This window comes from Pogona vitticeps, chromosome 1, assembly GCF_051106095.1.
Source record: "Pogona vitticeps strain Pit_001003342236 chromosome 1, PviZW2.1, whole genome shotgun sequence".
NCBI classification, from domain to species: domain Eukaryota; kingdom Metazoa; phylum Chordata; class Lepidosauria; order Squamata; family Agamidae; genus Pogona; species Pogona vitticeps.
Genome location: NC_135783.1, coordinates 209,925,043 through 209,997,131, shown reverse-complemented (window position 1 = coordinate 209,997,131; position 72,089 = coordinate 209,925,043). Strand labels below are relative to the sequence as shown.

Sequence of the window (72,089 nt, the reverse complement as noted above, 5' to 3'; positions counted from 1 at the left end):
CTACGTGCCTCCTCAGAGAGAGAGAGACAGAGGCAGACGAGGGCTGGGAGGAACGAAAGTCATGGTTAGTTTAGTTAAGGAAGAGACAGAAGAGATTCAGTTAAAAGAAAGAGGAGGTACATCACGTAACCCTAGCCAGGTAGGAGATCATTACTGCCCTCCTGTGAGCCCATCTCCTTCCAAAAGCACGTGTTGGTTTCCCAACACTCTCTAGCCCACAAAGCTTGGCAGGTGATCAGACACCAACCATCTCTGGCTTTTCTGAAGATGAAAAGGGAAGGAGTATAGGACAAATCATCATAATAAAGCTGCAAGGATACGAGGTGTAAGCAAAGTATCCATGGTCTCATTTTTCAATTCCAATTACAAACACGGCTTCTAAAGCGAACTACAGCCTCAGCAGCTTGTCAGTGCAAAAGTGTGTCTCTTCCTGCCTCCACCTCTGCTGCGTTATGGCTGCATTATTGCTGTCCTGGGCTTCAGTGCTCCAGCAAGCAGGTTTATTGGATGGGTAAAAAGCCTTCATTTGTTTGACTGTCAGCTCCGGCCGTGGAGATTTGAGCTGAAAATAAACCTGCAAGCTTGACAGAGGGAGCCGATCTTGCAGGTTGCTTCTCAGGAGGTGTAACCCATCTCATTACCACATTTTGGGAAGAAATCTGCTGTTAGCAAAGGATTTTCTTGTTTCAAGGGCACGAATATAATTATCACTTCATAATTTATGGAGTGCCAACTGCTCCACCACAATATCTCGGAAGGAATAATGTGCTGTAGGGAATGCAAAAGTTTGCAGCACCTGCAAGTCATTAGGCCAGGAGACTGAAGGCAGAATGTATGAACGGCTTGGGCAACCTGGAGTGTTTGCGTTGTGCAGCACAGGATTTGCATTTGAGAAGAACCTGCAGACACGCCATAGACAGCAGCCATTAAAGGGGTGGGGCAAGGGGAGCAGGCTGCTTGCTCTCTAGTCCTGAGGTACTGTAATAATGCCTCATTTGGCTTCTATGGACTGTTCACATGACATCCTGCTTGAAATGATCCTCCAATTTGGCTAATATAAAGACTAATGTACTTATTTTCGTTTCTCTATTCTGATTCACAGTGGACTGCATTTTGTGATTTGGGATAACAGAATTTCATAGTAATTTTCTCTCTCTCTCTCTCTCTCTCTCTCTCACACACACACACACACACACACACACACAATAAATATATGTCCTCTGCCAAAAGACACACACACACACACACACACACACACAATAAATATATGTCCTCTGCCAAAAGATAAATCCATGCCCTTGACACCTTCAATATCAGGGCTCTGATGACAGACAGGAAGGGTGAAGGGTTAGGATGGAGTAAACAGTGGAAGGGTGGAGCAGGTAAAGCAAGAGGAATGCCAGGTTTTCAGAATCCAGAACAATCCCAGGCCTGAACCACAACTCTAGGAGAGAGATCCATTTGGCTCAGCTTTAGAACGAATCTAAAGGACATCCCTTCCCTTTGTGAAACTTGGAAGGAAAATATTTTCAATAAGGCAGGAGGTACAGGAAGCACAGTGAAGGCTCTTCCTCCTTCCTGAACACCTTGCACTGAAAAACTGGCACAGATTGCCCAGGGTGAACCACTGGGCTCCATTCAAAACGTTCTTTTTAACCTTAAAAGCTCTAATTGATTCAGGGCTTGGCTATTTAAGGGACCCACTTGTCTCATCATGAGCCTGCTCAGAGTTTGGGATCTTCGGGAAAGGCCCTCTTAAAATACAAACAGTTTCAGAAGCCTGACTAAGAAGGAGGCAGGAGAAGGGCCTTCTCCCGGGTGGCTCCCAGGTTGTGGAATGCACTCCCTCCCTGCTGAGTTGCAATCTGCTTCCACTTTGTCTCATTATAAGGAGTAGAAACACAGGTTTTTAAACTAGCCTGTGATGCTTAGCCTGCCTTGCTGTGTTGTTTTAACGGTATCCTTTGCGGGCATTTAATGACTTCTCGTGTATTTACTTGCTTTTAACAGTTTTTATGGCGGAGTCGATTTCCTTGATTTTATGGTTTCTTTTTTAATTAAATGTAGTTTTACCTTTTTTCTTTTAAGAAGTTTGTAAGCAGTGGTAAGCACTGGTTTTAAAGGGACAGGCAAGGTATAAACAAATAAAAATGATGCATAAATAAAAATAGCTTGCTTTGTCTTGTACTGGTTATAAGGAGATAAACAGAGGTTTCATTTACATGTCTGATTATTCAGGCCTATAGTTTTCAGGAATTTGTACATGTTGTAAAAATAAGAATTGTGTATTTTCTTTCATGTGTAATGTGATCTTGAACACGGACTTTGTGGCATCAACACTTCCAACTTCTTCCAGTGGTCTTTCAGACATTTCCCTTGTTTTGCTTGATATCCAGAATCATGTTGGCAATAACCAACATGAGGAAGAGTTCTAGAGAACTTGAAAATTGGCTCATCACTTTTCCGGGACAACCTGTAGACCAAGATGTGAGAAGAGACACACTCCTTCCACTTGAACTACAACCCACCATTGCCAGGCATTTTAGCTGGACCTCCTAGGTCCGGTAGGACAATATCTCTTTCTTTAGAGAAACTTTGATCATCAGTAGTCAAAGACACTCATAGCTTAGAACGATTAAGTATTATATTCAGGACCATGAAGCAAAGTATATCATGCAAACTATATTCATCTGCCCTGCTCATACTGGCAACCTTTCTTGAACCAACATCTTTTCTTGCTTTGGCTCCCTTGATATCTTCTTGTTGCCTCCCTTGATGTCATTGGAAAGGTGCCTTTGTGATGCTTACTTGAGCTAATGTCACATAAGACTACAAACAAGCCCAGGGCCAAGCTTCTAAATATTAATTGGGAGGCCAATGAAACTTAAGGAGGACAGTTTAAGTCCTGTTAAACAGCAACGTAAACATTGCCAATAAGTGGTAGACTTCTGAACGACACCTTGCGGATACAAATCAGCAATGTTGTTCTGGAGCCATTTGGAGCCCAATCACTGAACATTGTCTACTTTAGCTACCAATGAGGTATTTTGCTTCAGTGCCCAAAATCCTCTTGTTTAATGTTGTAAATTGAACTAGAATAGCCCCTACTGAATCAATGGGAATTTAATGAGCCACCTCCTCTTTGAGTTCAACTGATTCAAATAGGCCCACTCTAACTGCAACTTATTTTAGTATAGTAAGTTGCAGTTAGAGTAAGCCTATATGAACCAAGAGATTCAAATGTGATTTACTATGCTAAGCAATAGGATTTTGGCCATTGTGAGGAAAATCTCAGGATAATATTTGTACATTTCTACTCAGTGCCTATAATAATCATGTGCTGTCACGACAATTTTGACTTACGGTGATCCTTTATCAAGGTTTTCCAGGTAGAGAATGCTCAGAAGTAGTTTACCATCCCCTTCTCCTTGGAGCACCCTGGGGCTGTGCAGCTTGCCCAAGGCCACCTAGGCTGACTCTACACCCAGGGAGACATAGTGGGAACTGAACTCCCAACCGCTGGCTCCTCAATCAGATATTTAAACCACTATCTATCCAGCCAGCCTAGTAAAAGCAAAACTGGGGAAGACAGCCTGCTTTGATAGTCATCTTCCCTCTCCCACTACTCTTTCATGTGATATCTGGTTCCTGTGATTAATGTCCCTTTGAGCATAACTAGAAGGCATTCATATGCAGCAGACTCCTATTGCAAATTCCCTGTGAAAATTCTTGCATCACTTCCCGCAGAAGATAATGAAGCCCAAGATGTACTAGATCAGAGCAATCTTCCTCCTTTAGATTTACTGAGGCTGTGTCACATGTATCATCTGCCCAGTAACATGAAAGATGGAAGCCAGGATGATAAATATGCAAGAAAAGGAGGAAGAAAAAGATCTGAGTCACTCCATGAAATAGATGCAGTTGTCCCCAAATGTTTTGCAGCCTCCGTTTTCAGGCAACAAATAAATCACACACATCCCCCTAATTTGCAGGCTGCTGAATACTTCACTGCACTCCTCAGGCATTTTGAGATCCAGACCACAGAATGTCCACAGAGCATGTTTCACGTTTTGAACAAAATGCTGCCATACAGAATGATGTAGATCGTCCTCAAATATAAATATTGAAGACAATGTCTTGGGACAATGAAATTCCATCCCACATCTTAGTAGACGTGGAAAATGGTTGACTCTCCCCAGATGTTCTCAATGTCACCTCCTAAAGTACTCCCCAGCATGGTTTCCAACTACATCTGGAGATCCACTGGTTTTCTGCTCCCACACTGGTGGTAACTTTTTCCTCCTCATCCCTGTGTATTTGTATGTGCATACCCGCACATGTGTGTATGTAAGTTTACAAAACATAAAAGCATTCTTATTTTTTATATATGACATCTATCCAACATGGTAGATAAAATGTCTTAGCTTGTACATTGACTTTTTAGAAGTGTGCCTTTCTTTAAATATACAATAAACATCTGTAGGAAAATAAAAACTTACATCCTGCTGAATAACTGTAACACACTCTACATGGAGCTGCCTCTGGAAGGTACAGTAATTGGAAATTTCAGTGGGTCCAAAATATGTCCACCAGATTCCTAACTGGGGCTGGTCACAGAGATCACAGTAACAGCCCTCCCCCCCCCCGCTGCCGGTTACCAAAGTTAAACAGCTGCCGATTTGTTTCCGAGTTCAATTTAAAGTGTTGGTTCTAACCTATAATGCCCTAATAGCTTGGGTCCAAGCAATCTTAAAAACCATATCTCCCTTTATGAGCCTGCCCAGGTGATAAGATCATCAGGAGAGGCCAATCTCTCAGTTCCACCACCTTCACAGGCCCATTTGGTGGGGACATGGCAGAGGGCCTTCTCTGTGGCTGCTCCCAGACTTTGGAACTCCCTCCCACTGGAGACCAAGTAGGGCACATCTTTTCTGTCCTCCTGCAAGCAGACAAAGACCTTTTGAAGGAGAATGGCAGGGTAAAATTTTTAACAAACAAATAAGAGTCATTCAAATGTGCCAGACACTCATTTAGGTCTTAGGAACTAAAAATATCAAGTCTATGCAATTTGTGAACTAATTATTTCACACCAATTATTTCACACTAGTCCTTCATTTTTCAACATCTTTGCTGCTTTCCTATTGCTATGCCTATTTTGGATTGCATTGTTATTATGAACACCATTTGGCAGTGTGACAAACACATAAATAACAAACGCTTGGCAGTTCCCTTAAATGGCAGAGATGTGTGACCAGGAACTCTGGTGAGGAAACCCTCTAAGGTCTTCTGATGGATACGGAAAAGTTAGATGGCGGAGAATTAAGAAAGAAACCCAACAGCAAGTGTAGGAAAAGGCTGCTAATTCCAGTGAAGGTCAGGGAGCAAGAGTCTGAGACAGCTGCAAGCTTCTGCCCCGAACATCTACAACAAGAATGAACATTTCGAATGATCCTGCCCTCACCAAACCAGGGTCCCAAGGATCAGTGCTACCTGAAGAACTTTTCCCTATCTGCAGTGACCTCCAAGATGAGTTCAGAGTCCCTTTATTGCATTCTTTTGTGAATGCTGTGGAGCTGTTATGGAGACATTATGTTCTCAAATTAAAGAACTGTATTCAAATAGTTTGCTGCTTCCTTCAACACAAAGAACAAATTGTTATTCCAGCTGCGACAGCAAACTGTGATGCAAAAATATTTCCTATCTGATACCAAAAATGAGGTCTTTTGATAAAAGAGTGTGGAGAGAGATGGAGATTATACAAGATCTCCAATTTTGCACCAAGTCTCAGAAGCATTTGCTAGTAATCGTAGTGTAGTAATAGCAGAAGTGGCTGCTGTTGTTTAAAAGGCAGGGCCTTGCCAACTTTTTCCTGTCATAGGTTCTGCAAACTAGAGAATAATAATTTAAACACGGCGTGATGTAGAACACAGTCATCCAATATGATGCCATAAAATTGTCACCTTGCTTTTTGCTATTAAAAGAGAGTTGCAATGATAAACAGTTCTATGCCAGTGTAGGATGCTTTAAGGGATTGCACCTAAGCCTATGATTTACAAATGACAGGACAAGAATCTTGTGGGTCTCGCTGATTATACAAAAGTGTCTGCAATGGATGCTTTTTCAAAGCAAAAGTGACTCTCCCTGCCCCATCTAGGGGGTATGCAGAGCAATTTTGTTATATGTCCCACAGGCTATTTTAGGCTTATGTGGGGGAGGCAGAGGTGACTGGATCTCACTGTTGTGGTCATGAGCCACCTATATGTATAGCATACAACTGTTGTGTGTGATGAGAAGGCTCCACATAGTGATTGACTCTCACACCTACATGTTGTTATGAGGTCTCTCAGAGGCTCAGAGAAACTGGGACCATCTTGGGTGGTCCAGCAGCTACAACTATTCTTGGGCAGAGACCAGCTGGCCTCAGGCATTCACACACTGGTTACTTCTGTTCAGACTACTGCAATGCACTCTTCATGGGGCTGCCAAAGGGAGTATAGTACAGATATTGTGGGAAGTATAATATGCAGCAGTTAGACAACTGGAAGAAAGAACTTTTGGATCCCGTTATGACACCAGTTCTGAAAGAATTGCACTGGCCGCCAGTCACTTCCATTCTGTTGATGACTTTGTAGAGCCCTAAATTCCAAATCTCTCCAACATGGTAGAGGCACAAGAAGGGCAGATGTCCAGGACAGTTTTGGCATTTGGCAGGCTGTGCAACAGCAAAAGGCCAAGTACAGGGAAAGGAGAAAAGGGACCAACGGAAAACCAAGCTCAGTTGAAATCAAGGAAATCTGTTTCTAAGAAAAGCTACTTTCATTGCCAAAGGAGATTCCCATACCCAACTGTCAACCAGGCTCTCCCAGTGTACTTTAATTTTATTACAGCTTATCAGTGAATTTCTGCATAGAAAACACACTGCCCTGTAGGACAGATTTGTCAGCTCTGATTTTTTTTTCTGTATGAACTGATTGGTAAACAATTGTGCACTGAATAGGTTACAAGAATGTATAGATTAAAGGAAGATGCAGGTAGAAATCCACACGTTAAGGGAAGTATTAACAAAAATGCATTATATTTGGGAAAACATTGTTGGGTAAAAACTACACAGAGCTGCAGAGTTATGTTCAGAAAAGTGTATATTAGGAAAATGTGCACAGAAATCCATCCCACCCTCAGACATCTTTGGGTGAAGGATAAATTTTGCAGTGCTGACAGGCTGATGCAAAGGTGAGCAGAAATGAATGAGTAACAGGGGCTGTTGTCATGTGGGGAGAGATAGCAATGTCATATCTTCTGTGGCTCATCACATTTTTCTGGGTAGCAAGGGAAAGAGACATGTTATCATGGCTCCCACTCTATAAGTAGTGTTAGGCATGAAGATCCAAACTGAGGAACATCAATCTGTCTATCAGGAGCACAGCATTTTCATCAGACAACATGAGGTAGGTTAGGCTAAGAAGCTGTGGTTTGTCCAGTGATGTACTTCACGGATACATCATGGTCTAGTATGTGTTTCACTGCTGTGAAGGAGATCTCTCCTGCCTCTGCCCATGTCCAGGCTCCGAAGTGCTACACAGCATGTAACATCTCACCCCCTTCTGTGATGGGAGAGTCAGTGTGGTCCTCAACCTTGGGCCTCCAGATGTTCTAGGACTACAGCTCCCAGAAGCCTTCACCACCACCTCTGCTGGCCAGGATTTCTGGGACTTGAAGTCCAAGAACATCTGGAGGCCCAAGGTTGGGGACCACTGACAATCAGATACATTAAGTGCAGATTTCCAGAGAGGCAGCCATGTTACTCTGTGGCAGCAAGCTTACCGAAGAGTCCAGTGGTACTTTAAAGCCAAACACACTTCTTGTGACATAAAAACTAAATATGGAATACAAGTCTCTCGATTCACTCCTACATTTATCCAAATTAGTCTTCAGCGTTGGCTTTCCATTTTAGGCAGGTTAATCCAGAAATTAGTCTTCATTACAAGGCAGTGAACAGTTATTTATAACCGGCATGCTCCCATCTCCAGACTGTGTTTGTGTGCTTGCAGTGGTTGTGAGGAATTATTTCAGCAAAGTGCAAAGTTAAAGTTCAGGCCTGTCCATCTACTCCTCCTCCTTTGCATATACTGTCCTGACTGCTATATTTAGGAACTTTGGTCTTGTTGTTCCATTTCTGCTTTTAAAACTGTATCTACCGTTGTGTTCTTACACAGGTCCAACAAAGTATCAAAAAGGAATAAATTGCATTCCTCACAATAGTAGCATTTGAAGAACTGGTGCTATCCAGGGAGTAATCATGGCCTGTTAGTGTAGATTTCTGGCTGAATATGTTCTTACATTTCATCCCAATTCTGGTGTTATGTTTTGGGAAGTGAATGAAGGAGCTACTTAATTCCAGCAACTTTGCATCTAACAATGGTCTAGTATTCTTTTTCATCCCTAAATTGAATTTTATGGCCATTGCTAAATTGAATTACATGCCTGATCATGCAAATCTAGGTATCAGCTCAAGGTGGGAATTACTGGATGTACATCTAGACATATGTTTACAGTTGTTGCTGCTATTACGTGCAGTAAACTTGCCTCAGACTTATGGTGACCTTGAAAATGAGTGACTTCCAAATGTCCTGTCCTTAATAGCCCTGTTCAGCTCTTGTAAACCCAAGCCTGCGGCTTCCTTCATGGATCCATCCTATCTCATATTTGGTCTTCCTCCTTTCCTGCTGCCTTCAACCTTTCCTAGCATTATTGTCTTTTCCAGAGAACCTTGCCTTCTTATGATGTGCGCAAAGTAGGGCAGCCTCAGTTTCAACATTTTTGAAGAGATAGTTCAGGTTTGATTCTCTCAAGGATCCACTTGCTCATCATTCTGGAAGTCCAGGGTATCTACAAAACTCTCCTTCAGCACCATATTTCCAATAAATCATATTTAGCCCCTGTCATTTTTTCTTTATTGTCCAGTTTTCATGTCCATATGTCGTAATTGTGAACATCGTGTTTATAGAATGGTTCTAAATTACTACCCCACCCCACCCCACCCCAAAAGAGAAGCTATGCAATCAGTGGCACAGCAGAACCAGTGCTTATAAGGTTGAAGCAGTGGGACTTTTTAAAACTAACTGACAGGATGACATCATACGCTGTACCCAGCCTCCACTTTTCCATTTGAGATTATTGCAATCCTTAGTGAAACTGGGGTGAAGAGGACCAGTTTTCACAGTCACATGTGCTGCATTTGTAAAGCAAAAAATGTGGAGTGTCTTCATCTTGAATGGGCAATTAAAAAGCTTTAACTTCACAAAAGATCTGCTCTGGATGGAGATCAAAACAGTCTGTATTTTTAGATTGTCTCTGTGAACAGGCAGAACATTTACAGTTCTGGAGGTTGGTGTTATGTTGGCTATTTTGATTTTGATCTTACTGGTGTATCTGACCAGTGACTGTCAGGTGTGCTAAAAATTGATGGTAATTGTTATTTTCTTTACTGAAGTCATTTTCTGGTTTTTGAAGGACAAAAGAGTGACTGTAAATCCCTCTTGCCTATTACCACATAAATCTGTGCAGAACTTGGAAAAGTTGGATTTCCCAGAATCCCCATCGGTACTAGCTATGCTGAGTGGGGGAATTATACAGTTAAAAAGTTGTCTTCCAAGCTGTATACCTGAGCCATAAATACTCATAAAGACTACAATATTTGTTCCTATTCCAGTCCCGAATTATACATTTAAGATAATTTGTCACTAAATGGGGAACTTAGCTGCTGATTGTGTCTGTCATAGAAGATGCTTTTGTCGCCTCCTGTAATTTCCTCATTAGCTGGCTTTGTTTTGTGATTGGTTGGCTCTGGCCACTGCGCTGCCTTTCACTCTAAGCCTGGCTTCTTAGACAATAACATGATTTCAGCTCTAATAACAGGTTATCTGCCATGGATAACCTGACCCTCATTTACTCTCAGTAGATCCACTGATTGTATATCTGACATTCCTTAAAAATGAACAGGTCCTGGGGCTACATGCAGAGAACCGTTTTTGGAGGACAATCAATGCTGGTTCCAAGTGTTGAAGGTCCCTTCTTAAATCTCTCTTAGCAGCCTCCCTCCTGCTCCTCCTCTATGCTGTTGCTGCTGCCCGTTTGCTTGCCGCTCCTTCTGGCCTTGTTTAGCATCATCTCCCTGAGAGAAAGGGTCAGGCCTAGAGAGGTTCCTTTTCCTGGTTTCTTGCTTCTCTTGCTGCTTCCTTTGAGATGGCAGGTGAACAGGAGCAAAAGAAAGGAGGGGCAACATACTACACACTTTAAGAGGCCACGGGTTGCTAGCTCAGGGTTAGGGCTGTGTGCTGGCTTCAAACCAATGTGAGCAAACAGACTAAGTCAGAGGTATTTGTGCGGTTTTGGGGCATGAGGCACAGCAAGTAGCTACTCATCACTGACAAAGCAGAGCAGCCTGACCCCTTCTTTCTTGATCCCTTGACCCCAATGAACTTAATTTTTTAAAAAGACATGTTATGATGATTCCAAGCCACAAAGGGAAAATGGGAAGTTAATGCCCAGTCTCCAAGAGGATAAAAGAACCAAAGGAGGAGGAGTGTGACAGCTGAAGCTCCAATAAAGCCTAAGATCTTTTCTGCACATGCCAACTACAGAGGCACTAAGGAGGGCTCAGCCTGAGGTCACTAGGCACTATATATTCCCTTGGAGCTGCTCAGCCACCATTTCACGAAGACTCCTGTCCCTGTTACCTTTTAGGATTCATGTCCTGCAATTTTGCTTTTTTCCAACTTACCCAACTTAGTTTACTAAACTTTAAATGATTAAAAGTGTGTGCTGGCATGCATGCATGAGTGTGTTGCTGTGGATGAGTCCCTGTGTTCTTGTATGGGCATCCAGCGGCTAGGTTAAAACTCATGCCCTGTCTTACACTGCTCCCCCCTTGTCTCCCCCCCCCTTTTTTTAACTTGTTGGTGTGATGTTGCAAAGGCCTGCTGGCCTTTATGTCATTACCACAAATGTGCTTGTGGGCAGAATTAAACTCCTCTGTAACTCTCTCTACCATGCTTCCCAAATTGATGGGACCCCTTAGCCCCTCCTATACCATATAGGGTTTTGGGTATGAAGGGCGTGCATGTACTTGTTCATAGGTACAGTTGTTTTTTTAAAATAGAGATCCAGGAATGCACAAACACCATAATGGGCTTGAGCAGAGATTAGTTCAGAATATCATAAAAAGGACACAGACTAAGTGAGGCACTCATATATGTACCCTTATTTGGGAATGGACTGGGTAAGGAAGCCAGTGTATATCCTTTGCCAGGACCATCTTGATATGGAAACCATATTTTCCCCATTCAATAGACTTTTAGTTGATCATTAGTTTCTATCATTCCCATGGTCAGCAAAGCTGATTCTATTAAGAACACACCTACACTCACATATTTATGGGGCAAGAAAACAAAATCTAAACATCAAATGCAACTAGTGCACATATGATCAGTATGTTTAATGCTGATAAAGATGCACAGTAAATCCCTAATGAAGTAGTGCTGAGGACCCGTGCTTGTGTTTCTATTTTTAGTTTTTTTTTTTCATTTATTCTACTTTTATTTCTATAGGAAAATCTCTCCTTCCTTAAGAGAAAGATACATATTTAAGAAAGTGTTATTAACTGGTGATAAATCAAATACAGTGCAGTGCAGCATGCTATCCATATATGGCAGCCTGCATTTTTTTGGCTCAGCTGTATAAAAGTGATGTGTGTGTGGCTATGTTTGATGCAGTTGGTCAGAAATGGTGGTGGTATGGCATACCCAGCTGCTCTTGGACTGCAACACCCAGAAACCCCGGCCAGTACAGCTGGTGGTGAAGGCTTCTGGGAGTCGCAGTCCAAGAACACCTGAGTTACCCAAGGTTGGGAACCACTGGCACAGAGGGAAGGAGTGGGCAGTAAGCAGCCTTCAGGCCACTTACATTCTGTTTCTTCCTTTTACTTTTTTTTTTTAATCTTTGAAAATAAAAACCACTTTTGCTCAAAAAAATCCACTTGTGGTCTGTAGGACGACTGGAGACATTTATACATCATTCTGAGGCCCCACAGCACTCCTGGGCCTCTGTAAATCCCAATTTTCTTTTTAAAAAAACAATAACTTTTTTTGGTTCCCTAGACAGCACAGGGACCCTTTCCCCATTTTTATTCTTCCCTTTTCAGTTAATCTTACTTTTCAATAAACAAAAATCTCTTGTAGCTACTAGCATCCTGTACAGTACATTAAAATGAATAAATAAATGGGGAGGGAGGAAGATTAGCTTCTTTGGCCATGACCTCCCCTTTAGCTCTCATACCCCAGGAGTGTTAGCCCTTAGGCATCCGGCAGATTTGAAAAAAATGGCCCTTGGCCCTGGTAAGATCACTCACCTTTGTCCTAGAGGATTTTTCGCAACTGCTGGGAATGTCTTCTCTGTGTAGAAAGGCGTAATTCTATGAACTGAACAAAAACTTCCCCTGTTTTAAATCTGTTTGCCTCCTTTTTGCCCTTCAATCTACTCCTGAGGATTTGTATTTCTGGAGCAGAGCTATTGCCATAGCCTGAAATGAGCTGCATACATTTTTTATGACATAATCTCTTGTATAAATGCATCTTCTGGAACACTGACAACCCAATAAAAGAGAGAGAGAGAGAGAGAGAGAGAGAGAGAGTTAGAGAGAACTGGCTGCTTATGGGGAACAAATAACTTTTGATATCCGAAGGCCCAAGAGAAATTTCATTAAATAGGACCTGAGATTTTTGCTAATTTAATTTCCCTCCCCCTCCTTCCACAAGGAGCATTCCTGAGGCTACCAGTCACACACTCTATTGCAGGGAGAGAAAGAGTAGACTGTTCTGAAAGCTAAAAGCCACTAAATAAGATGAAAATGATCAGTGGAATTGAGAAATAGGATCTGAAATAGCCTCATACAGAACACGCTCTAAGAGCCAACATTTTTTTTTTTTGCTCTTGTCCACTGATATGCATGTAGATTAAGTGGTCTGGACTCAATGGAGTGATGATGGGTGAACTCCAAATAAGAACTTGATGCTATTGCCTTTGTGGGTCTGTCCCTGTATTGCAGTGTCAACGTAAGGGGAACATTGCCTCCTGTCTCCAGAATTCTCCTTCACAGGATATATGTAGTACAATTATTTTGGCCATGGATGGGGTACGAACAAATGAGCTGGTCGGTGAACGTCCTGCCCATGCCAGTTTGTTCTACCAGGAAACCACATGAACAGAACGCCTGAGTGTAGAAAGCCGAACTCCAACACTGCATCTCCCACAAGACCCTAGCAGGATGCTCCCTTGGAGGGAATTTCCAAGTTTAGGGACTGTAGCCTAGTCATTCTTTGGGGAAGTTCAGGTTGCTCACAGCCAGACTAGATGTTTAACCTATGGTGCCTCTTAGAACTTGGGGAAATATTCCGTCACTACACCTCTTCCCATCTCAGTAGATGACTGAGAGGCCATATTGTTTGTTTACATTCTTATAGGTACACACACACATATGGAAACGTGTGTGTGTGTGTGTGTGTGTGTGTGTGTGTAATGAAAAATATACATATAATGAATACACACACACACACACATATACATATACGTATACATACACACACACACACATATGTATACATATACTGTACATATAGAGAGTGGTGCTTTGACTTACGAACTTAATCCGTATTGGAATGGTGGCTGTAAGTCAAAACGTTTGTAAGTCAAAGCAGCATTTCCCATAGGAATGCATTGAAAACTGATTAATCCATTCCGGCTGTTTTTTGTCCTTATGTCAAGGCACGGTTTGTAAGTCAAAGCATTAGTTCCCATAGGGAACTAATGCAAAACCAGTTAATTTGTACTCTACCACTAGGGGGAGAAATTTCTTCTTCTTCTTTTGACCTAAGATGAATTTAGGTCAAAAAAAGGGCAGGCGTTTTTTTTTTGTTCGTAAGTCAAAACTCCGTTTGTAACTCAAAGCGATATTTCACGTCCAAAGCTGTTCATAACTCAAAACGTTTGTAAGTCAGGGGGTTTGTAAGTCAAGGCACCACTGTATTTTATATATATACAGTGGTGCCTCGCTTAGCGATTGCACCGTATAGCGATGTTTCCGTATAGCGATCCCTTTTTCGGGATCGCTATACGGAAACATACCCGATCTTCGCAATGGGGAAAACCCGCATTGCGAAGATCGGGTATTGCGGTGGCCATTTTGGAGCCGCCGAACAGCTGTTCGGCGGCTCCAAAATGGCCGCCGGAAGCCCGGAAATGGCTGCCGGCAGCCGTTTTCACGCCCTGCCCTCGCTTAGCGAGGGCGCGAAAATGGCTGCCGGCAAGGGGAATCCTCGCTGAACGGGTAAGTAAGCAAGGTATTGGAACGCATTAAACTAAGTTTAATGCGTTTCAATACGTTTTCCCTACCCGTTTAGCGACGATTCCGCATAGCGAGGGTTAATCCGGAACGGATTAACCTCGCTATGCGGGGCACCACTGTATATAAAATTAAAAGTGTCTAATGAAATAAAATACATAAATAAATATGATTTGTCTCTTAGCCTCATCTTCTGTGCAACGGACTTACAAGAGCATGATGGCAGGCAATGAAGCACCTACAGGATGACGGCTGATCTACTGAATTCAACTACTGTAGTGCCCAAGGACTGTGCCATTTCTGATTGCCACGGTTCAATAGCCTGCCAGAGGTCTCATCCCTATTTCTTCTTCCAGGTGATGGGCTGTTTATATTTCATCTCCAATTATTTGAACCGTGTGCTTGTATCAGCTGTTTTCAGGGCCGGCGCTACCATTAGCTAGACTGAAGAAGCTGCCTCAGGCAACAGATTTTAGAAGGGCAGAGAATGGTGAGTTACTAAAGTTGTTATGCATGCTGTTTAGCTGCCAGCTTTGAAGAGAGATGCTTCTAGGCTTTCCTGCTTCATGTGCTTAAAAACAATTACATAAATCAAAGTAACTGCCTTTGGGTACTCTGCACCAAACAGGAGGAAGGGTGCCATTTGCTGCTCTGGCTCAGGAGGTACCAAATGAGCCTGGGCCATTCCTATTGCTATATGTAGGTGCAACTCTTGCTTACAGCTGGGAAAGGTGGACAGTATTTCTAAAAAAAGATGTGAGAAATGGAGAGGAAGAGGCAGCAGACCACGGCAAACAGCAGAAGGGTGTGTGCTTCGGAAAGGCAGCCGTGATGTTCTGGGACAGCAGAATGCAATACAAGGGGGGTGTATGTGTGTGCTCTCAAAGTGCAGTTCAGAGAGCCCGGCATCCACGGAGACCATGCAGTTGGGCTGAAAGTCCTATTGCTGAAGGCCAGGTTAGTGAATGAGGGAACAGGGTTAATCTGCTTGTATGCTGTAACTGGATTTATTTTGTTTGAATGTTGCTCTTATTGGTGACCTTGAATGCCATTTTTTAAAGGAAAGGCAGGAGTGGTGTGCTTATCAGAAACAAATAGATTCTTAAAATTCCAAGACTGCAAGTTTCCAGAGAAGAAAACACACTTTTGTGCCTCTCGAGGCCTTGCAGTTGTACCTTTCAAATGATGTTGCGGGCCTGAGTGAGCGTCCTGCGCTGCTCTTATGATCTGTTTTAGCTTTTGCCAAGGGGAAGAAGGGTGAGTTTGGGGCAGTCGGGGCGTCAGCAGCCAGTCAGTAAGACCTCCACAACATGGCTATTAAAAGCAAGCTCAATCTCAACAGGCAGCACCTTTAGTGAACCATTTGGTGAAGACCTTGATAGAGACATCCCCCAATTTTTCCTTTGTGTCCATTCTCTTACATTGTTTATATTCTTCCCTGCCTTCTTAAGATTTTCATTCGGGTTTTATTATTAGTTTGTCACTGGTGTTGGTGGGAACTAGCTGAACTGTGGCCACTCTGCTAATTAGACCAGGCCCCTATACATGGAGTAAATCAATTCCCCCCCCCCCAAAAATTTATATTCTAAATTGCCTGAATGAATTCTATTATGTTTTATTTTTAATTAATGTTTAATTAATTTTAATAAATAATTAATCTGAGAGTCATTTAAATTATTGATTACCCTTAATTAATTAGTGGAACAAAGAAGGCTTGAGTATTAATCATGTCGTTTGCTCCTGCTAGCTTCCACTACTTATTAACTCAAGCCCTGGTCACACGAGGTAAATGTTTTCTACTTCTTCCAGTACTTACCTCTGTCGTACTGAATTGTGGTCACATGGTTCATATCCCAGGACAAACATCCCAAGAACTTTTAGCAGTACCAATTTATTTCCTCCTGTTTGAATTGTTATTGCTGACTACAGCATGGTACCAGTTTATTTTCTCTCTTGCTTCAAGGGGCAATTTAACTCCTTGATTTTTATATATATTGATATACAGTACTGATATATCAATAAATATATATATATATATATATATATATATATATATATATATATATATATATATATATATATATATATATATATATATATATATATATATATATATATATATATATATATATATATATATATATATATATATATATATATATAACAAATCAGATTTCGATATATCAATATATCAGAAACAAGTCTCCCTCCAAAGTGCGTGACTGCATGAGCGTGCTTGACTCTGCCCCTCCAGAGAGCTTTTTTCCTTCCCCGTGCACCCACAGCTATCATTTCCAGCCCTTTTTGTTCTTGTTGCAACAGCACCTATGCGGGGTGGAGGGTGGACTCGCACCCAGGGTGGTGGAAATTAGAGGGCACATTGATAGGGAAGGGCTTTCTGTTTACAAAAGTGTCCCTCTGTTGCACTGGCTGCTTGTGCAGAAATGCATTGCACACAATGAACTTGGGATATCCACGCAGCAGTACTGGCAATCACCCACCCCACCCGAGATACTGGCATGCCAGCGTTGTATCTTCCCATAGGGGGGAAAATTACATGCTAGTAGTGTAACGGTGGCCCCCCTCCCCTGGTGACATACTTTTACCATTATATTAATGTATCGGGCATGACAAATTTAAAAAATAATACTGTGCACACTGCAGTAATGGCAGCCACTTTCCTGGGTTCAATTCTGAAAAATGCACACAGGCAGTCTTGGTAAGGAATGCACCAGTACAACAAAGGTACAAAATAACACAACCCTCCTGGTGATGGGGAAAAGTTCTGCAGCTATACCACTAGCTGGGAAAATGTCTAGATCTTGACTGTGTGTCCTGTGACCAGAAAGAAAAGCAACAATGACAAAGCTGGGGGATAACTAGAGAACAGTTCCCTCATGTGACCAGATAAGGGGTCTTGTTCTTCATGAATAAGAGCTTTCTATTGCTTGTTTATTAATTCAGGCTTTTCACCCCAGCCTGTCTGCACTGGTCTCTGCTGCTTAGACTATCTATCCCAGTTGACTCCTCTGTTAATTTCAGCTTTTTCTTCCAACTCAACACTTATATTGTATATCAAATTAGGCTTTACTTAAATATGCCCTGATAATCACAAATTCCTATAAAGTTTACGAACGCCTTGGTTAACGTAATTTTCAAGCAAAATCCATTGAAAATAATGCCTCGGTTTACGTTTTTTCCTGTTTTTTTGGGGAGTACGAAGAAAGTTTCCCAGGATGCCTTGTGCCTGGAGGTTTGTAGCACCGCCCCCGTTCCTATGGCAATAAGTGTTCCAGTTTACAAATTTTCTGCATTACGTAACATCCCGTAGAACGCATTAAATTCCAAAAACAAGGTACGTCTGTATATTAATTTAGACTATTTCTTTGTGTTGTGGTCCTAACCCTATTAAATGCTTATTCTTTTTGATACATAGAGAAAGAAGAGTTGGACTCATCCATTTGTAAAGAATCAACTTTATAGCTAAAAGACTAATATTCTCCCGTAGACAGTTTATAAAGCCTGGAGAGACTTAAGTAAAGGAGCCCATATTAAGGAAACATTGAAGTTCATATTGGCATCTTATTGAAGTATATCATCTAATTGGTAACCAAATATAATAGTGCATTTTGATTTTGCATAGTCTCTGAGACTAGAGCTAAAATGAGCAAAAAAAAGTTGTCCTTTTAAAACAACTGATTTGCTATCAAGTAAACAAAGTAAAATTGATAAATTTTGGGGAACTAAGACATCAAATAGATTCAGTGTCTTACAAGTTCTTTTTACTGAAGAATTGGAAAGCAGCTCACAGAAACAGGGATGGGATGATGGAATAAATTCAAATATAGAAGCAAAAAATGAAGTTTTCCATATTGAGAATCCATTGAAAACTAAGAAAGATGAATTAGGATGACAGACTCCTTTGAGAAGGAATCCTATGGCCAAGGAGCTGCATTAGAAAGTGAAGTGAATGCTACGCTGAAAGCACTAGGAAGAAATAAATTGCCAGGGGTAGATGGAATACTGATAGAATTATTTCAAGCAACATGGACTGAATCTGTCAAAATCCTATTCAGAGCCTGGAAAAGTTAGTTAGTTAGTTAGTTAGTTAGTTACTACTTAGTTAGTTAGTTAGTTAGTTAGTTAGTTACTTAGTTACTTAGTTAGTTAGTTAGTTAGTTAGTTAGTTAGTTAGTTAGTTAGTTAGTTTATACCCCGCCTATCTGGCCTAATAGACCACTCTAGGCGGCTTCCAGTATAGGATAAACAATAAAATAAAGCAAAAATTACATAAATCATACTATAACACACACAATACAAGGATAGAGTAGAAAATAAATAAAAGAAGATTAAACAGAAAAATCAGGTATTAGCTGGATAAGCTGGTTAACACTTATCTTTGCTGGCTGAGGGATTCAGGAAGTGTACTCCCTAAAGGTAACTTTTCCCTGAGCTCTGAAAGTAAGTTGATAAATACCTTCTGCAGAGGTATTATCCCTAGCATTACTAGCTATGGCAGTGGTCCCCAACCTTGTGCCTCCAGATGTTCTTGGACTTCAACTCCCAGAAATCCTGGCCAGCAGAGGTGGTGGTGAAGGCTTCTGGGAGTTGTAGTCCAAGAACATCTGGAAGCCCAAGGTTGGGGACCACTGGCCTATGGCACCCTAACGCTCAAGAGGGCATGACTGCTAGAAGAACAGAAAGACCATGTGAGAGGATGATGGGAAGATCTTATTTTCTGGTCCACTAGATGTAAAGGAAGAAAAACATGAACCAGCAAACCTGATTTCATGAATTAATAGAAAAATCTGGCCAAAAAAAGAAAAGAAAAGAAAAAGGATTACGTCTATGATTTATTTTAGGACAATGCAGACAAAGCTCTTGAGTTGGGGTTTTCAGTGACAACACATTGGTGTCAGGTTCTCTGGGTTAAGCCATTCCCGAGCAGCTAAAAAAAAAAAAAAGAGGGGCCAGCCTCACCCCATCCTCCTCCTTTCATGAGCCATAGGAAATTGTACCAGGTCAGTGATGCCTCGTGTATATCCAGCTAACCACTGAGAATCCTGTGGTAAGGAAAGCTAATGCAAACAATGGGGACTTTGTTTAGATGAACATGAGTTCACTCCCCTTTTATTATCAATGCATTGTTGTAACAGCATCTGGATCACATCCACGTTTCATAGGACTTGACTACTGAGATGATTCAGAGTTTGAAACACAAATTCCATTAAGAAAAATTATTCTCATTGATCCAGATATTTCTGTTATCTAACCATCACACTGAAAGTACTTACTGTGATGAAGATGTTTTTGTTTGTTTGTCATGTGCTGTCAAGTTGCATCTGACTTTCAGTGACCCTAATAGAGTTCGTAAGGCGTTATGAAATATCTGAGGAGTGGTATTACTGCTACCAACCAACAGGGAGCTTCCACAGCCAAGTAGAGATTCAAACCCATGTTTCCTGTATCCTAGCCCATCACTTTGTTCACACAACAACACACTAGCTACCAAGGCTGGCCTAAATATTTATGAACCAACAGAAGAGGCTCTGCTCCAGGTATACTCCATTGTGACAAGTCAAACTGAAAGAAATGGCATTCATACTCGTTACAATTCAGTCCATTGGTTTCAGTGGATGAGAAGCATATTTGTGGTGTTCAGTGGGAGTCTGACAAAAGTATATGCAGAGTTCCAGGATTAATTCTCACAACTCTGTATGGAATTAACATAAATCTATTTGACCCACCTACCTTCTTTGATTACTTTCTGTATTCTTGGTTTCTTGCAATCCAAGTTATCATTAAATGTCACTGAATATAATATGAATATAGAACCGCATATGAGATGATATTATTATTATTATTATTATTATTATTATTATTATTATTATTATTATTATTATTATTATTATTATTATTATTATTATTATTATTATTATTATTATTAGTAGTAGTAGTAGTAGTAGTAGTATTAGTATTAGTATTAGTATTATTATTATTAGTAGTAGTAGTAGTAGTAGTAGTAGTAGTAGTATCATCATTATTATCATTATTATCATTATTATCATTATTAACAGATATAAGTTTTAACAAAAAAACTAAGTATCTGTTAAATATCGACACAGTATGTATGCTGTTCCTAATATTGCCTTTTTCGTAGCTCTGATGGTGGTGTGATTTCTGAGATCTGCAACAGCTCATAGTACTGTGCAAAAGTATTCTTCTTCCACAAAAAGTGGAGAAAGAAACTAGAGGATTTGCTATCCTTGACTTGGTGGGGGAAGTGGCAGTGAGGGGAACTCTAGGTGAGAGTGACCATCTCCTTCTAGAATTCTTGATTTCAAAGGAAACGAAAGCAGAGTGTAGCCGCTGGATTTTAAAATTTAAAATTCTGCTGGATTTTTTTTTTAAAAAAGCCGATTTTAATAATCTCGGAACAAGGATAAGTAAGGTCCCATGGCAGGAGGTCCTAACAAGAAAAGGAGTCCAAGAAGGGTGGCAGCTTCTTCAAAAAGAAATTCTAAAGGCACAACTACAGACAATTCCAACAAGAAGAAAAAGGGGGGGGGGAGGCGGCAAAAAAAGGCGAGTGTGGCTTCACAAAAAAGCTCAGGGAGGACCTAAAAACGAACAAAAAATGTACAGAAAGTAGAAAGAAGGCCAGGCTACCAAGGATGAGTACAGACAATTAGCAAGGAAATGCAGTCCCATGGAGAAGCGTTCCATAGCCTGGGAGCTGCCACCGAGAAGGCCCTCTCCTGTATGCCCATCAGCTGTGCTTGTGCTGGCAATGGGACTGAGAGGAGGGCCTCCTCTGCTGATCTTAGTCTCCAAGAATATAGGGAATATATTTATTCATGTATGTACTTGTACAACACCAACAGCTGCTTTGCATACCTCCTCTCACCAGAAAAACTGTGTAAGGTAGATTTAGGGTGTGACTCGATGACCAAATTATCCTGGCCTGGATCATGCTTGATCATCCTAATCAGAGTTGCTTTAAGGTGCACGATGTCTTTTGGGATGATCTTTCTATCTTCATGTAAGAATCAGATGGTTTCAGGGTAGAAAACCACATCTCACTTCAAAGTGATCCTGTTTGACTCATCTCCCTTTAAAGACAAAGGGGGAAAAAAAAAGAAAGAATATAATTTATCTCCTTGTCGCATCCTGTTTCCTCCTCCATGATGGAGTGGGAAGAAGCCTTCATTTTGAGTGGTGTAGCGCAGTGGTCCCCAAATTTTTTGGAATCATGGACCGGTTGAGGGGGGTGGGGTCCATGCACAAGGGGGCGGGGGCACCCCCTGCATTTGCAGGTGAGCATGGCATGTTCACGGATGGGTGAACGGGTGCATTGGTTAATGGGCGTAGCGTGCTCATGGGTGAGGGGTGCGCACACCTGTGAGCGTGCCACACCCACCCGCAAACAGGCCGTGCCTGTCCATGAATGCACTCGCTCACTTGTGCAAGCACTCAAGCGCACCACACCCACCATGTGTGAGGGCAGAGGAGTGGGAGGTCTCTGCAGTCTGGGCCTGCGAAGCCCACAAACCGGCACTGGGCCGCGGACCAGGGGTTGGAGACCCCTGGTGTAGCACACCAGGGCTTTTGTTAATTTTTTTTTAACTTCCTCTCTCTTCCACAGGAGAGCTTTAATTTCCCAATATCTTTAAGTGGCTTAAGTAAAGCAATGGCTTCAGCTAGTGGTTCCCAACCTTCAGTAACCCAGGTGTTCTTGGACTGCAACTCCCAGAAGCCCTGGCCAGCATAGCTAGTGATAAAGGCTTCTGGGAGTTGCAGTCCAAGAACATCTGGGTTACTCAAGGCTGGGAACTACTGGCTTTAGCCATTCACTTTGGTTCAATCCCAGTGATCACCCATGTTAGAACCAAGCCAAAATCAGAGTGACTTTGGCCTTCACCAAAAAAAATACTATTCCCCAACACGGACCCAAAAAGGGTCAGGCAGGTGTGGATCAGGGATGAGCTGGTTCGTGATGGCCTGCAAGTCACGCCGGGAAAAGGAATAAACCAGCCCATCTCTAAACCTGACCAAACTGTGAGAAAAATCATCCTCTGATTGCACTCTTAATTGAGAGGCAGTGGCTAGCCTGACAGATATCCTTCCCTTCTGGCAACTGAAAACATAGTGGTTTGTTATGTTTAATAAAGTACCTGCTTCCCCAAATGGAGTGAACAGCAGCTTGTGAAGTGCACCTATAAAAGGCTCTATATACTCAGAAAATGCCAGGTATGAATGCCGAGTGTTATCTTCTCCTTTCTTTTCTCAGTTTTCCAAGATTTCTGTGTTTAAATTACTGCAGGTTTGTGCATTCTTTTCATCGATAACTCTTTCACCACGTCCTTGCCGTTGCCTGGCCACATTCTTCACCATGCCTCTTGTGCTGCTTGGCTTCGCCTGTTGAAAGGATTTGAACGTTGGTTATTTTGTTTTTGGTGCAGAGAAAAACGTGGAGATATGTGCCTAGTTTCTCACCCTATCCCTAGTAGAAGGAAAACACTAAGTCTAGATACTTCTGGGTTAAGGGAAATAAATAAAAAATATCTACAGAGAAAAGGGGGCAAAAGGAAGGAAGGGGTGGTCTCAAGGATTCTGAAACCCAGGGGTCAAAAAACCTTCTGACGTTAGTTCCAAGTAAAGGACACGCTCCCTACTGTAATCAAGAGTTAAAGCATGCAATATTTTGATTTTTTGCCCCAACAACATCCTCTTAGCTGCTCCGTTTCACTGCTTAGCCCACATGCCTTACAAATCCATCTGTATGTCTCTGTTTTCATCTGTGAAATATTGGAGAGTATGAGCTGTGAGGAGTCATTCAAAACATTGGGAGAGCCAAAGGCTGAGAACCACTGGAGTAAATGACACTGGGGGCAAAGGCAAAAAGTGAGTTTCTCCCTCTGGAACTCAATAGCCTTGATGTGTAACCATGTCTGTCTCTGTCAACTGTTCATTTCTGGTAGGTTGAGAGGAACTTGATTTTAATTGAGTGTTTTGCTTTGCTTTAATTTTAGCAGGCATGTTATAATTCATTTTTATTTTTTATTTATATCTCTCCTAAAGAAAACACATACAATCCCCATAGAGAAGTAATCTGTTCTTTTATCATGGTAACTCCTGAAGTAAAGCTCCTTTACTGTAATTTTAGATAAAATGAGAAGTCATAGTACTGCACAATATTGTTTCTGTGCAACAATATTGGCAAGAGAGGGTTTCACTTCTGTGCCTCAAATGACTACTAACTTTTGTAACAAATGGGAAAGTTTTATTTGTTTGTTTTTTGTGAACTCTGCCAATTGAATTTACTAGGGAATATACTCCTGTATTTGTGAGAAAGATCTCACAAGAAACAGACAGGGAAATGTTTGATTTAATTTAAGGAGGACTGAAATCAGAAACTGGAAGCATGGCCCGAAATTAGTGATTGTGAAATCCAGCCAATGTTTACTATTTTAACTGCTATTTATGTGAATTGAAGAATTAAATATACACACACATCTCTTTTTCCCACTCCTCCATTAAGTGTGATTTGAAAGTCCTTAACTTTGGCAGAATCATGCCTCATCTTTATAGAACTGTTTTATAATTATATGCAGTATAATTTATTAGTAAGTAACGATGAGCTGAACGGTTTCCTTTCTTTCCCTGAGACTCCGAAACGTGTTTTATTTACTCCTGCTTTTATTTGGTTTCATGTTATTACTATGCAAACCTTCTGCTGAGCATTTAATTAAACAAGTTATCTTAGTCAGGAGACTGGAAAGCTTGGTCTCTTTCAGAATATATTAGGCAGCTCAAATATGAAATGAAAAGAAAACAGAGTTTTGGCCAACAGAAACAAGTGACTCATTTCCTTGTGAAAACATACAAGGTTTCTGTTACTCTGGCAACCACGCTCACCATTCCAGAATAAAGTCTCCTTTCGCTGCCTTCAGAGCAGTTCTGTATGTCTGTTATAGTCTGTGTTTCACAGTGACCTCCCTTTGAACTATGTCCTTCAGCTATTCACAAGGGATTGTAAGCTATGCTTTAAATTCGATAACTTTTTGGTATGCGTTTTGTTCTCTTTCCTTCTGTTGTACATCAGAGGCATCAAAGATGCCCAGGATCTCCTGACTGACAGCGTCACAAGAGAAAACAACAAAAATCCACAGCAGCTAACATTGATATTAAATGCACATATCAAACACACCAGGTTTGTAAGCGGGAATTCTTGCAGATGCTTACACATGAGTCTGATGTGCTCATCCTACCAGGAGATCACAGCTCACATGTTTACTTCCCATGTGGAAGGTTGATTACTTCATGGCAGTGGATTGCTGCACGATGGAAGCGTCCATATGTTATTGTGCTATTATCTACTCAATCATCATGCAGGAACTTTGTGGAAAGAGACCAAATCAAAGGCTTAGTTCATAAACTTGGTGGCAAGAATGGAGTAATAGGATGGATGAGCCCCCAGATTCCGTGAAGGGTTGGATACAGGAGTGGTAAAAAAAACCATTGAAATCAGTAAGAATTAAGATAAGCCCCTATGCAAGGTCAGTCCCAAGGATTGTATGGGTCTTCTCTAAGCAGGACTAAAAAGAATCAGGACACAATGGTAACTGCAAGCAAGATTTTCTGTGCAATGAAGTTGCACATCAGAAGTAAAGCACTGGGTAAGGTTTTCAAGTTATTTTATAATTACATTTTAAAAATGTTATAGGCATTTTGAGCAATCCCCTCCCACATTTGTTTGTTTGTTTTTAATTTGTACCCCGTTCATGCAGCGGACAAGCCACTACTCTGGGTGGCTTCCAGGAAATAACAAAAATATACTGTACAACAATTTTTTTAAAACTGAACATACAAAAACAAAACCCCATTTGGCGAACCATGAACCGGCATAAACTCAGTACAAAACTAATATTACAAAGAGGTGAGGTTTGTAAAGGCCTGGGTAAAAAGCCAGGTTTTCACTTGCTTATGGAAGCTTGGGAGGGTCGGGACCAATTGCACCTCCACAGGGATGGAGTTCCAGAGTGGGGTGGCCACTATCGAGAAGGCCTGGCTTCTGGTTGATGACTTCTGGGCCTCTCTGAGAGTGGCCATCAAGGACTGAGAGGTGCGGGTGGAATGGAGGGACGACCTGAGGGAGAGGCGCTCTGACAGGTAACAAGGGCCTAAGTGGTAAAGGGCTTTATAAGTTAACACCAGTACCTTGAATTGGGCCCACACCCTTCTTATCAATTCTGAGAATTTTTCTTGTGTGCTTAATGTTGCCATAGGCCAGAATTCTGTTTGGCTGAGCCCATATTTCATTGCATGAGTGGATTGACATTTTCTGGCCAAGATCAAGGAAGCACCAAATACCTTTTTGTATAACTCTAGGCACAATTCTTTCTCACAGGGCAATTTCTGCTTGCAAGCTGGAGAGTGAATGGAACGACATGGGTGGAGCATAACACTCTGCCTGCGAAGCAATATGATTATGGCCATGATGAATTAAAGGGAAGATTGTGTTTATGACACTAATAATGTTAATGAATTACTTTTGGATAACTCACGACAATGAGCTATGCTAAAAACTGCTTTTCTAGAGTAACATTTTAAGTTCTTAAAAATACCAAGGAGACTTCACTTGAGGCAGCAGTTCCCCAAACTTGGGTATCTAGACGTCCTTGGACTACAACTCCCAGAAATCCTGACCAGCACAGGTGGTACTGAAGATTTTTTAGAGTTTTAGTCCAAGAACATCTGGAGACCCATGATTGAGAACCGCTGATTTAGGGTAACAGTATTTCCCAGGTGTATCTTAACAACAAGCAGCTGCCCATGATATTGAGAAGCCAGTGCTACGTGCTTCTTGTGATCCCAATGGAAAAAAATGCCTCTGAAATCCATGAAATCAGCCACTAATTTCCATTCATAATTTCTCATCATTTCTTCTGTGCCCAGAAAAATGCAATTCCAAATAGTAATGATGCACTCAACTGAAAAAAAGTATAAATTAATGACATCTGAGTGGAAAAGAAACAAGAGAGAAAAATCTAGTTGACTTTGTAAGATCAGCCAATTTTCCCTTCATTAAAATTAACATGCTGGGACACTTACATTCTGAAAATAGATAGATCAGGTTGGACCCATGTACTTTGAACAATAGATACAATCCAGTTAAAATAGAAAGCTTTCCACTGAGTATAATGCAGCCCCAGCTTCTATATCTCCTAAAAAAATTACTGGGGCAACTGTTTGATCTAGATATATCTTCATTATTTTCTCTGTTTTATGGATGTCATTATTTAAGAATACTGTAATATTTAAGAACACTATATTAGGCATGTGTCTTGCACACTGTCTTTGGGCAAATGTGCAAAACCAGACTGTAGCAGAGATATTTGTGCAACTCTGAAATGGCATAGGGCAGAGCAAGAAGCTGCTGTTTACCCTCCAGAGCAGAGCAACACCACAATAAAATGACCCCAAGGAGGAGCAAGTGAGAATGTAAAGGGTACAGGGCAGGTTGGACTTGATCTGCATGCCCTTTATTTATATACAGTGAAGGTTGGGAGGCCTCTGCCCACCTCTATCAAAAGCTTTTGGAAGTCCATATTTCTTTACACAATCATTTTTGGTATTCTCCAGCAGGTTTCATAATGCATCTTCTTGACTCTGCAGAAGAGACCCGTGGTGCAGTGATTGAACTGCAGTACTGTAGCCAGGCCTCTGCTCACAAACTGAGTTTGATCCCAATGGATTCAGGTTGTCAGCTCAAGATTGACGCAGTCTTCCGTTCTTCTTAGGCTGGCCAAATGCGTACCCAGTTCACTGGGGGGCAAATATTATTCAAATGTTGTTTGAATAACCATGTTGGAAAACCACCCAGAGAGTGCTTAAGCACTAAGTTGAAACAACACAATACAGTAATAACAACATTGTTGAAATTCTGGCTGTCAGTTATGAGAGTCAGGGTTATATCTTGTGTACAACATGGAAGCTGACTCGGAAAACCAAGTATAAGATTGTTTACTCTTGAGACTCCTGGTTGACGTTTGGTAAGCTTTTATTTTTTAACCTAATATATCTCATAGGCAGAACCTGGAAAGTTACTGAAGCTACTTATTAACTAAGCAGTGACAAGATGATGCTTTGCATTTTGAAGCATCATCCTATGGTCAAGTCAAAGTTTCTGACATTTGAACACCTCTCTAAGAGCCCTACAGAACTTTATAGACCCCTATGGAAAAATCAGAAGCCTGTGTTCTTCACTACTGGCATTTATCCCAATTAAAGGTTAATTTCAGAATGAAGACAGATAATCATTTCCAATTATATCAAAATTCATCTGAGTATCATGGTATAAGTCATCATTGTTGCAATAATTCAGCTTGTCTGATTCTGCAAACTTTATTTATGTATTCACGAAGGCTTTCACGGCCAGGATCTGATGGTTGTTGTGGGTTTTTTGGGCTCTTTGGCCGTGTTCTGAAGGTTGTTCTTCCTAACTTTTCACCAGTCTCTGTGGCCGGCATCTTCAGAGGACAGGAATCAGAACTCTGTCTGTGCTCTACATTTTTTATCTACATTGCTTCTGTATGTCATATGTATGCAAATATTTCAACAATTGAAAACATCCATAAGTCTTACAGCCATACTGATTGTGTTGCTGGCTTCTGGAAATGAAGTCTGCTACTGTACTGTTACATGACTGTTGTTGATATCTGGTGTGTGTGGCATGGTTTTGTCAAGATTTGAATTCCTGTGACTTCTCTCCCTATGTTTATAGTTCTTTCAGTTGTTTTCCCATTCCTTTCAATTTTAAACAATCTCTTTTCCAAGGACAGGGTGCACCAAGAACATTTTTTAAAACAGGAATTTCTATTGTTGTTCCACCAACTGTAACTCCAAGGGCTTGTAACTCAGAATCTGGCAAGCTGCCATTATGACGATAAAATCATTGTTTTAACGAAAATTGTCTAGCGGAATAAAGGTGCAGCAGAATAAAGCATCTGTTGCACCAGGGTCTTGGAAAACCAGAGTATTGTAATTATAAAGAGTGCAAGGTGTAGGATCTGCATCCTTTGTTTATGCTTTGTTATCATTTGCAAAACATGTTCAACTATCTGGAATGTTATGGTATAGGGACGTTTCTTGGCTGGAGAGCTGGCTAATTGTTTTGCAGTTAATTTTTTTGATTATTGCTGAAGTCTCAATTCTAAAAACACTTTAATTTTCAGGGCTACATTTTCAGTTGCTGTTGTTATGTGTCATCAACTTGTCTCAGATTCATGGTGACTCTATGAATGAGTGATCTTCAGAATGTCCTGTCCCCTGCTCGACTCTTGCAAACTCAGGTCTGCATCTCATATTTTCCTGCCTCTTTTCCTGCTGCTTTCCACCTTTCCCAGCATTATTATCTTTCCCAGGGAATACTGTCTTCTCAAGGTGTGCCCAAAGTAGGACAACCTCAGTTTCAACATTTTTTTTTGCCACCAGAGATAATTTAAACTTGATTTGATCTAGGAACCCCATTTTTTGTCATTTTGGCAATCCAGGGTATCTGCAAAGCCCTCCAGCACCACATTTCACACAAAGCAATTTTTTTTTCCTGTCAGTTTTCTTAGTTGTACAGCTTTCACATCTGTACATGGTGATCAAAAATACAAGAGTGTGGATGATCTTGGTCTTGGTCTCCAGTGACACATCTTTACACTTAATGATCTTTTCTATTAATGGTCTTTTCTTCGTTGTTGCCCTTCCTTGTCCCAGTTTTCTGATTTCTTGCTACAGTCTGCCTTTGGATTGATGATTGAACCAAGGTATACAAAATTGCTAACTATTTCAATTTCTTCATGGTCAGTGTTACAGTTGAGTAGTTCTTCTGCAGTCAAAATGTTAGTTTTCGTAACATTCAGCTGCAATTCTGCTTTGGCACTTTCTTCTTTTACTTTCCCTAACAGTTGTTTCAAGTCATTGCTTCGTTCTGCCATTAAGATGGTGTCATCTGCATATCTTACATTACTGATATTTCTTCTACCAATTTTCATTCCTCCTTCATCTGAGTCCACTGCAGCTTTCTGCATGGTATGTTCTGTGTATAGTTTGAACAGATAAGGTGATAAAATGCACCCTTGTCTGACCCGATTGCCTATAGGAAACTAGTCGAGGCTTAAATTTCCCTTTGATTTCTTGGATCTTGATTTCTTGGATAATCTTTGTTTCCCCCTTTTTGTTCTCTGTTTCTTTGTACTAGTTGTAGTAGTACTTCTCTCTCTATGTGACAATCGCTGAAAAACTGCATTTAAGGTCTGACCCTGCTTCTGTCATCTTCTGCTTCTCATCTGCAATATTGTATGTTCCATCATCCATCTAGGTTTTTCTTTTCTTTTTACTACAGGAACTGTCTTTTTGCATTATTTTCTGATAATATCTCTGGTTTCAATCCACAGTTCTTCTCGTTCATGGTCAATTGAGTTTAGTAGTGCAAATCTGTTCTTGATGTGGACTTTAAATTGTAGCAAGAATCTTCCAGGAGGTTCTGGACCTAGTATCTGCATCTCTTGCCAAGTGTATACTTAGCACCACACTTTGTGCAATGCAGAGGTATGCACAGAGGCGCTCTCTCTGGCAGGCTTATTTTATTTGAATGTACCTGTTGGTTTGAGGAGAAGCAGACAAACATACACCCAGTCATGGGCTCAGCTGTTCCTAGTTCCCGGTTCCTGTTTTTTCTACATCTCCCCTTACTTATTTTAACACTCTATACACACAAAAATTCACATCTTGGCACTACCACTCTGCAGTTAAGGATGGCTGAATCATGCCATTGTATTCGTTATTGTTAACAACAAACTTTCCAAGCTCTGCTTAGAGTTTTTGGTTTGAAATCTGGGAGAACTGGGTACAGGGAAATGTCCAAACTAACCAATAACAATTCAAGTCATGACAGAACTTTCTGACTCATGCAGCGTTACTAAGTTAGCTGCATTACTGAAAGAGTATCCTGTCTCAAAGCTCAGCAGTAAAAGGTTGTTTTTGAATCCAAAGTGGTTGTGTCTGATTCCTGCCTGGCAGAAATTTGATCCTTTGACAAGACCAGGGCTATTACAAGACTCTCAGATCTTACTCATTTGTGCTGCTGAAGTAACATAGGCAATTAGGAAGATATCATAAAATTTGTAGAACAGGTTTTATGTTTATCATGGGAAAAGCTGTAGTCCACAAGAGACTAGAAAAAATTCATACATACTCAAAGCTTATAAGCCAATGGTTACTTGATGGGAATGAAGGAAAAATTCTATGTGGATAAGGCATTTTATCATCAAAGGCTTTCTTGCACTAATTTTTGTCCAAAGCTTCTAACAGGCTACTGTATGAAGCTGGGTATTTTGTCTAGAAGATCACCAAGAGGCATGTGATTTTGGTTAGGTAACTAGTGAAAACACATATTCGTTTTTGGAGCCTGGTGATGGATTCTGATAGAGCCTCTTAGTGATGAATGGTTCATTTAAACTAATGAGGCATACACAATAATTACACTATTGTTTCCCTTCTTTTGGGACGTGGTGGCGCTGCGGGCTAAACCGCAGAAGCCTGTGCTGCAGGGTCAGAAGACCAAGCAGTCGTAAGATCATATCCACGCGACGGAGTGAGCTCCCGTCGCTTGTCCCAGTTCCCGCCAACCTAGGGGTTCGAAAGCATGCAAATGCAAGTAGATAAATAGGGACCACTTCGGTGGGAAGGTAACAGCTTTCCGTGTCTAAGTCGCACTGGCCATGTGACCACGGAAGATTGTCTTCGGACAAACGCTGGCTCTATGGCTTGGAAACGGAGATGAGCACCGCCCCCTAGAGTTGAACATGACTGGACAAAAATTGTCAAGGGGAACCTTTACCTTTACCTTTACCTTCCCTTCTTTTGTTTATCCTTCCTTTCACCCAGTGTCTGTCAAATCACCTAGGAAATGTTTAATCAAATATCATTGTGAGGGCTGCTGTCAGCAGCCTGGCAGAACACCTGGAAAGGAAAAAGCAGGAATTTTGAAGTTGGAAATAGTCATAAATTAGTTGCAAGTACCCAATAGGAGTGCTTTTTTCCTGTTTCATGGACTTCAAGCTCTACCTTTTGGGTGTGCAAGGTCCATCCTGGCACCCTCCTTCATATTGTGCTGTCTTTCTGCTTGGTGTGTAACTGTATTTTCTTGGTGTTTTCCTTTGTGACACAAGATGAAACTGCTGAGGGAGGAGAAGATGAGAAAGTGGAAATTTGAGACTGCAGCCATGAGAGGTTTGCAAGGGACAGAATTGGAAAGGTAACAATGAGGGTGGGGAAACTGAGGGCTTGGATGAACTCTTTGTTGGCTTTCCTGCTTCTTTGAAACCTGGCTACAGCCTGCTGCCTGCAATGCATTGCTCTTGTTTGGCACTGCTCAGGGGGTGGCCATGAGAATGAGGTTTCTTCCTTTCAGAACTGGGAAATAAGGAGACCAATGGAGGAAGCTATGCCTTCTCATTTTGGTTTCACTGTTGCTGATCGCTTCGCCTTGCCTACCTTGGTTACCCAATTACTCTAATTGGGGGCCAACCCTTTCTTTATTTCTTCTTTTATTCCTTCTGTCTTATCTGGAAGAGCTTGTAGTTTTATAAAGGGAATAAAATGCTATCTTCCAACTTTAAGGGAAAGATCAAACATTAAAATGATACAATTTCTTATTTCTCCCCGTCCAGGGGGAGATACCCTCCCCCCAGTTTACAAGTAGACAAATGCTGACAGTGTCAAACTTCAGGAATAGATTTATTACAAGGGGAGGGAGTCTTACTTAATATATATCCATTTTTGCAGGAGGTGGTGGTGGGAGTAATAAAAGACATAATGAGGCATGACATTCTTTTGAACCCTAAAGTAGCACTTCTTGTGTATTTTGAAGAGAATGTTTTGAAATACAACATAACATTTTAGGAGATGTTTTTGAGTTAGCTAGAATATGCATTTTGACTAGACAAGACATAGTTTGATCTTTAAAGTCTACAAGCCCTCAAGTAATTGGTGTGAGCATGTTTTGATGATGGCTTTTCTAAAGAAATGTACGTATTATAGAGGAGCTGAAGAAAAAGTTACTCAATAATTATAGTGAAAAACAGATGAATCATTGGAATGTAAAATATAAAAATATTCATTCAAGGATATTATTTTCTCTAACTTTTGCTTATATAAAATGCTGTATAAATTGTATTTTATAATTTTGCAATCCTTTTGTAACTCTGAGCAATTACTTGTGATTTTGCTTAGGAAATACTATAATGAACAAACAAACATTTCTTGTTTGTTTATAAATGAACATTTAAAAATATCTGCAATATTTAAAAGAAATCGCACAGTCATATTATGGTGCAGAGAGTCTTCCAGGATGTCTAGTATTTTTGTATCACTTCCTCCAAGGGAGCAGGAGATGATCCCACACTGGAGGGGGGAGAACTCAGCTGCTCTTCTAGCCATCATAGACAGTTCAGTGGCTCTTTCCGCTCTAATGTCAGAGGTCTGAAGAGAATAAAAAAGGGGCATTCCATGGAAATATCAGGAACTTGCCATGCCCCTTTCCCCAACCAATCCTCCTGAAATTGCTCCTAGAGCATCATTCTAGGAGCAATCCTGTGTAAGATAGAACAAAGTGAGATAGACAGTGGAACTACCAGATGGATTTGCAGCTGGTTGACCAACCACACTCAACATGTGGTCCTCTCTATGTGGAAGGAAGTGTGCAGTGGGGTCCCTCAAGGTTCTGTCTTGGGCAATGGTGAGGCTGCACTTGGAGTGCTGTATCCAGTTCTGGTCACCACAATACAAAAAAAGACTCCGAGGCCCTGGAAGGGGTGCAGAGAACAGCAACAAAGATGATAAGTAGGAGGCTAAATCCTATAAAGAACGACTAAAAGAACTACCATATTTGCCGGCGTACAAGGCGACTGGGCGTATTAGACGACCCCCCCAACATTTCCACTCAAAATATAGAGTTCATGGCTGGCGAGAGGAGGGCGAGAAGGAAAGGGAAGGGAAGGGAAGCGAGCAGGCTGGCGGGCGGCGGCGGAGGTGGAGGGAAAGGAAAAGCAGCTCTCCAGTGGTGTGCGGGTGAGTGAGCAAGCTGGCTCAGCTGCAAGGGCAAGAAGGAAAGGGAAGTGGGCGGCGGAGGAAGAGGAAGAGGGGAAGGAGAAGCAGCTCTCCGGTGGTGCGCAGGCAAGCAGGTGAGCTGGCTCAGTGGTGCGGGGCGGCGGGCTCTGGCCGCTACAGGCATGGCCGGCTCTGCTTCCCTCCATCTGGACCGACCACCTGCCTGCCCACCTGCCTTCCTCTCCGGCCGGCGCGGCCCCACGTCACTCACTCAACGGCAGTGGCAGCAGCGGCAGCTCCTTCCTGGCCCAAATGAAGTGCACCTGGCGTACAAAACGACCCCCCCATTTGGAGGCATGTTTTTTGGGCCAAAAAAGTCATCTTGTACGCCAGCAAATATGGTAGGTATGTTTAGCTTAATGAAGAGAAGACTGAGGGGAAACATGATAGCAGTCTTTCAATATCCGAAGAGTTGCCACAGGGAAGAGGGCATTGATTATTCTCCATTGTGCCTGAGGGTAGGACAAGAACTCGTCAGAGTGAGATCCAACCTGGAAATAAGGAGGAATTCCCTGACGGTAAGAACCATTAAGCAGTGGAATAGCTTGCCTCCCAATGTTGTGGGTGCCCCATCGCTGGAGGTTTTCAAGAAAAGATTGGACAGCCATCTGTCCAGGAAGGTATGAGGTCTCCTGTCTTGGGGGGGGGGGGCTAGACTAGAAGACCTCCAAGGCGCCTTCCAAGCCTACGACGATTCTATGATTCTACCACAACTCAGTTGCACATGGCTTGGCCGTGTTGTTATATTCATGAAAGAAGAAAGTGCCAGAGCAAGACTGCAGTTGACCATTAAGACAACAACAATCATAACTGGAAGAATTGCACAACTTTAGCATTGACAATAAAGAAATGAAAATAGTGAAAATTTTTGTATAATTTGGCTCAAGCATCAATCCAAATGGAGATTGCAGTCAAGAAATCAGAAGGAGACTGAGACTAGGAAGGGCAGCAATGAAGGAATTTAAAAAGATAATTAAATATAAGAATGAGCCACTGGAGAACAAGAGCAAGATCATCCATACTCTTGTATTTCCGATCACCGTGTATGGGTGTAAAAGCTAGACAGTAAAGAAAGCTGACAGGAAAAAAATGATTCATTTGGAATGTGGTGCTGGTGGAGAGCTTTGCAGATAAGTTGACCTGTTAGAAAGACAAACAAGTGGGTCCTAAATCAAATTGAGTCTGAGCTTTCTGTAGAGGCAAAAATGACAAAACTGAGGCTATCCTTTGGGCACATCGTGAGAAGGCAGGATTCTCTAGAAAGACAATAATGTTGGGAAAGATGGAAAGAAGCTGGAAAAGATCAAGATTAAATACAAGATGGGTTGACTTCCTAAATAGAAACCAGAAGCTTGAGTTTACAAGAGCCAAGCAGGACAGGACCTTTTGGAAATTGCTTATTCATAGGGTTATCTTGAGTCAGAGGTGCCTTGACAGATATAGCAACAATAGCAGTTCCAAAGCTTTAGAAGTGTATACAGATTTAGTGTTGACTCGTGTAACTTCTTGGCCAATGCAACTGAGGGGAGAGCAGAAAATAATAAAAATGGAAGTCAGGGATGAAAGAACAATTCCATTTCTTCCTACTGCTAGGCCTAGTAGAAGAAAGCTAGAACATCCTCTGCCTTGGATCTCCCCTTGGCCTATAGGATAGATCATTTCCCCTACATGAGAATCTGATGATACATTGCTGCTGTGCATATGGGCACTCTGTACATCTTTGATTTGGACTACAGGATAGTCTGCATTTCCATGACACTTAAAATTATAAAATATGCATGAGCAGAAATTTCCTGGAATACCCCGTGTTGATAGGAGAAGAACAAAATTGCCTTCTTGGACACAATCCCTAAAAAAAACAACAACACCCCAAGTATTTTCCTTCTGGTACTATACAGCAGCTCAATGAACAATGAAGAGTTTCTGCAGCATTGCACTCATATGCCAGATTAGTAGGATATACTCATTTACATATGGCAGACACAGAAATTATTGTTTACAGTAAATCTGTGTGACTGTAAGGTCAAGCTCACCTCTTAAGAGCCATGTGGTATATCTCAAACATAGTGGTCTGGAGAAGAGCCATTCGAATCAATATGACGGTTACGTTATTAAGCCCAGCTGATGGTTTATTTTGGAGAGGTTTATGTGAGGCTAATTATCTATTATTACCTACTGAGGGCTAACAGCTAAATCTTTCCTTTTTCTGAAATCAAGAGTGAGTGAAATGGCACACACCCACACCCAATTACATTCCAACCAAGCAGAAGACTGTAACATCCAAATATACGGATAATCTAGTTAAGGTTTATGAAGAGAGGCATTGTAGACGGTACTTGATGAATATAGGCAGCCGCTGCAACTTAGAATCTATGTAGGCAGCATATCTACTCAAAGTAGAGTTGAGTTCAGTAGGCCTTAATATTCCCAAGTAAGTATGTATGGGACTCTAGTTTAAGTATTATCAACATACTAACAATGAAGTCCACGTACTTGTAACTTATTTAAAATATCAACATATTTCACTTTAAATCATGAAGAGCCTGAGTGGGATGACCCTTCCTTCCTTCCTTCCTTCCTTCCTTCCTTCCTTCCTTCCTTCCTTCCTTCCTTCCTTCCTTCCTTCCTTGTGACTTCTATTTTCATTATGGTAAAAGTCAACCAGCGGGCTGGATAGCTCAGTAATTTAGGTATCTGGCTGAGGAGCCAGAAGCTGGGAGTTCAACTCTCCACTGTGGGCTCCAGGGAGAAGAACCAGCCTGGGTGGCCTTGGGCAAGCTACCTGGTCCCAGGGCGCCCCCAGAAGAAGGGAATGGGAAACCACTTCTGAATACCCTCTACCTGGAAAAACCCTAGCTGGAAAACCCTGAAAAGGATCACCGTAAGTCAGAATTGACTTGGTGGCACAAGGTTATTATTAATAGCCAAAAATTATTTCACAAAATATCTCCATTTTTTCCTTCTCCTCAGTACATGCCAGTGTCTCACTCATGCTGATCTTTGTTTAAAAGATGCTAGAGCTTAACTGTACAAATATTTAGAAGTCCATTCCAAGTTTTCCTAGCAGCGCTAATGTACTCAAATTGACCAGGGCTCTGGATTTCCTTGAAGGCTCAGTTTACCTGTATGCTTTTCTTTCTTTTTCTCACTACAAGCTGGACCTGTGAGGAGGTACAACTTGGACCTTTTTCTATCCACAAACTGGATCTGTTTGCTTTTCATAAAATCATGTTTAGCTTAGACTATTTCTCTTTGGTTCATGAAGAAGCTTACAACATCTCACTTAGGCAAAGGCCTCCTGGGCTTCTACATCGATCACCTCAGGTTCACAGGAAACCCCCTGTTGCCATTCTAAAGTATCAGACTCCACACTACAGAGTTACAGTCGTTTGATATCACTTAACAGTCATGTGTCTGACCTACAAAATCTTGGGTTTTTGCAGTTTGGCGAGGTCTTGGAATTCTCTGCTCTACTTCAAAGGTAGTTCACGCGAGCTTTTTAAGAGAGAGTTCAAAATTCTACAGCCATGGGTTCCTGTCTAGGCTCTTCTGTCTGGTACAACGATGGCAGAGGTTATGTCCTGCAGTTCTTTAGTAGCTGTCAACTAGTTGCTCAAGGGGGCAAGATATCATCTAAGACAACTGAGACAGAAACAGCACAAAAGTAGCTGGGGAATGTGCTTGTTGGGGTAAAGGGAGAGGGATGACATATTTTGCTAATAAAAGGCATGGCTGCACTTTGTTTGAGCTGGAAGCTCTTCAGGATATGTGGCTTTTTGTCAGATAAAATGAGTTGTGAAATTTTAAGCTAGAAGGTCAGGAATGCAGGGTTTCTGAATGTGTTGCTTCTATGATTTCTCTTTCCCATCTACAATTCCTTGTGCAGCTTGCCCAAGGCTACAAAGGCTGGCTCAGCCTTTACAAAGAAAACGCTCATGAAATTTTGCATGTACACACACACACACACACACAATACCTATTTGTATGCATTTTAACTCTGAGATGTGCATTTTGTATGCAATTTTAAAGCCTAAGATATGCATTTTATACACACATTTAAATCTAAATCATGTGTTATTGCCTATTTTGAGTCTGTTTGGGTTTTGTTTTTTGAACAAAGTTTGAAAAGCAAATATTCACTCTGCTGCATTCATATATTTAGGCTGGGAGTTACAGTATGGAATTAGTCTAGGCCACTTTAAAAGGTAGACTAGATGAAATGCTGTGCCGCCCACATCAATGAGACCCTGATCAATCCTGTCCACAGGTTGCTGACACCCAGATCCAAAGTCAGCTGGGCCACTGCTATGGATTTCTTCATGCCTGTAATACACATCTTATTGCCAATAGCTCTTTATTGATTTCTCCAGTTGACTTTGTAAGCTGACCATAATTATCTCCTATGAATCTTTAACAAAGCACCAAATCTTAATAGGGGATCTCATTACACTTATCTTTCTTTTTTTCCTTTAATTTTATTTCTATCCCGCCTATCTGGTCATATTAGACCACTCTAGGCGGCTTACAATAGAAAAGCATCAATATAATTTTAAAAACGTTACACCTAAACAGAAATAGAAGTCGAAAAGAGATATAGAGGAAGAAAGATCGTCAGGAGTTTTCTGTTGGGAAGGCCTGCCTATACATCAGTGTTTTTAGTTGTTTCTTAAAAATGCCCAGCGAGGGAGCCGCGCGAATCTCAAGAGGTAAGTTGTTCCAGAGGCGAGGAGCCACCGCCGAGAAGGCCCGATTTCTGGTCTTTTTCTTCCGGGCCTCTCTCGGCGTTAGGCTCCTCAGCCTCACCTCCTGGCTCGCACGAGTGACACGGGTAGATCTTGGTGGGAGAAGGCGTTCCACTAAGTATCGAGGTCCTAAACCATTTAGGGCTTTGTAAGTAAGCATCAACACTTTGAAGTCGATGCGGAATCGGATGGGCAGCCAATGCAATGCGGCCAGAGTGGGCAAGATATGTTGGTATCTTCTCACTCCACTGAGTAATCTGGCCGCAGCATTCTGCACCACCTGTAGTTTCCGCAGCAGCCTCAAAGGTAGCCCCACGTAGAGCGTGTTGCAGTGGTCTAATCTTGAGATTACAAGCGCATGCACCAAAGCAGTGAGAGCCCCAACATCAAGGTAAGGGTCGCAGCTGGGCTATCCGCCTAAGATGGAAAAAAGCAGTACAGACCATGGACGCCACCTGAGAAAACAGCTGCAACGGATACATGCACCCACCTTTGTTGTTAGGATAACTGGTTTGGGGAAAAACAGATGTGGAACTAGGTTACTTCAAGGTACCATCTGCACACATTAAAAGAAAGCCCATCGAGAAATCTGTGCAAAATGCAAAATGGAACAGAGGAGACCTCTTCCAGGAACAGAACAAAATAAAGCTTCTATACATTGAACTCCATTCATTTTTTTTAAAATTACAAGTTGAAAACGAATAGAAAGGAGACTCTGCCTAGACAGGAACATATATATAACTGGGGATCAGCTCAGCCCCCATATGGCAAATGAGTTTGCTTGCCCTGCTGGGAAGTCATGGGGGCCTTCAGAGACTCCAGACACATCACTGTTACTTGCCTTGTTTAGGCCCTGGAGGTTCATCTTCGAGGGCTGAGCACTGTGGGAGACCCGGGTGGACCAGAGGCAACAGCAAACCCATTTTGCCACACAAAGTGTGAAATTGGACCTCAATATGTAGATGGGGAGAGGGAGCTCTCAATCCACGAGTCATCACTTTACCTGCTATATGACTAAGCTTACAGAAACAGACAGCAGCTCTCTATGAATGCTCACCTCTATGCTGGGCAGAGAAGCTTGCCTGCATAAATATTTTATTTAGTTTAAATAGAAAATCCTTAAAATAACCTTTCCCCCTACTGTTCTTTTCAAATGATATTTGATCCATGAAAATGCTGACTGTAAACTCACCTTCAGCTAAAATAAACATTTCCTACTGAATACGTAAAACACACACACGCATGCCCACACCCACACCCACACACGAACACACATGGGTATTGCCATTTTGCCACTTGCAGAAATCTGTTGCACTTTTACTATTTCTTTTTTATGTTAGCAAAGGGTTGGACTTTAAATACCAGTTCTCTCCTTATTTTACATAATCTGGGTTCATGATAGAACACCCAGGGTACCAATTAACTGGATGTATTGGTCTGAGGTTTGTTTTTGTACCTTGATCACTGGCATTTATATATTAATAAAACTTGGAATCAGAAGGTGGTAGTTTTGGGGGGGAAAGTGGGTGGAGTGGGGAGAAAATTGGAAGGTGCATAAAACATAGTATAGATTATTAAGGTCTTACATGGTCTGAATCAAATGTTCTTTCTTGGCGTGACTGTAAACAGGAAGGGAACCCCTGAAACATCCAGGCACTGTGTTGGCATCTTGTGTTCTCCTCAGTCTTCAATCTTGACAATATTGGTGCTCTTCTGTTCTTTGTTTAGATCCTTTTTGAAAAATGGCCCCAAAACAAAGGTGTTGTCAAGAACAAAAGAAAAACCAAAGTACGGAGGCACCTTCAAAGTAATAAAAAGGGGGAAAGCTGTGAGGCCTTGATGGAAAAGTCAAGAGAAGGATGGGTAAGTACCGTTACTCAACTGCTAGAATGTGCAACTATGGAAACCTATACACAGGTGGTGTGATGCATAGACTTTCAATATTCCTAAACAAGAATAGAAAAAGCAAATGATAAATACCTTCATCAGGCCACTAAAATTTTAAAAACAGCTGAGCTTTCCTGTTCAGTTGTTCCCTTCTTCAGGCTGAGCACTACAAAGCTTGCAGGAGTGAGGGAAGAAAGAGAAACATCCAAAAACTGTCTCATTTTCTTTGATGTTATTCCCAGCCACACAGACATTAGAAGCATTGGCACAACACACTAGAAGATGTATGAGGCGTTTGGCAATCCGTTATCTACAGCAGTGAGGTTCCCAACCTTTTTTGAGTCATGATCCCCTTTTATAACAGCTAAGTAATCTGCAACCCTTCTTCATATTTGCATAAAAAGACATTTTTAAAGGGATAAAGTCATTCCTTCTCAGAAAATACAGGCTGCTTTCTTCTCCCAAAGGGCCTGTTTCTCATACATACACATATCCGCTAACTTTAATATCCTGCTCTGAAAGGTCAAGGAAGAAATTATTAAGTAAAGGCTATAACACATGTAAGGCAATCCATGATCCCCAGAAAACATTTTGTGACTGCCTTGGGGGTCACAACCCCCAGGTTGGGAAACAGGGCTCTACAGAGAAAGCTCTGGGGCACTTTCTCTGCACTAATTCTCCATATAGGAGATCCTTTGGAATCCGACCATCAGCCATTCTCACGACATGCCCAAGCCAATGTAGACGTCGCTGTTTCAGCAATATATATGTGCTAAAACTTCCAGCTCGTTCTAAGACAACTCTATTTATTTGTTTGTTTGTTTGTTTGTTTGTTTATTTATTGGACTTATATAGCGACCCATACAAGCACTCTCCGGGCGATTTACACTTTTAATTATACAGGCTACACATTGCCCCCCCCCCCCAGCAAGCTGGGTACTCATTTTACCGACCTCGGAAGGATAGAAGGCTGAGTCAACCTTGAGCCGGCTACCTGGGATTTGAACCCCAGGTCGTGAGCACAGTTTTAGCTGCAGTACAGCGATTTAACCACTGCGCCACGAGGCTCATTTAAGGAAAAAAAATCACCCCTATCAAGTGAAAAAAAAGACTCGGGTCCTTTTTTTACTTGATCCATTTGTTCATTTTTTTTTCAAATTATAGTCCAGCCCCCCCCCAACAGTCTGAGGAACAATGAACTGGCAGCGGTGGCAGCTTTGAATTTCCCGCCCTTTCCTCCTGCCTTTCGTAGGTTAATGCTCCGGCTGCAAGTCAAACCAAAATTTTGCAGCCGAAGCTTTTCGTATCTTGAAATTTTCGTAAGTAGGGACCTTCGTAAGTCGAGGGTCCACTGTAGATGCATTGTTGCAGCTTCCATTGAAGAGAGGAGAGATATTTGGAGAGTTTAGGGAAATTAAAGGTTACAGACACAGAGTCAAAAGACAGGTTTTACTGGACACACCTGAGATTGATTTAAAACTAAGTTTTGCAACAAGTATCTATACCTTTTCTTCAGCCTTGCATCTAAATTTGGATGCGCTGTGCTGCACTGGTAAACATAAAAGAATATTGGTTCTTAATAGTGCAAGAAAGAAATCTAAACAAGATTTCCTTTTCAGTACAGATGGCTGAGAGTGCTGTGCACCAGGTTGCATGGGGCAGAGAAACTCCAAATTCATATAAATTCCATTGAGATTAACAATCCTTGTACCTTGCAGATGTACAGAGAAGTACTTCAGTGCACACAGTTGATCTGAAAGACAGATTCGTTCTAGGCATTTGGACTTCTTTGTTCCCCAAGCAATAGATACCTAGAGAATTTGTTGGAGAGGGAGGAAACCCTGACAATTGCTTTGTGTTTGGGTGAAAAGTGCTTAACTGATGAAAAAAGGATTCAGCTTATGAGAATTTCCCTTGCTTGGTGTCACTTTGTGAATGGTAGTGAGCACAAGAAAGTATCCTGTAGACCATCTTGACTACTGCCACTAGTGTTGTCAGCATTCCGGCTGCCCTTTGCTATGTAAAGCTTGGCATCCTTTTTCTTTTTGGCAATGTGGGCACAATACTGTGCAGCAATATCAGGCCATTTCCTGCTGTTTTGAAGTACAATATTCCAGAGGGATGTGGTGGCGCTGCAGATTAAACCGCAGAAGCCTCTGTGTTGCAAGGTAAGAAGACCAGCAGTCATCAAATCCACGCATCGAAGTGAGCTCCCGTCACTTATCCCAGCTCCTGCCGACCTAGCAGTTTGAAAGCATGTAAAAATGTGAGCAGATAAATAGGTACCACCATGGTGGGAAGGTAACGGTGTTCCATGTCTAGTTGCACTGGCCACGTAACCACGGAAACTGTCCTTCAACAAACGCTGGCTCTATGGCTTGGAAACAGGGATAAGCACCGCCCCCTAGAGTCGGACACGACTAGACTAAATGTCAAGGAGAACCTTTACCTTTACTTTTATCTATCCAAGAGTCATAAACTGGAAGATTTTTTTTTTTTGGAAAATTGATTTTAACAGCCAGCTTGTGAAAAGTGAGCTTGAAAAGGAAAAATTTGGAAATATGTTTGCCAATGACCAGAGTTAGACATGAGTAGCTAGTTGAAATGGTTATGCTTAGATAACATGGGTGCCTCCCCCAGTGCCCTATCCACAGCTGGTCACTTCTCCACAGTCACCTCCAGGCTCCTTCTTCTGTACCGATTGAAGAATCTGGGCCAAGCAGAAAACAAGCCCAAATCAGTCTATTTTTTTTCTTTATTTTTCTTTCTATGAGTGCATATGTTTGGACCACATCTGATCAGATGGCATCCAAGTGGGAAATAGTTTAGTCTTAGCTCCATTTTTTTAGACTTTCTGCAACGTAGTCAATGAATTATTTGTAATCAGACACAATCTACGAAAAAATGCATATTGCATTTAGATAATCAATATTTATGCCTTTTATCAAATAGAGCAAAGACAATCCAGCAGCAGGTATCTACAATGACACCACAATTGAACTTGAAGACCAGCTTGAGTCATCTGACGTTGCCCTGGTGTTACAGTGACACCACAACAGCATGTTCTTGCCTTCTTATCCCCAGCTTTCTTATCCCCATGTTCTTGCCTTCTTATCCCCACATCCATGTTAGCTGAAAGCCAGCTCTGAAAATTTTCTCAGCCTTCCACTGCTTTGGGAGTTGGAGGGCGGGGCTACAGTGAGGAGATTATTTATTTATTATTTATTTACGTATTTATTGGACTTATATACCGCCCCATAGTGCTACAAGCACTCTCCGGGCGGTTTACAATTTTAATTATACAGGCTACACATTGCCCCCCCTCCCCCAGCGACCTGGGTACTCATTTTACCGACCTTGGAAGGATGGAAGGCTGAGTCAACCTTGAGCCGGCTACCTGGGATTTGAACCCCAGGTCGTGAGCACAGTTTTAGCTGCAGTACAGCGTTTTAACCACTGCGCCACGAGGCTTAGATTAGATCAGCTCTCAATTGTGCTGATGGTCGCATGTCTCCTGCTGGATTCTGGCTTTGTGAGGAAAGAAATATTTTTATTGACATGCTTAAACAATAGAATGACTGTGTTCTGTAAATCTCGGTCAGTATGGAATGACAGCTGAAAAGGCACTACTGTGCAGTTCCCTTCTGACCTTTCCTGAACAGAGAGTCATAAAATAAATTCCTGTGTGCTGACGATGTTTTTCTGAGGCTAAGAGATGTCCTCTTTAAGTATGCTCGGCCAAGCCTATTTTGAAATACGCCCTGTAAAGCAGCATCTTAGTTTGTGTTCATCATATTCCAGATTATTTTTTGTGTGACGTGGAAGTTTTGCTTCAGTAGCTGTCATCTTCTGTGCCTTTCCTGAAAGTTCCCCAAATGTTTTTAGTTCCCCAAAATGATTTTCTTGTGGGAGAACAATAAGGTGCAGTGATTATTGAAAGCATTTTCTAGTTCAGTTCTGTGCAACAATAATAAATTAAAGGAAAGAAAGAGCACAATGGTGAAAATCCTGTTGTGCAACTACACAAATGGTGTAACTTTTAAATATGAATTGCTGTAAGAAAATCTCTATAGACATTATCTGTTGCATGCTGAGAAGTGTAATTCATTATGCAATAGATAATATATGTTGAAACTTCTTCTTTGAGGCAATTCACAACTAAAATTTATTCCACTTGTGTACCTGGGTAACAGGATTTCAGCCAATGAGTACAATCAATCATGTCCTTTCAAATCCAAATATTAGATGCAAGTGAACCTGTTTTAGTTCTTGGACAGCTGTATGACTTGATTCTTACACTTATTATGTTGCATTTCTGGGCATTTTGGTTTAAAGTAGTTTTCTTCTTTTTCAAATATGGTAAGAAATTAAAAGTAGGAGAAAGTACTTTCTTATGCATAATAAAGGCAAAAAGAGATTCAGGACGATAGTGATTGTATAAAATATCTATCAGTATAAAAGATGGAGTGCTTTCTACTACTGAGTTGGCAAATATTGGTAGATGTCGTATTTCTCAAATAGGCTGCCTGTGCATACACAAATCAAAAGGAGTAATCTGTCTTTTCTTGGACTTTTTCATCATCAGAGTTTGAAAGGAGAAGGAAAAAGCATGCTCCTCTCCTCCCCCTTCACGTTACTATTTGAAAGAGAAATGTGGGCCATTCTTTCCAAGTGTCCTGGGACAGAAATAACTGCTTTCAGTGAGGTGGCACAAAAGCTTAATTAATTTGATAATTGGGTTCTCTGGAATTGACTTTAGGTGCCACGTCATTTCTGGGAAAGCAGCCAAGGGCAGACTGGCATCAGAAGAGCCACGAGAAGAGAGAACGAGAAGAGTGAGAGGAGAGGCATGCCTGGCTTGCTCTGGGGAACATAGATGGGACTTTTGCTGTATATTCCTCTTTGTCGGCACAGTCCATTTGCAAACCGCAGAAGACCTTATGTGGCTGAGTTCTAATTAAAGGAAGCAAGTTGAAATTCTCTTGAAGGCCCAGTGACTGACATACTGGATTGTGTCCAATTAACCCTTCCAAAAGAAAAGACATCTCCATCCCCTCTGCGGTGCTTTGTTAAGCCGTCAGAATCTGCTCTGCACTGTTGGCGAATTTTCTGCATGGGCATCCCAGGGATGGGCCCTTGTGTCACAATTGCAAAATAATTAGTATACTATGTATATTCACACATAGTACACACACATACATGTAATGGGCACAAGTTAGTGTAAATTTACACCAGTAGAAGCTGATGACATCAGCAGTTGGCACTGTTAAAATTTAATTAAAATTATTTACAGTGGTACGTCGACTTACGAACCTAATCTGTACTGGAATTAAGTTCGTACGTCGAAAAGTTCGTAAATCGAGGCAAACTTTTCCATTGGAATGCATTGAAAACCATTTATTAATCTGTATCTGCTGTTTCCCGTTCGTAGGTCGAGGCGCTGTTCATAGGTAGAGGCATTAGTTCCCATAGGAACTAATGCAAAACCGGTTAATCCGTACTCCACCACTGGGGGGGGGGGATTTTTTCTTCTTTTGACCTAAGGTGAACTTTCTTCTTTTGACCTAAGGAGAACTTAGGTTAAAAAAAAAAGGGTAGGAAAGGGTTTTTTCTCTTTTTTGTTCGTAAGTCGAGGCTCTGTTCGCAAGTTGAAGCAACTTTTTGCAAACAGAGCCGTTCGTAACTCGAATCGTTCGCAATTAGAGATGTTTGTAAGTCGAGGTTCCACTGTAAAAGCTTTCTCTTCCCCTGTTTTACCTTCCAAGGCTCCCTAGTGCCCCCTTCTGCCTGGGGAAGCCTTTGGGTGCCACAGGATGGGGGAAGACTTTTAAATTTTTCAAAATCACCATTAGGTCACTGCTGCCAGAGTCAGGACTGCCACTAGCAATCCAGCATCAGTTTTTGGTGATAAAAGGCTCCCTCTGCCATTCAACATCCAGAGGTTTGTAAAGCCTTCTCCAGAGCAGAAGGAAGCCCTAAGAAGCTTCAAACCCTAAACAGGGAGATTAATGATGATGATGATGTGCCATCAAGTCAATTCTGACTTACGGCAGCCCTTTTCAGAATTTTTCAGGTAGACAGTATTCAGAAGTGTTTTTTTTTTTCATACCCTTCTGCTGTGGGTGCCCTGGGATTGTGCAGCTTATCCAAGGCCGCACAGGCTGGCTATTCTGGGATGCACTGTGGGGAATCAAATGCCCAACCTCTGGCTCTTAGCCAGATACCTAAACCACTGAGCTATTCAGCCAACATGGAAATAGGAAGTTTTTAATTAATTTAAATTACATTTTATTGGTACCAGCTAATGTTATCATCAGCTTCTGCTGGCATCAATTCACGCCTACTGGATTTTGGCCAATGTGTATCTGTACATGTGTATGAGAAAGAAGGAGATAATGTGGATTTCCTGCACTACCACCTCAACAATTAAATGTGCACAACATCCATGTACTTCTGCAATGGGACAGCTGGAAATCAGGAAGAGACCAGCACCAAAGCTTTAAAACCACCATACATGGTAAAAGTAAACTATCCTCCTCCAGCATCTGTTCACTCTTAGATTTGTTTGCTAGACAGAAGACCTGGAGAAACATTAGCAATTCAGTTGGTACCTGAGATCTAGCAACACTCTTTCTATGACAGGCAATGGACTGGGTGAGAGAGACACGAGGTGGGGAAAGTTCTGTTGGATCAATGGAAAAGCTGTTCACATGATGCTGGACTGTCTTTTCAAAGTCACCGTCCAAAAGGCTTTAGAGAACAACTCTTTTAACCATTTTGATCAACCTCCTGCTCCAGTAGTTAGTAGTACAGCTTGGCACCATGATGATGAATAACTTCAGAGTAAGATAGCTCATAAAGGATTGGTGGAGTCATCTTGCATACATTATTCAGATCAGAACAATGCAGAAATTATTCTCAGTTCTTTTTATTCCTTCATGTGGCAGTGCAAACGTTAAGCTGGATTTGCTCGGTTTCATGTTTCTTTCCCTTGTGGTATTTAAAGCATCCTAATCTTATACTTCTGCTTTGCACACAATCAAGGGTTGTCCCTTACTGACAGATATAATGTGGAAATTTCCAGACTAACAGTCATGTGAGTTTGTTGCAGCAAAACCAACCAAGAATTTTGCAGGATCTTTAAAGGCTATGACAAGAATCCTATTGATGTTTGACATGCATATAAGGATATTAGATGAAGTGCTTCTCTCTCTTTTTGGCATGTCCAGGGCTGATCATGGCCGACCTGATCACACAATCAGATGAGCAACTGGGGAATGGCCAGTTGTATAATGGAAGGGCCAGAAAACAGCTGCTGTCGCATGCACAACTGCCCTTTTGCGATCACGTAGGGCAACAGGATTTTGGCCTTGCAAGCCATACTGTATTTTGGATAAGGTTTTATTGATTGCAGTCACTTCTTAAGATGTATGTAGAAAGTGATTAGGTTTTTCTAGAGAAGAGTCTGCCAGGTACATGAACTGCTAAGAATCTGTGTATATGGGACATATGGATCCAGATGGAATAAGCAAAGAGAATGTTCATACAATCGTTCTAATTTTATTGTGTACCAAATGCCTGTTCTGGGAATTAAGATTCATAGAATAATGGAGTTGGAAGGGGCCTATAAGACCATCAAGTCCAAACTCCTGCTCAATTCAGGAATCAAAATCAAAAGAGATGTGACAGATGGCTGTCTAGATTTCTCTTGAATGGCTCCAGTGTTGCAGTGCTCACTACCTTCTGAGGTAATTGGTTCCATTGTTGCATTGCTCCAACAGCTGATATTCAGCTGAAATCTGGTTTCCTGTAACTTTAGCCCATTGTTATGTGCCCTGCACTTTGGGCTGATTGAGAACATATCCTGCCCCTCCTCTTTATGACTACCTTTTATGTATTTCCCCTCAGTTTTCTTTTTTCAAGCTTATATATGCCAAGTTCTTTGATCTTTTCTCATAGGGGTTGCTTTGCAGTCTCCTGATCATCCTTGTGGCCCTCCTCTGAACTTGTTCCAATTTGTTCACATCCTTCTTGAAGTGTGGTGTCCAGAACTGGAAACAATACTCAAGATGAGGCCTAACCTTATCCTTGTTTTTGATAAGACTAATGGGAAGGGAAGATCTCACTAAATTTCTCAGTTGGAAAGAGAAATTATCAGATAACATCCTCAGACACCTAGCTCCTTATTAGTAGTGGTTGTAGAGGGGCTCTGTTCTTGTTTTTCACCACTACCCCCAGCAGTAGCATTTGGTAAGGTTTTTATTTTCATTCATTCATTCATTCATTCATTCATTCATTCATTCATTCATTCATTGCACTGCCTCTGCAAGTCCCATAAACAGCAGCCACTGAGTTGGCAGCTTTTTTGCTTCCTCTACTTAATGTCAATGTAGGGCATCATGGTGAAGAAGGTGGAACATTTTTGGACATAATTATGCAAAAGTAACCCTCTAGTTCTAGGCTAGTAATTAGACATAGAGATGAATATATAAATGAATTGCCATATTTGTTGTATACCGTTGATTCATTGGATATTCGTCCCTTCCTATTTGTGAGATCTGGAGACCCCTCACAAATACAAAGGGATGAATATACCTTGGGTCTTTTTTAATGAGAAAGGGGTGGTAAAATTAATTTAAATAGATTAATATCTATCTATCTATCTATCTATCTATCTATCTATCTATCTATCTATCTATCTATCTATCTATCTATCTATCTATCTGTCTATCTATCTATCTATCTATCTATCTATCTATCTATCTATCTATCTATCTATCTATCTATCTATCTATCTATCTGCCTGCCTGCCTGCCTGCCTGCCTGCCTGCCTGCCTGCCTGCCTGCCTGCCTGCCTGCCTGCCTGCCTGCCTGCCTGCCTGCCTGCCTGCCTGCCTGCCTGCCTGCCTGCCTGCCTATCTATCTATCTATCTATCTATCTATCTATCTATCTATCTATCTATCTATCTATCTATCTATCTATCTATCTATCTATCTATCTATCTATCTATCTATCTATCTATCTATCTATCTATCTATCTATCTATCTATCTATCTATCTATCTATCTATCTATCAAAATAATTCTCCTTTCTTGAAATTCTTTTTAAATGGAATTTCTTTGCTATCAAATTGTAGCAGAATGGTCAAAATTCTCATGGGGTAAAGTTTTGGAACAGTACTCCATAACACAGTTAATGTTACTTTTGCTTGCCGAATATTTCAACTAGAATATATTCATACTGGGAGTCTGCAGCTGTATTTGGGGGTGGGGGAGAGCTGCAACTGTAAGGGGGAGTGCGAGCTGCCCTTAAATGTATTTTACTGCTAAGCCCTACCACAGAGTTTATATGTGAACTTATATTTTTCTCTTTTTTTGATACGAATGATTCTAGGCAAAGCATCTGGAGCTGGAGATCAACAAATAAAGCAAAACGAAAGAGCTCATTTCTGTGCATACTGTATCAACAGTTGAGAGTACAGCTTCTTGGATGTCAAATTCTAGTGCTTTTCTTCTGCTGCCTCTGGAATAAAAGAAACTGACCTGCTTTCAAAACTCCTCCATTTTCCATTACCACAATCCCACGTGGTTTTCTTTAATACAAGATAGTTAGCTTCAGGCGCTCAATATAGACACTCCAGAAGTTATTGAAGATAAATTTCTTTTCTTTTCTCTTTTTTTGCTCATTGCATTTCTTCTTCTTCTTCTTCTTCTTCTTCTTCTTCTTCTTCTTCTTCTTCTTCTTCTTCTTCTGTCTTTCCTATAATGACCTTTCTTAAAGTAGGAAACATATGAGTCATAATTATAACTAGGGTAGCAAAAAGACACTGCTTAAGACTTTGCCTGCAGCTGAAGATAGGTTAAATTTACTACTTGTTTATTTAGCCAGTTCATTCCTGTTTCTCCGGTCACGGTAAAACGATACCAAGGGCCCTGCAAAGGCTTTCCAAGGGGGTTTCCCATTCAGCATGCAGGACAGCATCATATGATTGGTCCTTTAAGAGAGAGGAGAAAAAGGACCTACAGCAGTTTGTTTACATTACCAACACCCACAGCCTAACAAAGGCTCAGAAGGGCTTGCTGGTCTGTAACAAGGCTTTGTAGCTCCGGGACAATCAAAATAAAATATAGTTTGTCTAAATAAATGCATGAAAGCAAGCCTAACTTTAACTCTCTCTAATTTTTTTAAAAGTCACATTGTTTTTGTAGATGTAAATAACTTTTGCAAACCCGACCCTTAAAAATAAAAGAATAGGGCTCGTTCTGAGCCCTCGGTTTCCTTAAAACAGTCTTGATTTGGCAGGAAATTCCACAGCCTCAAGAAGTCTCCAGCCTGCCTCTGCCAACTTTTTTTTTTCCTAAGAGAAAGTTAAGCTGGGATAACATTATTGTATGTGGATGTTTGCATACCACAGACATCTGCAGTCCTAGACAAAGTGACATCCATGTGAGATAGCCTAGGCTTATCAGAAAGTTGGAGCAGAAGTAAATTTAGTCAGCAACTGGAAAAGAATTTCAGCCGCCGTCTTTTATTTTTGTTAAGAGCCAAAGGAAACATTAAAAAGAAATATGCTGTTACTGCACACGTACATTGTATTTATTTATTTATTTGGGATGGGAGACGATACGAGCAACTAGCTGTTATTCAACATATGGCGAGGGGTGGGGAGATCTGGCTGTCCAGATGTTTGAACTCCCCAAAGCACTGAGTGAGTGTGAAGAATGTTCGGGAGTCCAGAAAGTTGTAGTCTAAAACATCTTGAGAGCCCCAAATTCTCCAGCCCTGAAAGAGGCCAAGGCTGGAGTCCTGTGCAAAAGAAATAAGCATGCAGAAGTTGGACTGTTTCTCAGTCATGAATTAAGGACACCACCACTGAGAACCATACATTATTTGGAGAGGCAGGGAGGGGGGGGCTTTATTTGATCCTTTATAAACAGTAAACAATGTTGCTGAGAATTTCCTTTGGGAGACAAACATATTCAAGAGACTGTCACTGATGTGGATTTTGGCTCAGATTCTATGGTCAGTTAACTTCAAGGAAGTTTGTGGAAGGAAAGTCTCCTGTCCCCTACAGCAACTTGAACCTTGCTATCAGCCTTTCCAGAAGGAGGATGGCGCCTTCTTGAATAACGTGAGACTGAGGATGACAAATGCAGCAGGGAAGACGGGACAGGAGCATCCCCTTTTGTGAACTTTCCAAAAGTTGCCTATCTTACTATTCAAGCCATTATTATTGTTACTATTAATATTGTTGTCATTATGAAAACTATGTTTGACGTGCCTCCCCAATTCTGTTACAGGAATAAAAACCTACAACAGACAGATTTTTCCACCTGAATGATGATATTCTGGTTAATTAGTTACAGAGAAAAGAGGCAGAAGCAAATTATTCTTTTCCCAAATGGCCCCAGAATGAAATACAGAAACAGAACTTCTGATCAGTGCATTCAGGAATATCTGTTGAGATTTTGAGACTGGATTATGATAGTAAGCTTTGAATGCTCTCCATGGCGAAAGGTGTTACAGTGGTACCTCAATTTAATAACTTAATCCGTATTGGGACTGCGTTTTTAAATTGAAACGTCTTAAGTTGAAGCACCATTTCCCATAGGAATGCACTGAAAACCATTTAATCCGTATCTCCTGTTTTTCGTTCTTAAATTGAGGCGCTAATCTTAAGTCAAAGCATTAGTTCCCATAGGAACCAATGCAAAGCTGGTTAATCCATATCTACCACTAGGGGGCAGTTTTTATTTTTAATTTTTTCTTCTTTTGACCTAAGGTGGACTTAGGTCAAAAAAGGGGCAGGAAAGGTTTTTTCTTTGTTTGTTTGTTCTTAAGTTGAGGCTTCGTTCTCAAGTCAAAGCAACTTTTTACGAACGGAGCCATTCTTAACTCGAATCGTTCATATGTAGGGACATTCTCAGGTCGAGGTACCACTGTATTAAGACCTTACTTCACCAAAGCTTTATAGGAACAAAAAAATAAAAATTCTCAATTGTGTAAATCTTATTCCATAAAGAAGTGTGGCAACTCAGCTCAACCTATAGGAAATCCACACATCAAATCTTACTGTTTGCAGAGATTAAAAGAGAATTTGAGTATATTCTGGGCTCTAATGCTAGATTTAAAGGATAGCCATGTCTACACTAACCCCCTCTCCAGCATCCTGAATGTGCTGATTCTTACAACACTGGCAGAACACTGATTGCCCGCCATGGCTGGGCTAAGGGTTTTCATTGTCTGTGCCCATGTTCTAAGAGCTATGCCTCATAGGTAAAGGTAAAGGTTCCCTTTGACAATTTTCCAGTCGTGTTCGACTCTAGGGGGCGGTGCTCATCCCCGTTTCCAACCCATAGAGCTAGCGTTTTGTCCGAAGACAATCTTCCGTGGTCAACGTAACTAGACACGGAATGCCTCATAATCCTTTACAAAAGTGGCATCCCTGCCGATTAGTCTTTATGACTGAGGATTTTGGGAGTCAAATGCCCAACAACATCTGGAGAGCCATATAAGTGGGAACCACTTCTTTTCAAAGTCATACAGAATGATGGGACCTTTTTGGAAATGAAGAAAGAGGCAGGCATGCTAGCCTGAGTGACTGTGCACCACGGTCAAGCAGCAGAGGTAACGATTGTCAGGGGTCTTCAAAAAAATTCCACATATCACCCTTTGCTTCCCTTCACTTCTATTCTTTCCCATTATGCATTATGGTAATTGGTGCTTTCTCATTACCTCCACATTCCCAACGTGATGCCCATCATCTTCCTGGACTCTGATTAACCTGTTTTTCCTCTATTTCCCATTTCGCCCTCTCTTTCTCTGCCATATGGCACCTTCCTTTGTGGGACACGTTCACTACTTCCCACCCACCCACCCTTTCCTTACAGTGATATTCGGTGGTAATAGTACAAATGCTTCTGATAGGGATGCTCTTACCACAGACATCACTGGATATGAGAAATGCCACAGCACTACATTCCACTAACACACCTCAGTGCAAAGTGCTACACAAAATATGTTTTGGTTTTGTGAGGGACAACAAGGTGTGGTAATTCATGATGGAGAAAAGCAAAAAATCAAAGCAAGACAGGAAACACATTACCTGAAAGCAGGGGAAATTTCTGATGATATCAGGGTACTCTCTACAAACAGAAGGAATACAGTACTACATACATCTGGAAGACTCCTGGTTAGGGTTTCCTGGAAAATTCTGCTATGCTGCTTCTTTGACTTGTATACCAACATTTCCAGGTTTCCCTCCACTTGTACATCTCTTCCTTCCTCTCTCTACTTTAGTAGCTGAAGTAGCTCTATCATGTGGCTAAAGTTAGAAGATTCTGCTTTCTTTTTCCCTCAGTTGGGTTTGTATTTTACTTTAACAAAACCTTTGCTTCACTAAAGTTATCTGTTAGTGATTATCCGTAATCCTAACACCAGCTTCCATATCTGCTGACAAAATCAATGGACCAGCTAGAACTGTAAGAAATAACTACAATAGAGACAGGATGGGGAAGATCATGTGACTTGTGTTGTATACTATTTGAAAGCCCACCCTTTAGGGTGAAGCATCAGTGGCACCCCATTTGCAGTACCAGAAGAGTACATGTAGAATTACAAAATGCTTTCTTTCTTTTGAAAGGATGCCGTAGTCAAAACATGAGGTATGAGAACAGGAGGTTATGATTTTCAGCTTTAAATTTACATTGCCATAAAACAAGGGAAAACATTAAATTGAAGCCACTGGGAAATAGTACATCCTTGAGAGGCTGCAGTATCTTTCAATGAAAAGGAGGGGAAAGTGGGGGATTTTATTTTATTTTCCTTCTTTTAACAAGAAAGTTTACAAGGTGTTTAATGGGGTACTTTTGGAGTATTTCACAAAAATGAACCAAAATACTTGCATAATCGCTTCCTAAAATACAGTCTCTCTCTCTCTCTCTCTCTCTCTCTCTCTCCCTCTCTTCTAATGCATGTAACACTTTCAAGGAAACAGCCACTGGCAATACACTCAGCATGTGCCAAGCACTCCTTGAATATAACAACATTTGTGCATGCTAATTTGCCGCCAGTATTAGTATAAGGCAAGAACCTTCTCTTGACATTTACATGCCGCTTCTCCTGTCTGTTTGGGAGTAAATGCTGATCACATTTCTGGATTGCCGGAAGAAATATCAACAACCTCCAATATGCAGATGATACCACTCTGATGGCAGAAAGTGAGGAGGAATTAAAGAACCTTGTAATGAGGCTGAAAGAGGAGAGTGCAAAAAACGGCCTGAAACTCAACATCAAAAAAACTAAGATCATGGCCACTGGTCCCATCACCTCCTGGGAAATTGAAGGGGAAGATATGGAGGCAGTGACAGATTTTACTTTCTTGGGCTCCATGATCACTGCAGATGGAGACAGCAGCCACGAAATTAAAAGACGCCTTCTTCTTGGGAGGAAAGCGATGACAAACCTCGACAGCATCTTAAAGAGCAGAGACATCACCTTGCCAACAAAAGTCCGAATAGTCAAAGCTATGGTTTTTCCTGTCGTGACGTATGGAAGTGAGAACTGGACAATAAAGAAAGCAGACCGCCGAAGAACTGATGCCTTTGAATTGTGGTGCTGGAGGAGGCTCTTGAGAGTCCCCTGGACTGCAAGGAGAACAAACCTATCAATTCTAAAGGAAATCAACCCTGAGTGCTCACTGGAAGGTCAGATCCTGAAGCAGAGGCTCCAGTACTTTGGCCATCTCATGAGAAGAGAAGACTCCTTGGAAAAGACCTTGATGGTAGGAAAGTGTGACGGCAAGAGGAGAAGGGGATGACAGAGATGAGATGGCTGGACAGTGTTTGCGAAGCAACCAACATGAAATTGACACAACTATGGGAAGCAGTGGAAGATAGGAGGGCCTGGCGTGCTCTGGTCCATGGGGTCACAAAGAATCGGACACAACTAAACGACTAAACGAATGAACATTTCCTTTGTGGAACATGGTTGGCCCTACCATTATGTAGAGGAAGGTAACTATTTCAGGTAGCTAATTTTGGGTACCATGAAATGGCAGCCAATTGTTATACATTCAATTTATATTTGAAATGTTTTACAATTTTTACAGTAATAAGATGGAATGAAGGAAGGAACTGTGTGTTGCCTCAGAAGCCAAAGCAACACAAGCCGATGGTACTTTGTCTGGAGCCAGGCAGCAAAATGTTCTGGATCATCTCAAGAAATGTATCCTAAATAGGGTTTGATCACAGGCATCTGTCCTACTGTTTGAGGTGCTGCAGACAGATTGGTTCATTCTTTCTTCTGGCAATCAGACAATGTAATTGCTAAAGCAAGTTAATCCATCCCCAGAGCATGCCTACCGGCACATTTCTCAGCCTTTGTCATGGGTTTCCACTTTTTTTTTTTTACAGATAGGTTTGCTGTAGTTTGGTCTCTTCCCAATGCATGTGATACTTGGGAATGGACCAAGAAATCATTATGAGCAGTTTCTTAATTGGTGTTTCAGACAAGGCAAAGAAATGTATTTTTTAAAATTTAATTTAAGTGATGCAGTGAATCAGCGATGGTCTAGCTGCGTTTAAAAAAAGTTAATTTCATTTTCCTTGTACATACACCAAGGAGCACGGGAAGTGTTCCATTTGCTGATATTGTGAAGTGGCTCACTTATTAAGCCACTTCACGATGTTAGAAACTGACAGGAGAACAAAGAAGATGAACTAAATAGGGCTGCTAGAGGTCCATATGGATGTGAGGATTGCAACGAATAGCACAACACATCTCCACCCAACTTCAAGCAACCCTTTTTAGACCACACCAGCTTGCTCTAAAAGAGCTAGCACAAATGAACCCATACTGTCTTAATTAAATGTTTCGCTTTATAAATGTTTTGGCTATATGATGCATCTATTTTCTTCAAAATTTTATGTAAGTGTGACTCTGTTTAATCAAACAAAGCTTGATTATGACAGTTATGAATTTTTTTCAGGAGAAAGAATTACAGTATTTGAGTAGAAAGATTTTTGACATGAAAGACAAAGAAGTTTCAATCCAGAATTTAAACAGATCTGGGGAAAAAAGGATTTACAGGCTTTTGCTTGGTGTTTGATTAATCTTAATTTGCATTTTAACAGTGCAATTGTATACAACTCTACTCAGGAGTAAATCCATTTGAGATTTATGGGGATTATAGTCAGCTAAATGGATATAAGATTGCAGTCCCAGAGTACTCGTTTAAGGGCTGTTCTAGGGAATGTGTGTGATCTGACTCTGTGTGTATGTGTATGTGTAAGAGAGAGGGGGGGTGATTAACTGAACTGTAAACTTTAATTTGGATTTTTTAAACAATTGTGTCAGCATATGTTTCTACTTAGATTGAGACATCTTTCCCGTTTAAGAGCTGTTACACTCCTTTCAGGCCCAGCAAGGGCATGCATTCTTCTTTGCATGCTCCTTATTTAGCCTGTTTAGCTGAAAGATAGCCTCTAAGCAGCCTCTGCCACTGTGGCTGCAGATTCCAATGGAATAGAGGGAAGGAGGGAAGGGAAGCAAGGAATGGGGAAGGGAGAAAATGGAAAAGCACTGACAGAGGGAGAGAAGAGTAACATAAAAAAGAATTCACAAACCCTGACCCTCTGCAGAAGAGCAGAAGAAGAGCGTTATTGACAGTTGATGAGGTTAGAAGGGGTTGTTTGCTGTTTGGACCAAAAAAGGATGTTTAATGGCACATTGCCCCCCAATACAAAAAAAGGCTAGTCTGGACAGGCCCTCAGTCTATACCTAGAGTGGCCAGATGTTTTTGGACTGTAACTCCCATAATTCTTCGCCACTAGCAATATTACTTAGGGCTGATTGGAGCTGAAGGTCAAAAACCACTTCTGGAAAGCCTCGGTGATCTTCATTACCAGAAAATTACTCCTTCCTCTCCCCTATAATACCCTTTGTTGTTTATAGAAATCAAGGGTAGACAAGGAGGGAACTAGGGAGTCACATTTGGGCATTTCAAGCATTCTTCTGGAATGCTCCTTCCTTGGAATGCTCCTTCCTTCTGTTTTCTTTAAAGCATTTGACTGGAACCCTGATTTGGCATTTAATCCAGTTTGCTTGGATTCTGGGGGGGTAAGCACTGATTATGATTATGAGGCAAGCTTGTGGTTTTTCTTGTCAGTTGCCAGCACAGAGTTGCAGCCATCAGAATGAGGTTTGCTGCAAAGCTGGGCTGCCTTTTCTTCTTTTGAGGAACCTTTAGAGCTGCAATTCACCTCAGTGTTAATAATTCAAGAGCAAGCCTGTGTCACAGAGGCAGTGATTTCCTTTCCTCTGACCCATAATTATGATATGAAATCCTCTCAAAGAACTAAATAGGAAGATGTAATATGCCAGCAGCTTTCTCATTAGCCTCCATACTTAGCATTAGCTGTCTTTTTACAAATCCCGGATTCTCGTCTCCCAAAATTAAGTAATGTGACCTTGTCGCCAGACAATATTTCACCAATTTCAGACCATTATGAGGAGACATGCTTTGTAATTTAATGACGAGCTGGGTAGGGTTCATCACAGCTTGGCTATGCTAACAACATAACAAAACAGTAGCAGGAGGACAATCCTTACAGACATTACTGTGAGTACGGATCTCCAAAAGCCAAAAGATAAAGAATGTTAAATAAAAAAATGGAACACACAGTGCAGTTCCCGAATGCTTTTGGCTAGGACCTAATTTCACCGGAATGCGAGGCCAGCCTCTCTCAGTGGCCTTAGATCTTTATACTGAGCCACCATATCTATGGCTGCATTGCAGCGATGGGCCAAGCTGTTCTGCCATTTGAGGCAGGAAACAGCTGCCCTCTAGGCTCACTACCCAATGCTGCTGACATGCCACCGTTTCCCATCATGACTTGGCTCCTATAGAATATTTAAAAATCTGGGATAGATTAAAAAAATAATAATAATATGAGCTAGACCACTTTTGTCTTCCTCCTCTGGTATACATGGCAGCATATGGGGAAACATGCAGAGGTGCTATTGTTGATTTGTTTGTATACCAATTCATTAGTGCAAAATCATTATTCTGGGCAGTCTAACAAGAAGTTAAAACGAACTGGAAGAAAAATCCAAATTAACAATGCTAACCGTATGAAAACCCAATGGCACCAGAATAATTTATAAAAGCAGCAAAACTGGGAGTAAACAAGGTATCATCCCAGGTCTGTATGAAAGGCCTCCTTCAAGAGAAATGTCTTACGTTTTTTTTCTGAAGGGAGCCAGGCATAGCTCCTCCAGGAGCTGATTCCATAAAGTTGGAGCCACCAGGGAGAAGGCCCTGCCACTAGTAGAAGACTTTTGGGCCTCTCTCGGGGTAGCAACACAGAGGAGCGTGGTCTGGGAGGATCTGGTGGGTTGGGCAGATGACGTTAGGATCGGACGCTCTGGCAACCAATGTGGTCCCAAACTGTCAAAAGCTTAATACGTAAGTGTTCGAACCTTGAACCTGATCTGGGACACAATGGGTAACATGTGGAGGCAAACTAGAAGTGGAGTGATACGCTCATATTTGCTCAAACCAGTCACCAATCTGACAGCCACATTCTAGACACACTGTAATCTCTGTGTCAGCTTCAAGCAAAGCCCCACATAGACAGCACTGCAGTGGTTGATCTGAGAGATGACCAGTGCTTGCACCAATGTCCTGAGGGAACCCTCATCGAGGAACAGGCAGAACTGGACTCTCACTAAAAGCTAAAATAACCAAGCAAAGGGTATTGTACTACAGTGGCATCATGAGAAGACAAGATCACTGGAAAAGGCAGCAATGCAGGAAAAAATGCAACGTAGTAGGAAAAGAGGAAGACTGCACATGAGATGGATTAACTCAATAAAGAAAGGCACAGTCTTTTGTTTGTAAGACCCTTTGTTTGGTGTTGCAGTCAAAGCAAACTTTGGAAGGTTCCTTTTTTGTGGTTTTATGAAAGAGTTTCTCTCTCTCTCTCTCTCTCTCTCTCTCTCTCTCTCTCTCTCACACACACACACACACACACACACACACACACACACTTTGGAAGGTTCCTTTTTTCGTGGTTTTATGAGTCAGTATTTCACTCACTCATTCACTCTCACACAGACTTTGGAAGGTTCCTTTTTTGTGGTTTTATGAAAACCACACCCGCACCCTCCCTGACTCCCTAAATTTTCTACAATCAGTTGTTTCAGCTCACTATGTCCCTGTTTCCTCTCATTATATTTTAAAAAGCTTGATGAAATCACCCGTCCCTCTCTCGCACCTTCCTTCCTGCCTTAATTGGAGGCTGCCCTCCTGCTTGAAGTCATGTCATTTTTTTTCATGGTTTTATGAAAGTCAGTCTCTCTCTCTCTCGCTCGCTCTCTCTCTCTCTCACACACACACACACACACACACACACACAAACTCCTTCCCTCCCTAAATTTTCTACAATCTTACATTTAAACAAGCTTGATGAATCCACCCGTTTCTCTCTTGTGCCTTCATTCCCACCTTAATTGGAGCCTTCCCTCCTGCCTGCACTCAAGTTCAGCAGAAGTAGCAATTCACAAGCCGGATTAACTGCTGGATTAACTGCTGCGGGCTCTTCTACAGCAATGAACAATAAAGAAGCTTTATCTATGATCTTCAAAATAACTGATTTACAAGTGCCTGGTTTACAAATGCCGCAACAAAGCAAAGTAGCAGGGATAGGTGGTTTACGATCCTGAGCTCCGGGGGGTGTAGCGATCCAGTGACTTATGGCTCACATGCTGATGGAGAGGTCTCTGCATCCCACCTGTGGCACGCGTTCCATAGGTTCGCCATCACTGCTCTAGGTAGAAGCCAATACTGGAATGACCTCTCCAGATCTGCAACCAAAAAAATGCCAGAATAACCTCAGAAAAACTGGAGACAACAAAAACTGGAGCCCTTTGACAGAGAATTAAATGTGCATTAATGTGATAGCTGAAAACATCTAGTCACAAACAACCTGCTCTGTACCTTGCTACAAGACAAAACAAGCTGGCTGCTAAAAACTCTTGGTTATGTACATTATTTGCTAATGGTGAGCCTGTGGGGGTTTTTTTCTTCTTGTTTCATCATTTTCCCTACACATTTCTTGTAGGTGCTGCCAAGACATGGCAACAGGATAGTGTGTCAAATACATCCAGGCATTTCTCAGGTCAGCTTCAGTGAACTTGCGGCACCTGTAATTAAAACATGGTGTGTTGACAAGATGGAATATGATTTACTCACTGCATAATGAAGGATGCTTTAGAATTGGATTCATGGCTTGATAAATACCTAGAGTTAGCATTCAGGCATGAAACAAAGGTCCTGAACATGTTCTGTGGCTGAAAACATTGGTGCCATTGTAAACTATTTTGCTGACAGGAATCTAGGAGCCACTGGATCCTGGTGAATTCCTTCTCACTGAGTGGAGAGGAAAGTCCATGTTGGGGCAGCAGAAGTGGTGACCACTGCCTCCCCCTGATTTGTTAAGGAGGAAAATGGGAGTATTGAGACAGTCTGTGCCAAACTGATGGGAGCTTGGGGCCCATAGGATCAAGTTACCACAGAGCTGGTAAGACCAGCTGTTGCCTACCTTTCCCCTCTATTTCAGGAGTTTCTATACTTTCTATAGTTTGCCTTTGAGGCTGATGTTATTGTTTCTTTCTGCAACATAGATTACAAGTTATGACTCATAGAATGACCAAGAATTCTTTCTCAAACATATTGAGCTTTATATCTGGTTGTAAACTTACTTTCTGCTGGAGTGCTCTACTCCATTTTGGAAGAAATTCTTGGATACCACATTCCAAAGGTGGGGGAACTAAAGACAAAAGAGAGGCAACCAAAATGTTACCATTTATTTTTTTTAAAAAAGCTTTTACTGCCAGGAAGGTCATTTCACCCTCTAGAAGCTGAAAGGTAACACAAAAGCTTAGAAGCCACCAAATGATGGTGTCCTGTAGGGAAGGGGCATGGCCGTGGCCATCAAGGGAGCCCTAAAGGGCCACATTGGGAGCCCAGGAAGACTGAATACAGCCTCATGACCTGACATTTGCCACTATGGTGTAGATCAGTGGTTCTTAACGTGGGCGATAATGCCCCCCGGGGGTGATTTCATTTTTCAGGGGGGCGGTAGAACGAAAAGGGGTGGCATGGGGGCGCTGGAGCAGAAGGGGGGTGGTAGGGGGGCGCTGGAGCAAGCCAAACCTGTGAAGATGGCTGCAGCCTTTTTACAGTGTGCATGAATATATATTTTCCTCCAATTTTAATTTAGTTTCAGACGTTTTGTCTTGAAATTTTTAGTTCCTGCATTTGTTTTTATGCCCTTTTTATATTTCTTTTTGTGTCTTAATATTCACTTGCAACTAAATCACTAAATGTTACTTTTTGGGGGGCATTTCATTTTCTTGGAATTTAATTTTGTTTTCAGGGATCATTGGATTTAAGTGTCTTAAATAAATAAGTAAATAAGTAAATAAGTAAATAAGTAAATAAACAAACAAATAAATAAATAAATAAGATATCATCACCGCGGGGAGGGGGGCGATGATAACTTCCTCAGTGGCTCAAGGGGGTGTTTCTTTCAAAAAGGTTAAGAACCACTGGTGTAGATGAATTAAAAGTATTTCTAAGTGAAAATCACACAACCAGAAACAATATTACCAAGAATGAGAAATATAAAATTATTATCAACACATGCAGAATGCTTTGAACTCTAGCATCAGATGAGTGGATCTGAAGGAAGGAAGGAAGGAGGGAGGGAGGGAGGGACAAGTGGTAAGAGGAAGAAACAGATCAACCAACAAAGATCTGACAGAAATGATGAAATAAAAAATGAGTCAAGAATCAACCATGTCCTGAACACCTGAATCAGATGCTGCAAACTGAGAGACAACTGAACGTATTCAATGTTTTAAGGGATTTTTAAAAACAGAATATATTATCCCTAGAAATTTCAGTAGGTGCTGCTTAAAGGTAACCCCAACGTTGTGAGTCCTGAATAAAACATAAGAGGAAAAATAGCCAAGATTGCTGAAAACAAAACAAAAGACAACATCCCTAGAGACACAATATTTGCACTAGTATGACCAGCAAAAATTGTATTATGTATTTTGGCCAACTGAAATTCCATAAGAGTATCCAAGCTTTAAAGTTCCCTGCAACACTTCAGAAGATTAGGTGGTCCATCAGCATGTCCATTGTTCCTAATAAAAATATCCCCCATCTAACTGAAACAGTACAGGTCTGTTGCAACAAAGACAATAGTCATAAGACAATAGTCCACAAATTTAAAAACCAAAACACAACCAAAGATAGCAGTCGGGGTGGGGAGAAGAAGAGAAACAAAGATAGGTGGCAACAATCCCACACCCAGATAACAGCATTCTTGGGAAGCTAATGATAGGCAAAGGTTTATAATAACCAGAAAGAGAGGGAAACATTAAAGGGGAAAGAGCATTTATCAAAAAATGAAGGGAAAATGACGCAAAGATAAGGTGCTTTGGATAGAAAAAAATTGCATCAACTGCAGCAAGAGTGGTGGGAACACAAGAAGGAGAAGGAGAAAGAACTACAAGATGGGAAGACTAGAGGAAGATAACAAGAGTAAAGATGACTATCAAGTCAGAGAAATAGGAAGTCCTAACAAGAGGGAGAAAAGGGGCAGTAAGAATGTATCCTGGGAATAAAAAAAGCCAGAAACAAAATAAAGCCATGGCCATTCAGGACTGTAATGACAAGAAACATTCTGGACCTCCTATGAGCTTCCTTTCCACATGTATTGTCTGCATCCTGTTTGAAAAGTCATGAATGGCTAATTCAAAAGTGCTAGGGTGTGTGTGTGTGTGTATGTGTGTTTTCTCCCCACCCAGAAGACTTGCCATTGAAACAAATTGGTTCAAATCCCTTCTATAAGTACAACTCATTTCCCAGTGGTTCCAGTGGGTAACTCCCTTTAGGGGACAAGAAAAAGTCTGCATTCCTTGTTCAATGAACCTACAAAGAATCTTATGGAGCAATGGAATTAAAAGATTAAGCCACAAGTCACTTGACCCCAAGCTTTAAATACTTTCCTAAAAGACTGAAACTTTACGTTGGCTTTACCTAACAAACCACTTAGGAATAATCTCAGTGAGTTTACCGGGATGAATGATTTGTGGGTGCAACCATAGTAACTGACTATTCCATATCTGCTGCTTTGAGAGGACAGGGGGAATATCCTGTGTGCAGTCATGCCTTGTTCCTTAGTTAACTCCTTTGTGGGATTTCCATTACATATACAGTATAGCCCTTTTTTTTGCAGGTTTTTATTGAAACTAAGCCACCTTGGGTCCCATTGGTGGCAGACAGACAGACAGTATAAAACGTCCACTTCCAGGGAGATGGTTGGGTAAACAAATCCCCCTCCCCCAGGTCTTCTGTAATAGTCACCTCCTTTTTGTCACAAATAAATTACACCATTAGCTATGATTTCTAATCAATGGAGGCTAATGAGAGATGAGCAATTTCCTACTGAGATGCTGTTTGCTGTTAATTTGGGTGCTAATAAGAACAAAGAGCAATAGCATCATCTTCATCAACAACAAGAAATCCAACTGGATTGGATCCAGTGTATGATAGCAGCTGTCATCCCACCATGGATACCATAACTGATTACGCAGGAGATGAAGAAGTGCTCTATGTTAATAATCTAATACTAACCAATTTCTCCTGTTTACCCCAAGTTCTGATATTATAAAGAAGAGTGAAAGCTATCTTCAAAGTTTCCACAATTTTATGTATTATGTTCTTTCCCCCCTCATCCCTTTAAATGTCCTCAGAGATAGAACATGTGTTTTGAACATGTTATGAAAGTCCCCATTTCAGTCCTTGTAATCTTAGGTTACAAGGATTAATTAAAAATGATGATCTGAACTCTGCCTAAAATGTTGACGTTTGCAGTGGGCCAACCCTAATCATTTGCTATTTGATACCACCATCAATAGGTATTACATTGTCACATTTTAAAGATTAGGATATGCCTTGGACTTTGGTTTCAAAGTTGTTCTCTTTAGCAACTCCTTTCCTGATGTGGGACTCTTGAGTTAGACTATACCCCAGCAAGCATGGCCATTGGGAGTTTTCACTAAAAGTTACATCAAGGAAATAGAAGTTCAAGAACATCTGATGATGTTTCATGACAGAAGTTGAGAAATTCTTTATAAAGGCGTTGGTTACGATGGATTTCTGAGCTGTAACAGAAAACTAACTAGGTGCTGAAAAAACAATGCTTGAGATATGCTAAAGCGTACCTTGGGTGATCTAATGATAAATAAAAGTAATTTATCTTGTCATTTCGAAGAGTAGGGCTGATGTGAATGCCACTAATTCTAATGGATATCGTTTGCTCTCCTTGATGAGAAGCCTACTTGCTTATAAACAAAGTTGACACAGATATCAATCCTTTGTAATGTTTGGTGGAAAAAAATATTTCCATAGTGAAATATTTGTTATAAAAATTGTGTGTTGAGATGCATCCACAGCAAAACCAGGGCTTTAAAAGAATAAGAATGGGATAGTGGTAAGAATACTCCCCTCATCTTTTTTTTAAATGAAAGGATTCCAACTGTTGAGAACAATTCATTTGGAATGTCTGTTCTTAAGATTAAACATGAATGCATTGCCTCAAGCACTCCTGCAAGTATAGCTAGGGCTGATTGGAGCCCTTCTTACAATAGGCTGTATTGATAGATACGTGGATTTACAATGCATAGGTAAATCCTATTAGCACTAATTGGAAGGGAGGTAGTGACTCACCTCAGTCCCAACATACCAGTGTGGCAAGAAGACTGCAATGAGAGATGGGATCCAAGGACAAAAGACAGAGAAGCAGGTGGTCTGGAATTTCATTTAAAATGAAATGTCTGTATTCATTTGCATATTGCCGTGCCTGTTATTAAGTTAACATGGCTGCGCCCTTCAAGAAGAAAATGAGGACATTTTTGTTGATCATAGGAAAGGTGTTGTCATACTGTGGCTTTTAAATTTCTTCTGCTAGACAGCTACCCCTTGATTCCCCCCCTCCCCAATACAGGTAATGAGACTTCTTGCAAGCTATTGCCTCATGTTTTAGACCAAACATCAGTATTCCATAATACCTTTACTGGACTATTAAAATACCATTTTTTTAAAAAAATCAAATTTTTGAACCCTCTAGGATTCTTCATTAGTCTGGCCACTGCAGTATCTGGAATGGGAAGAGATGTAAAAAAAATCCCCAATATTATCCTGTCCAGATGTTAAAGCTACAGATTCTGTTGACTGACTAACATTCCAAGATGGAGAAAGCAGATGTGAGGAAGAACCCACAGCATCAAGTCCTCCTGAGGTAGCCATGGACGGCAGCAGGAACAGTGGCAGATTTGTCACCACTGTTGTCTGAGGTAACTGCTTTGTTCAGCCTCATGGCAGGGCGAGCCGTGCCCTAAATACTGTATACAGAGGGTATTAGATTGTCTACTCTGGGCTAGGCTGACTGTTAGCTAGAAGTCCCTTCACCACCCAAGTCTTGCAGTCTCTTAAAAAGAATGACTGAGCACTCATGCATTTTATCATAATTATTGACAGTGATTTTTTTGAATGGGCATTGATATTGAAAATTTCACCTCAAGTTTTTTTTTTTTTAAGAAAACCCTACACTGAGCATGGAAAGGAATAGGTTTATAGTATTCCGTTATTTCATCTTTGGACCAGATAGCTCTCACTGGCAACCAATTCTACTACCCTCACTGCTGCTTGAGATCCCTAAATCCAGCCTTGCACCCATACAAACACTAACCACATGATCTGCATCCCTCAATAAATGGCTAGGGGAGTTAGCAACTTTTAGGTATTGCTGAATTGCAATTCCTGTCATTTGTCCCCATAGCTCACAGGAACTGTTGCCCAGCAACATATGGTTGGCCACACCTTTCTCAGCTCTTTCCTGCATGCACTGGCATGAACACATGTAGGGTATTAGGCCTATATTCTGATCAAAGCTCATGGGCAGGAGTTGGGGGAGGGCAAGCTGTACCATTTTCTCTTCTCTCTGTATTTCTTTCTATTCCTTTTGATCATCTATAGCAGAACATGAGACTAGTCAGGGAGTGGCCATCTGGCTCCTGCCTGTATGAGTAATGTGCTAGACTCCAGGCTGTTGGAGAACTTCCAGATTACTCAGTGTGTACAAGTGTTGAAACTAGAGCATAACAAATCCAGCAGAAACCATGTAAAAACGGCGGCCAAAGTCATACAGAGATCAAACTCTAATCCAAAGACTTTTTTGTGACCACAACTTTTTTTTCCTTGTGAGAAGGAGGTTACATAGAAATTAGGGAGTGGTTTTACAATCAATCTACTTCTCATTCATTTATTACCAGTTTGGAAGTTTCTCTCTCTCTCTCTCTCTCTCTCTCTCTCTCTCTCTCTCTCACACACACACACACACACACACACACACACACAACTGGATTGTCCTTCTACCTCAGAATCAAAGAAGTCATCACACATTTAACAAACAAATGATTCATGCTTCCTGTCTGCTGTACAACCTTCGCCTTTCCTGAAAAAAAAATGTTGTGGAGTTCAATTTTTTTCTTTAACAGCTAACATCACATAGTCATCACAGAAAAACTATCCTCCCCCTCTGCAGCAAAACAAAGCCGCATGTACATACACATAAGTGGATAATCATTAACAACCATTAGGGAAAGTGAAAGAAGATAGTGCCAAAGCAGGAGTGTTGTTGAACATTAAGAAGACAAAAATCATGATTCAAAAAGAAGTGCACAAACTGAACATTGACAATAAAAAATTAAAATGGATAGAAATTACCTTGGTTCAGTTATCAACCCAAAGGGAGACTGCAGCCAAGAAATCAGAAGACTAGTAAGGGCAACAATGAAGGAATCAGGAAATATCAAGTGTAAGGATGTGTCATTGGAGATCAAGACCAAGATCATCCACACTCTTGTATTTCCAATCACCATGTAGTGTGAAAGCTGGGCAGTTAAGAAGGCTAACAAGAAAAAAAAATGATTTGTTTGCAATATGGTACTTTGCAGATATTCTGGGCTGCCAGAAAGACAAACAAGGGGGGAGGGTGAGAGATCAAATCAAGCCTGAACTATCTCTGGAAGCAAAACTGTTGAAACCAAAGCTGCCCTATTTTGGGCACATTGTGAGAAGGCAGGATTCTCTGGGGAAGACAATAATGTGGGGAAAGGTGGAAGGCAGCCAGAAAAGAGGAGGACCAAATACGAGATGGACTGGCTCCCTAAAGGAAGCCACAGAGCTGAGCCAGTCATTTGAGGACAGGGCATTTTGGAGATTGCTTATTCATAGTCGCCCTAAGTTGGAGTCAACTTGACAGCGCACAACAACAAGACCTGCCATTGCCCTCCCCTTTTTTGTAATATAAAAAAAAACTCTAGGAAAACAATGGAAAATAAACTGAGACTGGTTGGGCTTCATTTAAATCTCTTAAAATAATCTAAGAACTGCAAGATACATTAATGTACAGCATGGCATAAGACATTTCTGTTCCTTCCCCACCCTTTTCCAGCTCATCTGAAGATGATGTAAAAACATGGGACTTCTCTTGGAAAGGTAATAACATTCCAGATGAATTCTGGGAGCTGTAGTGGGGGGAAAAACCCCAAAATTCAATGTCTGATGGTCAGGGTTTGAGGGAGTCCTGGATGGCAGGACTCAGCTGCGCACTCCTGGATGGTCGCTCATGTTTCCTTATGTCTTTGTCCCTCATGTCTCCTCACGTCCTCATCATTGGTGCTCAATTGCCCTCCACTTCCTTGCTGCTGGAACCTGGTCCTCCTGTGCTAACACATGTTCCTCCCTCTCCTTGATATCCATGCTGAAATAAGCCTACTCTAATTGTAGTTTACTACTGGATTTCAGCCAGTATGTGCATGGAAGTTTCATTGCATTATACATAAATAATTTTAAGAATTATGAAGAATGTAGTCATGGGTTAACTCTATGCCCAGTAAAAAACAAACACCAAAGTGGTTTTATGAACAGGAAGAGAAACATTTTACAGCAACTTTAGAAATGTCTGGAAAGCATAACACAGTATAGGACAATGTTTTCCCTTAGTCATATGTAAGCCATATTGAATCATGTATATATATGAACAGTAGAGAACAGTAGAACAGTAGAAAGAAATTGAAGGATTAAGATTGGCTTTTCTTGTGAAAACTCTTTTCCCATCCCCTTTCTCCAAATGAACCACTATCCTCCATTCCCTTCAGGCATTCTTCAACTACAAAAAAATTGTACGGTTTCCCTGATAACCTCTGTGTGGCCCAGGAGTCTCTATGTCCACCTCAAACTTTAACCATGTTATCCAGCAATGTTACAGTCTGTAAATTAACTTGATGACAACCCCCCCCCCGGCACCTTCACAATACAGTACTGTACTTCATTTGAGCTTCCAAGCAGTCGGATTGTTGTCCTTTGAAGAGTCGGCTGTGAGGATGAAGGGCATAGCTATGTGCCCTTTTATGGGAAACATGCGTTCAAGCACCTTGAGTCCCACATCACAGATTGTGCTTCCCAGTGAGGCCTGTGCTGCCCGATACTGTTACGTTCACATTCCATTTCCCCCTCCATTCTTTCTGACCGTCTTGAGACGCTGGCAAGCTCAACTGGAGCCAAGAGGAGGAGGGAGGACTGACTTCCTTGCTGCAAGAAACAGAATTGCTAGCACAGAAGGTCACGCAGCAGCACAAACTCTCTGAGGCACTGGAACAAAGTCTTGCCAGGAAGACAAGTGAGGACAGAGTCTGGGGTCACTATGGTCACTCGGCCTATTTCTGGAACCCTCTGGAATTTTTTTTGTTTTGTTTTGTTTTAAAGCAAGATGGTCACAGGCTTTCTCATTTCAATGGGACACAGCATCCCTTGTTCACATCCTGTGTGGAAATGTCCTGACAGAGGAAGAAGTTCGTTTTCTGAGCTGGGCAAGTCTGCAGATTGCTAAAAATAAACTATTGTGTTCTATGTGACTGCAACACTACGGTATTGTCTAAATTCATTTCAAGCTTCAATGAAATCAACCGTTCTATAGACACGTAAAACAAATATTATTAGCAGAGATAAGCTTGCCCCTGCAGTAGAGAGAAGGCAACAAAGGTAGGAAAGCTCCCCTTAACAGCCACTGTAGCTTCTGATGTCAAACATGTCTAAAGCATGGGAAAGAGCAAACAAATGGATGCTACCCAAGCCAGTCTCCCCTTGTTCCAATTTCCAGTACCCCAGTTGTGGCAAAGGTGGCTTCCAGGATCAAACACTAGCCTTGCAAAGTAGACCTCACCGCCACCGCCCCCTCTGCCCAAAATGGATCTGGAATGGGGGCTCCCAGAACTTACAGGGCACCCCTGAAGGTTGAAAGGGCTAAAGGGACAAACTACTTAAGGAAGCCTTTGCTCGGCAATGGACTAAGTGGTATTGCACTCAATATTACGTATTAATGGAACAAGCGGTAAGCGTAATATTCCAAGAGGGATTGGTGCAGAGAAACGGAAAACATTTCGGAAAGAGTGCAACAGAAGAAAATGACCAAGTATAATTAAGTCCATAGGCTATATACATACCAAAATACGGGTTTTTAAACAGAATATGTTGCAAATTCAAAGTAACACAGAGAAACATGAAAGCTGGGACAAAACCATGAGATTGCGTGAAGTATGCACAGGGCCCTTCTTTTATACCCATAACTTTCAGCCACTGAGGCAAGTTTTATTAGCGAACCACAGCCTCAGGAGTTGTGACAGTCTTATCCTTTTTAGCTGTAAGAGATGCCATAGACTGCCAAAGCAGGGAGGTACCTATTCCCATGCGAGGACTGCTGAAGACAGCTATGCTAATTCGTAAGGCCCCACTTTTTGCCGCCTTAGTATGGTGAGGGTTTCCTTGATTGTGTCAAGGAAGCTAAAGTCAATATTATTACAAAGCTAGACTCAGTTATCAGTCTGAACTTCTAGCAGGGCCACACAAGGTAGAATGGGGGTATCAGGCCAAGATGCATTCATCATCTTGTGGGATTAAACCATGAAGAGTTAATATTTTTAAAAAGCCATAGTGCTGAAGTATAATTTGAGTAACATCCTTGAAGATGATGAAGAACAGTTTTGCATGTAAAGCTCAGCTAACTATGAACCAGAAGAATTGTGAGCTGAAACCAGAGAAGAAAAGACTAATTATATAGTAAAGAAAAGAGAGAGAGAAAGAGAAAGAACCAAAGTAGAACATGACAGAAGTATGCCCGGAATCCTAAATGCAACTTTTCAGAGAAGAAAATGCTTTTATGAAAAAAAAAATTAGAATACAATTTTAGAAAGTAAAAGAATGGCTTCACACATAGCAATTGGAAGATCTTTAACAATTTTGATGTCTTCATTGTCAGTGTAAAAGTCATGTGATTTTTAATAGTCTTTTTGGTCTTCTTAATGTTCAGTTGTAACCCTGCTTTTGCACTTTCTTCTGAAGCCTTCGTCTTGTCTCACGTTACGGCTGTTTTCTGCATCGCTCTTGATGTTTCAACCTATTTTCTATAGCTTGGTTCCCCCATCAATCAGAATGGAGATTGCAGCCAAGATATCAGAAGATGATCGAGGCAGTGAATGGGAAGCACAGGCAAGTGAAGTAGACTAAAGTTTAGTCTACTTCACTTGCCTGTGCTTCCCATTCACTGCCTCGATCATCTTCTGAAAGGACATTGGAAGGGTGTTGAAAAATCCTGAAGGCTGAAAAAGAGAAGAAAAGGAGAAATTGATGCAAACTTTGAAGCAAGATCCCAAGCAAGAAAGGGATTGTAAATGAGCCCTCAAACCAAAGGTCGAAGGTCACTCTACATACCGTCATGAACCATGTACCAAGAAGCAGAAACACAAGAAGAGCACAGGCTGCTTGGTGAATAGCAGCCAAGAACAGTAATCTCCAATGTCAGTCTTGACAGTTCCTTCAGCTTCATCATGGCCTGAAAATGAAGGGATGCTCTCCAGGGTGTGGTTCCATGAAAAGAGGACCAAATACTCTATCAATTAATAATTGGAATCCTCTGTTTCCTCTAATTAGACAAAGCCTGCCTCTCTCTTCAGAGGTCTACAGCACAACACCTATTTTGGGGATTGCAATAAGAAGGTCCTGCCATTATATTCCTAACACAACTTTTATCTTCCCCATATGGATGAAGTTAGGTAATTTAAAACAGTGGTCTTCAACCTTTTTTGCTCCTGATGTTTTGAACTACAGCTCCCAGAATACCTGATCATTGGCCATGTTGACTGGTGCTTTTAGGAGCTGAAGTCCAATAACACTTCAAGATCCAAAGTTGAGGACCACAAATTTAAGTAATTTAAATCAGAGTATCTATAAACATAAGAGGAACCATGTTAGATCCGATCAAAGGCCTATCAGGTCTGCATCCTAATGACAAACTGACCATTCAGTTGTCCACAAGAAGTCCACAAGCAGGACACGGACACAAAAATATTATTTGTTTACTTATTTTAAAATGCTTTATTTTATTGCGGTTTAGTTGTTTTTATGATGTTGCTTTAACTGACTATGGGTCACCTTGAGTTCCCTATGGGTAGAAAGGTGGCATAATAAACAAACAAACGTTACACTGGGAGGCATATTGTGTCTGGTACAGGAGGGAATATATAGCTATCACAACTGGTAGCTACTGATTACTGTATCCCCTTCCTCTAAACCTCTCTCTCATACAAAATGTGCTGTATAATTTTTCATGTTTTAACTTACAGGACATTCTGAACCAGAATTTTTAATTTAAATACTGCTCCACAAACCTCCATTCATATTATTCTATTGCTTACAATAGGTAGC

The 72,089-nt window shown here is 41.3% G+C and overlaps 2 long non-coding RNA genes across 3 annotated transcripts; one reads left to right on the top strand and one right to left on the bottom strand.

The window, feature by feature from the left end:
• The first annotated feature begins 15,107 nt into the window (after window positions 1-15,107).
• Window positions 15,108-50,766, top strand: LOC140702498 (uncharacterized). 2 transcript variants are annotated; one of them, XR_012081682.2, is made up of 3 exons: window positions 15,108-15,352; window positions 40,030-40,164; window positions 44,948-50,766. It is a non-coding gene; the product is annotated as an uncharacterized LOC140702498 (long non-coding RNA). The 2 variants fall into 2 exon arrangements; XR_013536666.1 differs by lacking the exon at window positions 15,108-15,352 and adding an exon at window positions 16,949-17,750.
• A 2,934-nt stretch (window positions 50,767-53,700) lies between these two features.
• On the bottom strand, window positions 53,701-61,022 carry LOC140701819 (uncharacterized). Its single transcript, XR_012080801.2, has 2 exons — window positions 60,953-61,022; window positions 53,701-60,055 (listed from the first exon to the last, which is right to left on the bottom strand). It is a non-coding gene; the product is annotated as an uncharacterized LOC140701819 (long non-coding RNA).
• Window positions 61,023-72,089: the final 11,067 nt, after the last annotated feature.